General features: G+C 36.3%; 4 protein-coding genes across 4 annotated transcripts in view; 3 read left to right on the forward strand and 1 right to left on the reverse strand.

The window, feature by feature from the left end:
• The first annotated feature begins 1,624 nt into the window (after positions 1 to 1,624).
• On the forward strand, positions 1,625 to 43,300 carry aig1 (androgen-induced 1 (H. sapiens)). The gene is made up of 6 exons (XM_084091238.1): positions 1,625 to 1,990; positions 9,567 to 9,722; positions 14,894 to 14,995; positions 36,712 to 36,827; positions 39,486 to 39,649; positions 42,488 to 43,300. The coding sequence occupies exons 1-6, from the start codon at positions 1,850 to 1,852 to the stop codon at positions 42,520 to 42,522; spliced, it is 714 nt and encodes a 237-aa protein (XP_083947364.1). The 5' UTR covers positions 1,625 to 1,849; the 3' UTR covers positions 42,523 to 43,300.
• Positions 43,301 to 48,720: 5,420 nt separating this feature from the next.
• Positions 48,721 to 51,891, reverse strand: adat2 (adenosine deaminase tRNA specific 2). Its single transcript, XM_084091239.1, has 6 exons — positions 51,757 to 51,891; positions 51,353 to 51,457; positions 50,535 to 50,685; positions 49,785 to 49,891; positions 49,498 to 49,570; positions 48,721 to 49,402 (listed from the first exon to the last, which is right to left on the reverse strand). The coding sequence occupies exons 1-6, from the start codon at positions 51,847 to 51,849 to the stop codon at positions 49,317 to 49,319; spliced, it is 615 nt and encodes a 204-aa protein (XP_083947365.1). The 5' UTR covers positions 51,850 to 51,891; the 3' UTR covers positions 48,721 to 49,316.
• Positions 51,892 to 51,981: 90 nt separating this feature from the next.
• pex3 (peroxisomal biogenesis factor 3) lies at positions 51,982 to 58,217 on the forward strand. The gene is made up of 12 exons (XM_084091237.1): positions 51,982 to 52,237; positions 52,608 to 52,739; positions 52,823 to 52,904; positions 52,997 to 53,040; positions 54,131 to 54,252; positions 54,350 to 54,416; positions 54,537 to 54,591; positions 54,701 to 54,851; positions 55,317 to 55,387; positions 56,191 to 56,313; positions 57,159 to 57,255; positions 57,354 to 58,217. Exons 1-12 carry the CDS (start codon positions 52,165 to 52,167, stop codon positions 57,435 to 57,437), a joined length of 1,101 nt encoding a protein of 366 aa, XP_083947363.1. The 5' UTR covers positions 51,982 to 52,164; the 3' UTR covers positions 57,438 to 58,217.
• Positions 58,218 to 68,907: 10,690 nt separating this feature from the next.
• The window catches only part of atf3 (activating transcription factor 3), a 4,633-nt gene continuing 1,451 nt past the window's right edge, over positions 68,908 to 72,089 (forward strand). The window contains exons 1-4 of the mRNA XM_084090320.1: positions 68,908 to 69,008; positions 70,422 to 70,672; positions 70,901 to 71,008; positions 71,286 to 72,089. The exon at positions 71,286 to 72,089 is cut by the window's right edge and continues 1,451 nt beyond it. Of these exons, the coding sequence (XP_083946446.1) occupies positions 70,430 to 70,672; positions 70,901 to 71,008; positions 71,286 to 71,543 (609 nt within the window). The 5' untranslated portion in view covers positions 68,908 to 69,008; positions 70,422 to 70,429 and the 3' untranslated portion in view covers positions 71,544 to 72,089. The remainder of the gene's footprint in view (positions 69,009 to 70,421; positions 70,673 to 70,900; positions 71,009 to 71,285) is intronic.

Consider the following 72,089-nt stretch of genomic DNA (forward strand, 5'->3'; position numbering starts at 1 on the left):
TCTCCCTTGAACTAAAAAAAAAAAACACATTAAACTGTCTTAAGTAATATAGGGATGAACTTAGACGAGATCGTATAGTCCAGGTCACCGGAATCACACTGGCCCCTGCGATGCTGCTTTAAGTAGAGGCTGTAGTTTATTAATCCTCATTCCTTCATCCTCTTAATGGCTAGTTCTGGGAACCATTTGTGTGCCTGTGGCAAGGGATTTTCCACTGTAAACCTCTCTGGCTGCCTGGTTGTATCATAATGTATGTTTTTGCGGGGGCAATTTTTTTGTGTCTGCTACTGTATGACATCTCTCAAACAGTGATGGACTCAAATGGGCAATTATAGGTTACAGTAATATTGTTCAAAATGGCTAGATGAGAAAGGGTTATGTTTTTAAATGGTTAGTACCGGTCAAAAGTTTGGAAACATTACTATTTTTAATGTTTTTGAAAGAAGTCTCTTATGCTCATCAAGTCTGCATGCATAAAAATACAGAAAAATATGATTATATTATTACAATTTAAAATAATGGTTTTCTATTTTAATATACTTTAAAATATAATTTATTTCTGTGATGTAAAGCTGAATTTCTTTTGAAATCATTTTAATATGCTGATTTATTATCAATGTTTGAAACAGTTGTGCTGCTTAATATGTTTTTAATAATCTGTTATTTTTTTCAGGATTCTTTGACATACGTTTTTTAAAAAGAACAGCATTTATTCAAAATAGAAATCGTTTGTAACAATATACAGTACCTTTCAAAAGTTTGGGGTTAGTATTTGTTTTTCTTTCTTTTTTTTTTTAAAGAAATAATACTATAATTCAGCAAGGATGTGTTAAATTGATTTAAAAAAAAAGTGATAGTAAAGATTTATATTGTTAGAAAAGATTTCTATTTTGAATAAATGCTGTTCTTTTGAACTTTTTATTCATCAATGAATCCTGAAAAAAGTATCACAGGTCATAAAAAAATATTAAGCGGCACAATTATGTCCAAAATTGATAATAACTGAGTATCAAATCAGTATATAAGAATGATTTCTGAAGGATCAGTGAAGTGAAACGGAAGACAGGAGTAATGGCTGATGAAGATTCAGCTTTGCATCACAGAAAAAATATATATTTTAAAGTATATTAAAATAGAAAAAAAAAATATTTTAAATTGTAATAGCCTAATATTTTACAATATTAGTTTTTTTCTGTATTTTTGATCAAATAAAGTCAGGCTTGATGAGCATAAAATACCTCTTTCAAAAACATTAAAAATAGTAATGTTTCCAAACTTTTGACAGGTAATATAGTTTCTTTTTTTTTCTTCATTTTTGTGATTTTGTTTTTAACTAAAAGCTAGGACCATTTTACTTGATCTCCATATATTAAATTAAGTCCATCTTTTATTTCAGCCAATAATGGTGGAAATGTGCAATCACTTTTGTAACTTTTTTTTACAGTAGGCTAGGCTATATGACTTATAAAAACAAACCTGCGAAATAGCCACTGAGTATAAAAAAGTGTGACATAAAAATGACCTTAATAAATAGTAAGCTATAAGTTTCGTCTAAATATTAGGACAGTAAATAAATCCAGACAATGATTCGCCAAGTGAGAGACAAACGAAAAACACCAACCCCCCCCAAACCCTCTACACAATGGGCATGCGCGAGCACAAATTACAGCGACTCACGAGCTGCTATGGCAGGCAGCGATGCTTGTTCCTATAGCAACAACCTCTCGCGCACATCCGCCGCCTCCACGGATACGGATCCGCGCGACCCTCTCCTCCTCCCCACCGAATAACAGCATCCCTCTGTCAACAGGATATTTCCCTGAGACGGAAATACGACGGGGGAAGGAAAATGGCGCTCATCCCATCACAGATCCTCAGAGTAGCGATACTCCTCTCTTATTTTTCTATCCTCTGCAATTACAAAGCCATAGACATGCCCGCGCATCAAACATACGGCGGTAGCTGGAAGTTTCTTACGTTCATAGATTTGGTAAGTGCATGTGCATCGTTCCCATGCAGTGCCTGATTATATGAGATCTCCATAATGCATTACATTCGTAGACAGGCCCCTGTTATGCTGAAATATGCCAGGTTCCTACAAAAAAAGGAGTACAAACGCCACCACAAATTGTCTTACGTCATATTTACTGATCATTAGACGTTAATCACATGACGTAATGACTTTTTAAGTCTCTAACGATGATGTCATGATTTTCATATCTCACATCCTCATTAATAATTAAGATTATTTTGAAGGTCTGCGCTGAATTATGATCTGTTCTCTGAACAATTAGGAGAACAAATTTAAGGATGCATACACAGTTTTGAAGTATAAATAGCAGCAACCTTGTCTTTTGTTATGGCAGTCTGCACCAGCATCTGAACACACACATACACACTGACTGTTATGACAGTCTGTGAGCCAGTGACTCATGTTTTCCACATAAACAGCCCATTTTCTCCCCCTTTTTTCGAACAGTGATTTTTAATAGCAATAAAAGTTGTTTTGTTATACACTTCACGTTTGCACATCTGTTCGAGTGCACTGTTTGCTGTTTTTTTTTTTTTTTCATTCTTGGAATAATCTCATGTACATCTCATTATTTACGTACAGATTATTGCAGATGGAGCTTTTTAAAACTTATGCTGTTTCATAACACTTGTTATGATGCTTTCTCTAACTCTCTAGCGACTGCACTAAAATGAAAATATATAAACTATATTTCATAATATTGCTGTTTTTACTGTATTTTGATCAAATAAATGCAGCCTGCAGAAGAAACTTCTTTGAAAAGCATTTGAAAATCTTACTGACTCCCAACTTTAATGTACCGTTACTGTTCAAATTCCATGTACACTGTAAAATTGTTTTATACATTGAAAATTCATTGTTATTTTTATACTTGTAATAACACAATGACACTATTAATGTAACAACTCTTTCATTGTCTGTAAACACAGAGGAAGTACGGAGGCATGTTCACTGTGAACACTCACTTTCAACACAACCATAGAGAGATAAGGAAGTGATTTATTGTTTGTGCTGCTTTGTGTTATAGTGTAAAAATTAATTATGACAGCATTTAAGGACCTCTGACACCAATCAACCTGGCTGTGTGAAACTAATATTAGAACAGACGATAAACACGTCACATTCAGAAAAGCAGATTATCTCATCTTGGCACAAGAAATGCAAGTACGTCTGGATCAAATACTTGCACTGTAATATCCACACTCCACTGTGGCATTGTTATATTTATTAACACTCTAAGTAACTATCATTGTGCTAACTGTGCCACTTTGATTTCAGCCATTTATGTTTTCATCAGGCCTCATTAATTATTACATTTAGGGGGTTCGATCTGGCTTTCCATTGTCACAATAGGACACTCGAGGAGCCTGGCATAGAGTTGAGCTCTTGGTGTTGAACATAAAGTGTCTGGTCAAGTGTGGCCGAAAGCTTTCAGTGATCTGACAATGAGATACCCATGGATTAATTAGCAGAGTTTAATTAGCACAGACGCACAGGTTTTCCGAGTGTATCATTACTGTGATGAAAGGCAGTCTATATTTTTATGAGAGCAGTTGCTATGTTGCAAATGCCTTTGCAACTAATTATAAATTGAAAGGATGCATTTGAATGCATAGCGTCTGAACAAATACAAGTGCATAGTTCTATGACATTTATTTGAACATGAATGCAGGACTAGTAGGACTGTTTTGCAAGCTACTGTTTCTGCAGTATACTAGCAGTCTGTTGTTTGATAAGTGAGGTTTCCTAGCCCAATTATTATTATTCCCAGCCTCAAACAAGCAATTCACTAGATTTCATGGAGACTTGAATCTCAGTCCAGGAACCCTTGTGGTTGTTTATAAGCAGAAATAAAGACTTTGTATAGCTAATAAATGATTTTATGCTTCTTTTGGCTTCATGTCCTCGTACCGAGGCTGTTTTTTAACTCTCAAATGATGTGAGAAAAGGAACAACGTCCATTTTTAGCTCAGCTAAAGTAAAGATCGAAAGCATTAGTTAGGGTCGAGTAAGAAAAATAGATCATTTTAGGGGGCTGGTAATAGGGTTTTAAGACTTTTCCAATAAAAGATTGGCTTTGGACAAATCTAACATTTATATGAAGCCTTAGCAGGGTTTCTCCTGCCTTCAGACACCAGGAAACAAATTTAGGAGCAGAAAGATAATGAGGAATGAAATATTAAAGAGTGTATTAATGGGAGACTTTTTTGCGTGTTGGATATCTGTGGAGGAGATATAATAAAGAAACCCTCATAATTCCATAATGTCTTTCCATCGTAAATTAATGTCAAAGCAATCTCCTAACACTCTCATCACGAATGTTCACTAATGGAAAATGGACTAAAAAAAGACATATTAGCTTAAGACGAGAAATAGGTTATGGAGGAAAGGTTGTGTATTAAATAATTTCAATGCCAGTTTTCTTGCAGCCTGTCATGCATTGTAACATTTTAAAGCATGTCAACTGTATCTTTATATTGTTCTGTTTTCTGTGATGTGAGTTTGTTTGCTCTTGAAAAATGATGGCACTTAGAAATACTCATATTCTATTTTCAGACTACCAAAGATGAATGCATGGCTTTCATCAAGTTTCTCTTCAACTTCCCTCTTGTGTTCCTTTTAAAAGACAGCTTTGATTTGTATGTCAATGAGAGGCCTTAAAAAAAAAAAAAAAGGAAATTGTATTTATTTATTTATAAAAAAAAGCTTTACCCGCTCTTTTCAGTTAGGACCTCCAAAATAAACAGTTCATTTTCTACAAACTGCCATTCTTGGCTCATTTTGAGCAAGACTTCTTATTTCAGTGAGTTGTTGACTAAAAAACAGATGTAATCGGATTGGTCCAATTCACAAATGAATTATTCTTTGAGATTTGCAAACTGATTTAACAGGTTATTTGAAAATAATCACTTTGTTCACGAATAAAATTCTTAAAGTTCGATATTATGCTTTGGAATGTATAGTGAAGGAAAAGTAAAGATAAACTTGAAAAATGTTCTCAAGTACCACTGCTACTTGATTACATTTTTAAATAAGTTTATGTACTCCAATACATTTGTAATGAGTTATGCCCGGTAAATATACGATTTGTATATTGAAATAAACTCCTCCTTGACCTGCCACCTTAACGTGGTGGAGGGATTTGAGTACCCGAATGACCCTAGGAGCTATGTTGTCCGGGGCTATATGCCCCTGGTAGGGTCTCCCAAGGCAAACAGGTCCTAGGCGACGGGTCAGACTAAGAGCGGTTCAAAAACCCCTTATGAGAAAAATTAAACCGAGGACCGTGACGTCGCCCGGTATGGCGCAGCCGGGGCCCCACCCTGGAGCCAGGCCCGGGGTTGGGGCTCGTATGCGAGCGCCTGGTGGCCGGGCCTCCCCCCACGGGGAGCTATCATCGACCTACGGCCTAGGGTGTCCTGGTGCCACGTGCACTGATGCACCTGCCGGGCTCAGCCCGAAGGAGCGACGTGGGGCCGCCTTCCCGTGGGCTCACCACCTGCAGGAGGGACCGTAAGGGGCCGGTGCTGAGAGGATCGGGCGGCAGTCGAAGGCGAGGGCCTCGACAACCCGATCCCTGGACACGGAAACTAGCTCTAGGGACGTGGAACGTCACCTCGCTGGCGGGGAAGGAGCCTGAGATTGTGCGTGAGGTTGAGAGATTCCGACTAGAGATAGTCGGGATCACCTCTACGCACGGCTTGGGCTCTGGAACCACACTCCTCGAGAGAGGATGGACTCTTCACCACTCTGGAGTTGCCCATGGTGAGAGGCGGCGGGCTGGTGTGGGTTTGCTTATAGCCCCCCAGCTCAGCCGCCATGTGTTGGAGTTCACCCCGGTGAACAAGAGGGTCGTTTCCCTGTGCCTACGGGCCAAACGGCAGTGCAGAGTACCCGGCCTTCTTGGAGTCTCTGGGAGGGGTGCTGGAAAGTGCTCCAACTGGGGACTCCATCGTTCTACTGGGGGACTTTAATGCCCACGTGGGTAGCGACAGTGACACCTGGAGGGGCGTGATTGGGAGGAACGGCCCCCCTGATCTGAACCCGAGCGGTGTTCAGTTATTGGACTTCTGTGCTAGTTACAGTTTGTCCATAACGAACACCATGTTCAAGCATAAGGGTGTCCATCAGTGCACGTGGCACCAGGACACCCTAGGCCGTAGGTCGATGATCGACTTTGTGGTCGTTTCATCTGACCTGCGGCCGTATGTCTTGGACACTCGGGTAAAGAGAGGGGCGGAGCTGTCAACTGATCACCACCTGGTGGTGAGTTGGATCCGATGGCGGGGGAGGAAGCTGGACAGACTCGGCAGACCCAAGCGTACTGTGAGGGTCTGCTGGGAACGTTTGGCCAAGTCTCCTGTCAGAGAGATCTTCAACTCCCACCTCCGGCAGAGCTTCGACCGGATCCCGAGGTAGGCTGGAGATATTGAGTCCGAGTGGACCATGTTCTCCACCTCTATTGTCGAAGCGGCTGCTCGGAGCTGTGGCCGTAAGGTCTCCGGTGCCTGTCGAGGCGGCAATCCCCGAACCCGGTGGTGGACACCGGAAGTAAGGGATGCCGTCAAGCTGAAGAAGGAGTCCTATCGGGCCTGGTTGGCTTGCGGAACTCCTGAGGCAGCTGACGGGTACCGGCAGGCCAAGCGAACTGCAGCCCGGGTGGTTGTGGAGGCAAAAACCCGGGCCTGGGAGGAGTTCGGTGAGGCCATGGAGAAGGACTATCGGCTGGCCTCGAAGAGATTCTGGCAAACCGTCCGGCGCCTCAGGAGGGGGAAGCAGTGCCCTACCAACGCTGTCTACAGTAGAGGTGGGGAGCTGTTGACCTCAACTGGGGATGTCGTTGGACGGTGGAAGGAATACTTCGAGGATCTCCTCAATCCCGCCGTCACGTCTTCCATTGAGGAAGCAGAGGCTGAGGGCTCAGAGGTGGACTCGTCCATCACCCAAGCTGAAGTCACCGAGGTAGTCAAGAAACTCCTCGGTGGCAAGGCACCAGGGGTGGATGAGATCCGCCCTGAGTACCTCAAGTCTCTGGATGTTGTGGGGCTGTCTTGGCTGACACGCCTCTGCAGCATCGCGTGGCGGTCGGGGACAGTGCCTCTGGGATGGCAGACCGGGGTGGTGGTCCCTCTTTTTAAGAAGGGGGATCTTAGCTTGTGTTCCAGCTACAGGGGGATCACACTTCTCAGCCTCCCTGGGAAAGTCTATGCCAGGGTACTGGAGAGGAGAATACGGCCGATAGTAGAACCTCGGATTCAGGAGGAGCAGTGTGGTTTTCGTCCAGGCCGTGGAACACTGGACCAGCTCTATACCCTCTACAGGGTGCTGGAGGGTTCATGGGAGTTTGCCCAACCAGTCCACATGTGCTTTGTGGATTTGGAGAAGGCATTCGACTGTGTCCCTCGCGGCGGCCTGTGGAGGGTGCTCTGGGGGTATGGGGTCCGGGGTCCTTTACTAAGGTCCCTGTACTACCGAAGCAGGAGCTTGGTTCGCATTGCCGGCAGTAAGTCTGACTTGTTCCCGGTGCGTGTTGGACTCTGGCAGGGCTGCCCTTTGTCGCCGGTTCTGTTCATAATTTTTATGGACAGAATTTCTAGGTGCAGCCAGGGGCCGGAGGGTGTCAGGTTTGGTGACAGCACGATTTTGTCTCTGCTCTTTGCAGATGATGTTGTCGTGTTGGCCTCATCAAACCAGGACCTTCAGCATGCACTGGGACGGTTTGCAGCCGAGTGTGAAGCGGCTGGGATGAGAATCAGCACCTCCAAATCCGAGGCCATGCTCCTCAGTCGGAAAAGGGTGGCTTGCCGGCTTCAGGTTGGTGGAGAGTTCCTGCCTCAAGTGGAGGAGTTTAAGTATCTTGGGGTTTTGTTCACGAGTGAGGGAAGGATGGAACGGGAGATTGACAGACGGATCGGTGCAGCTTCTGCAGTAATGCGGTCAATGTACCGGTCTGTCGTGGTAAAGAAAGAGCTGAGCCGCAAGGCGAAGCTCTCGATTTACCGGTCAATCTACGTTCCTACTCTCACCTATGGTCATGAGCTTTGGGTCATGACCGAAAGGACAAGATCCCGGATACAGGCGGCCGAAATGAGCTTTCTCCGCAGGGTGGCTGGGCGATCCCTTAGAGATAGGGTGAGAAGCTCGGTCACTCGAGAGGAGCTCAGAGTAGAGCCGCTGCTCCTCCACATCGAGAGGGGTCAGCTTAGGTGGCTCGGGCATCTGTTCCGGATGCCTCCTGGACGCCTTCCCGGGAAGACCCCGGGGAAGACCTAGGACACACTGGAGAGACTATGTCTCCCGGCTGGCCTGGGAACGCCTCGGTGTCCCCCCGGAAGAGCTGGAGGAAGTGTCTAGGGAGAGGGAAGTCTGGGCATCTCTGCTTAGACTGCTGCCCCCGCGACCTGGCCCCGGATAAGCGGAAGAAGATGGAATATACGATTTGGGGCTGTCCCAGATGAAAGATTACCAATCGTGGTGATTTCTGTGGTCATGGCTCCTAAACGGTGGTCCTACGTCGTACAGCGAGAGAGGTTCAAAGACGACTATTGTCACAGTGTTGCGACCAAAGACATCCTGCGATCATTTTCTGACAGTGTCATGAATGTAGCATGATCATCTCACAGTGTGTTTGCTGCTACGACCTACGTCTACTGACTAGCCAATAAACATGCAACATGAAACGGCGTATTGATCAATGCGACATGGTGCTTCAACTTAAAACTTCTTTCTTCAAGCATCCATATTCTCTTCTTTCGCTTTCTCCTCTTTTTTTCAAAGCACATAAAAACCACAATTGCCAAAGTGTGATTCATCTTGCTCTATTTGTTTACCACTAGCGCATGACGTTTTATTCCTCTGTACTAACTTGCGTCGTAGCCTACGATTCAATGGGTGACATCATCACACAGTCTACAAACATGTCGTACCCAAGTTCATTAGATCCACGTCGTACAGTGTGATTTGTAATGATCCTATCGGATAGCCGAAAACGCAGAGTCTGGAGCAGGCATAATGCAATTGCTCATTACATTTTGCATGGCACCTAACTTTTTTTAAAAATGTATTTAATATTTAATTTATCTGTTATATTGAATTATAAATCTGTATTTTATTTTGATTTTAGCAAATAAACATATGATTGCTCTCCTCACAAATCAACTGTTTCTTGTTTTTCACTGGCATGTCTCTTAGATGTTGAGGACTATTGCATCTTTGAGCCTACATTCAGTACAAGTAAAATACTTAAGTACTGTTAAAATCAAGATGCACACCAGTAATGTTTTTTTCCTAAAGCACGTTTATAAATGCTACTTAAATGTTCTAAGGCCTAATCCTGGCTCAATCTAAGTCCTGTCTGTAAAGAACGTATTGGAATTGGTGACTTGTAACTTATAATGAAGTCATTTTTGCTGTAAGGTATCTCTTCTTTACTTAACTATGGTTTTCAGGTACTCTTTACAACTTACAAATCTGCCCCCTTTCTTAGGTATACTACATTACGCTTTCCTAACCATTTTATGATTGTCTATCTCAGGTCATTCAGGCAGTTTTCTTTGGAGTGTGTGTCCTGACGGACCTCTCAAGCCTTTTGACAAAAGGCAGTGCCAGTATGGAGCAAGAGAGACAGTTGAAGAAGCTGATTGGCTTACGAGACTGGATGATGGCTGTTCTGGCCTTTCCCGTTGGTGTGGTACGTATAAATCACCAATCAGATTTCTCATTTTGCGTACATACACTAACTGACCAAGAATATCCATAAAAATACACTTTATTTGTGTTTGTTGGACCTACATTTGGAGATTATGAGCAGTGCTGCTGGCTAAGTAAGGATGTATGTTGATGTTCAGATAACATCAATGCTTAGAATCAACACTGAAAATTGGATTGAAATTGAATAAAAACACCAATATAGCCAATTTTCAAAGCAAGATAATGCAGCGATCTAGATTATTTCAGTGCAAAAACAATCTAGCCTAGCGTTTTAGCTTTTTCTAAACTAAAGTTTGGAAAGGTTTCAGCTTTTATATAAGCCCGTACATATATGCAAACATTGCAGTTTTTGTATACAGAAAATCAGAAAAAGTAATTGGCTGGCAGTGACTTATGGTGCGGTTAGTTTAAAGTGTGTGAACCTCCCGTAAACTCTCTGAGCCATCAAGTTCAATTGTTAATATGTGGGAAAGAAAAAAACAGTACTGTAACGGAACATGAATGCAATACTTTGTCTGAAGCTGCCCTTCCCCTCCCACACATGTCAGTGACATTAAGATGTCTGAAACCACAGGGAAACAGAGGCCACTGTTCAAAACTTGTTTCGAGAAATCATTCACTGGATCTAAGGAGGGTTGTGTATTGAGCACATTTATAGAGGGTGCTAAAGGTAAAATACTGCTTGCTGCAAATGCATGACCAATGTTTTCATATTTTTGCAACTTAGCAATTTTCAATGCCACTTTGTTTCGACCGTTTGGGGTCGGTAACATTTTTAAATGTTTTTGAAAAAAGTATCATATGCTCACCAAGGCATATGTATTTGATCAAAAATACAGTAATATTGTGAAATTATTACAATAAAAAAAAATCTATTTTAAAATATATTTAAGACATCGCAGAATTCATTCTGATATTCTGATTTGGTGATCAAATCATTCAAACATGAAACATTTATTATTATCATTGCTGAAAACCAGTTTTACTGCTTAATATTTCTGTGGAAACCATGATACATTTTTTCAGGACTCTTCAATGAATAGAAAGTTCAAAAGAACATCTTTTAGGCCTTTTTTTACCCGAGGCTAGTGTATTTTTTCCCAATTGTTTTCAATGGGAGCGCAGTGTTTTTAAAACACCAGTAGCAGGACAAGGCACTAAGTGCTAAGCATTTTTTGAAGTTGAAGAATGTTCTTTGGGTAAAACACAGCGCTCATCACTGTCACTTTTTACCCAGCCGTCGAATCACAGTGGAGGAGGGGTGGGACAACGACCAAATGCCACATCCTGCTTGTACAATGATAACACATCTCTTCATCCAAAACTAGTGCCAGAGCATTCTTGTTGAATAAAAGTATTACTTTTCTTTAAAAAAAATCCTGTTAACCCCAAAATGTGAAAATAATAACAAACACAAGATACATATTACATAAAATCAATAGCATTGTCCAGAGTTATGGATTAGCATATGTGCAATCCAGTTCATTTTCTTGTTTTGTTTTGTAGGGCAGAATAAACACTATGTGCCTTTATATCTGTATTTAGATCATCAAAACAGTGAATCATCGCATTCCTTAAAAGGTATAAACCTGCAGGTCAGGTCAGACAGCATCTGTATTCTCTTAGCACATACAGTACCACTATATCTGGACACATCAACACATGCTGCTTTGCATTAGGGGACTATACAGACACCAATACGCATTGTCTTAAATGTACATCTCATTTGCTTTGCAAATCCCCAGTCTTCTATCTGACACTGCCACAAAATCAACTGTGCAATAAAATCCTGTCCTGCAAAGTGGAGAAGGAAACACTGTGTTGTTTCTGTTTTGTGTGTGTCCGTGATGACCATCAGATAATTACATGGAAAATATTTAAATTGGGCTCACAAATGTCTCTGGCTGGCTAAAGATCTTTTAATATTGCATGGCACAATGTTAGTGAAGAGTTTAAGATGTCAAATGACAGTGTCGAAGTGACTTAAGTGGGGAGAAAATCGACTCTGCTCATTTTATTTTAATGAAAGAGACACAAGCAATCTCCTTACGTTGCAAGGGAGCACTAATAATATAACTTTTCTCTTAATATAAATAAAGCAAAGTGTGGAAATATTAAATAAATTCTGAAGTGTGCAAGTATCTGATGACCAGACTGAATCAACACTTTTTTTCATCATTTTCCTTACTGTTTTTGGGGGGAATTCTGCTAAACACTTAAAAACAAATATGCATAACATTTAAAATAGCTTATTTTTATGTTTATATTAAAGGTCATTTGTGTGTGTTTATATTATATTTAAAAATAAACTCTACTTTAAAAAAAAATTGAATAAGAAGTCTAAATTGCTGCATTTATTTGGTCAAAAAATACAGAAATACAGTAAAAACAGTATTTTGTGAAATATTATTACTGAATTTAAAATAACTTTTTCTATTTTAATATATTTCAAAATGTAATTTATTCTTGTAATGGCAAAGTTGAATTTTCAACGGCGGTTGCAGAAATTGTTATATGCTGATGTGCTTCTCAATTTTATTATTGGTGCTCGATTATTAATAACGGCTCTTATTATTATCAATGTTGAAAACTGCTTTTTGCTGGAAACCTTGATTCATTTTTTTCAGGGTTCTTTGAAGAATGGAAAGTTCAAAACAACAGCATTCACTGTATTTGAAATAGAAAGAACTATTAGAATGATTTCTGAAAGGTCATGTGACACTTTGTGACACCGGCAATGTATGTAATATAATATATTTAATATATTTTTAAAATACAATATAAATATAAGATTTGAAATATAATAAACATAGACATGCAGCTTTGACCGTTGCATCATTGTGTGGATATTTGCAGAACTTGCGGTTGCAGATTCTCAGCGGGGCTTAACGAGATGGCTGACAGAGGATGCTTCCTTGTTAGCTTGTAAAAAACTTAGAAGCCAGACAGCCATGATACAAAGATGAAATAGATGCTTGACTTTGCCCTGGCCCTCAGTGTAAGAGCTGGGCAGTGGGCAGGCTCAGCTTACAGCCATCACAATGAGCATCATTAGTGCTGACGTTGGGAAACGGGCTCTACTGTGTTTGAGTGATATGCATACTTTGTTAGCTTTAGCCAGGTCATTTCCCGACACCTATTAGTGGCATGTGATACAATGGGACCGAATTCTGCTCCATCTGCCTAACAACCTTAGTCTATACTTTCTCCCAGTCCAGCTAGGTTGGCTGGATAATAGAGGAGGTTTGCCGTGTGCTATGTGGTTCATCCACAGTGTCCTATGAGAGTGCATGGAACGGGCAAATCCAAATAAACCACCTGTCCGGCAGTGAACTTGTTTAACTTGCGCTTTCAAAGTGAAGCCCAACGTTTACTTGAAATATGCTTCAAAAGCACAACAGATCCTTTCACAAGGCCTATCCTCACAGTGCCGCCCGTTTATTTAGGTACGGCGAGCATCATCCAAGCCCTTACTGGAAACAAGAATCCTACAAAATAATCGGAGACACCCAAACCAAACAGAAATCTGTCACGCCCATAAATGAGACCCATTAATGCAAATACGTTTGAGCAGTTCAGGATTACAGCAGGGGAAGTGAAATTCCTTCTCGGAGAGCCTGGGACTTCAAACGCTCTTTCACAAGGCCTGCACGCTCCACACCAACGTGTCTGTTTTTTAACAGCGTGTGTGATGCCCTCATCATCTTAACACTGTCCTTTTTCACAGAAGGCATCTGTAGCTCCAAGTAAGTGCTGGATAAAAGCAAGGAAGAAGAAGTCAGCTCTCAGGGATTAATTATGGTATACTGATATGAAAATATGAGCTCTGTGTGTTGATTCACTGTGCTCATGGCTGGTTTTAGTGCTTGTCAGGTTTTTGCGCAGAGATTGTGTCCTGTAGATGGGGAATCAAAGAGGATATTAGACAAGTTAGACTTTTCAGCATAATGAGATGTGCCGGCATGAGGCAGGAGTTAGGCAATCTGCCCGAAGACCTGCTGGGAATCTGGGGGCGAGGACTGGGCTCAATTTAAAGTCTTTGTGAGGAGTGAGGTCTTAAAAAGTTATGAAGTTCCTCTGAAGATAATATACAGTTGCAGTTTCCCTTTTTCAAGAAGGACATTTCAAGAAAGTCCACACCTGAGATGGCTGACACCTGACATACAAGACCTGCAAGAATCAAGTATTATTGTAAAGCTTGTGCTGAATCATATAATGCTATTGAGTCGTATGAAAGAGCAGTGTTGATTCTTAGCCATAGAACTCAGGAATAATCACAAACATGTCCACTTAGCATGTTTAGGAGCAGAGCTGTGTGGTATTGGCAATGTGACAGTAGAATTAGATTTTGCTTTACCGTTTATCTCACACTATATCTGCAGCATGATTTGAAAAAAAAAGAAAAAAAAAGAAAAGAAAAAAACAGCATTCACAGGTGTATGTATATTCACATCTTATTTATAATAAATAATAAAAATTAAATGAAAATATAATATAATAAAAAATATATACATACATATATATATATATATATATTAACATTGATTTTTTTATAAATAAAAGTGACAGAAAATAAATATATACACATACAAGTATAAGTTAAATATATCTGCAGCAAAAAAACTGAAAACAGCATTCACACACAGGTGTATGTATATTCACATTTTATTTATAATAAATATTTAAAAAATATTTAATTATAATATAAAAATAAATAAATATATAAATTATATATAGAAACTTATATTACCTTTTTATTATTTTTTTTTAGAAATTAAATGTGAAATAGAAAATAAATATATACACATACACATACAATTATTCATAATAATCAAAGTCTATTTAGTTCACTGAATTATCCAAAAATAAGTAGTACTACACAATTTTGGGGTAAACTTTCAGCAAAAACAACTATATCATGTCATATATCATATATCGTATTTTGATACAAGATTTTGGTCATATCACATACCATACATAGTCTACTCATCTCATTAATATTAAGGGATTGCTATAAAAAATTACTTTAAAAAGTACAAATTCTACTGTGATAAAATGCTGATAAAATGAACTCAAACTGCTAACGGAATATGTTTATTTTTTTGTGATTTGATGATTATTTATCAGTTTTTCTTTCTTTTCGTTTTGCAGTTTGTGGTGACTATGTTCTGGGCTCTTTACCTATATGACAGAGATTTGGTTTACCCAAGACTCCTGGACAACTTTATACCACAGTGGCTAAACCATGGCATGGTGAGTGGGCAATTGCTTTTTTCCCCCTTTTTTTTTCTAGAAAATACAAGACTGTATATATAATTCACTCTCAGACTGGAACAAAAGAAAAAAGCACATTTTGTTTTTTATAATCTCTTGGGCCACATTGACATCAGATGTGAAAATGGCAGTTGTTGTGCAATCGTTCATTTCAGTCCGCTGGAACAAAAGCTGTAAGGTGGGGTCAAAAAGTGGCAGATCTTGTTTTTATGACAGGTAAGTGTTCTGAACTGAAGTGTGGCTGCATTATTGTCTGGTGTGTAATTTCAGAAGCAAATAGCAAATGTGGCTCTCTTGGCATCAATGAGCAAGTATGTGTACATAAACATATTGTTATGAATGCATCATTAAACTATCTACAGAACTGAAAAGACTTCACTGCAATTAGTCTCTTGAGTCTCCACAAGAAATATTTAATAACCTAAACGCTTCCATATTGAATCCTTTTTTAATCTGCTGAAGTGGCCTTGACGAAAGAGGTTTTGGGACCTAGAGGCTTCTGATAGATTGATAGGAAATACAGCTCAGAATGAGGCTATTACTGGAAACGTGGTTGGATGTCTCAGTCGTCGCTAATCACAGGATGTATTCAGTTGACTTGGGTATAGCCCGGGGCCAATGACAACACACGTAGCAGTTGCTAGGGAAACATGTCTCGGTTATTAATCAAAATGAATGTAACCTTTGAGCCTAATCAGAAATCGCCTCTATCTTTAATGTGCAGTGGCATTGTGAAATCATATGCAATTGGATTTTCCGCAGGGTTTTTAAACCTTTCAACATTTGTCATTAATACACATTAGAGAGTACATGCTTTTTTTAGGTTTGCTTGTTAGGTATGTATGTGCTAAAAACTAAAATTTCTTTGCTTCATTTTTCTCTAATGTTAGATCAGTGATTATCAACTGGTAGATTGTGACTCAAAAATGGGTTGAGAGTCTGTTCTAGTCAAAGACAGCTGGGGAAAAAGCAATGCAAATAATAAAAAGTAAATGCAAACGTAAAAGCTATGATCATATTGTTAGGATAGAAAACAAACAAAAAAATGGTTCAACCCCAAATTTACATCATTGGTTGAGCTGATAATGCTAATTGGGGGTTTTTAAAATGAAGAGAATGCTCTTTCCTGCTAGTCAGTGGTTTTCTCCAGCCGGAGATCAGTACAGTTGGGCTTGCTGAGGGTTGACCCACGGGAGAGAACTACCTTCCAGCTGAGAACAATTTGTGCTATGCAAAACGTTCCAGATTATCCCGCCTGCGACCGAAAGAGGGTTACTCCATTGTAAATATTTTGAAGCATTCCATGGTACCACATTTGTTTGTTTACCCATGTTGCCATGGCAACTTCCTTCTGTTCACTGGCTGCTCTGACAAAGAAACCGTGATTAAGCCTTGTTACTGTTTTAGGCAGAATCAAGCACAATCAAAAGCTGTGGCCTAAGCATTTGTTCTAGAGATAGACAGATTGTTAATGTGACAGATATTCTTTACAGATATTCACACGAAAAATAAATATTTCAAAAATGAGGACCATTCAGACTGCAAAACAACTTTGCAGAAATATAAATAATAATAATAATAATAATGATTTTCTTAAAATGATACGATTATTAACTTACATAAATTATAACAATAAAATTATACAAAAAATAAATATGATTTTTTTTTAAATGAAACCCATTTAGACTGCAAAACAACTTTAAATAAATAGAAATAATAAAAATGTAACAATTTATTAACTTACATAAATTATAACAATACAATTATAATATTAAATATAAATATGAAAACTATTTAAAAAATGAAGACCATTTAGAGTGCAAAACAACTTTTGTTTAATAATACTAATAATAATTTTCTTAAAATTGCACAATTTATTAACTTACTCAAATTATAAGAATACAATTAGGCCTATAATATTAAAACATACAAAAATCTTTTTTAAAATGAACACCATTTAGACTGCAAAACAACTTTTTCAGAAATAGAAATAATAATAAAAATGATAATAATAATTATTATTTTCTTAAAATTATACAATTTGTCAACTAACATATGTTATAACAATAGAATGTATAATATTAAAAAATAAATATGAAAAATATAGAAAATTAAGACCATTTAGACGCAAAACAACAATAATACATATAATAATTAATACTATTCTTAAAATTATTATATTGATATTTGAACTATCATAAATTATAACAACAAAATTATAATATTAACTAAATGATTAATAGATTACAATGTTTATATGGGAATTATTATTTTAAGATAATAATAATAATTATTATTATATTTTGTATTATTGTAGTCTAATGATCATTTAGTTATTGTGTCAAAAAACACAAATATAACAAATCAATTTGGCATATTGGTATCAAAAACTTGGATATATCAATCTATCTTTTAATTTATACCTGTGCCTGTCAGTGAAACCCCCACAGCAGGGCATTTATGAATCATTTACACCTTGATGCATTGAAAGAGAGAGAGGCTGCTTTTCACAGGCTTCCTTAGAAATTAGGCCACAATAGACAAACTACAATAGAGATGGGTGACTGCTCCTTTTAAGTCATTGTATTTGAACACACTAGACATATTTATATTTATGCTGGTGCATACAGCTCATAGCTACAAAGTCCTTTGAAACTGTCAGGGACTTTCTAGATATATGTAGACACATGCAAAAATTTGTGAATATTAATCACATCACTAGAATTTAAAAACTTTGCCTCTGTAAGTGCAGACAGGAAGTGACATGAAAAGATAAAACAAAAAAACAATACTTTCCCCCAAGTGACAAGGGAAAGGACATTTTCCCTGTTTTGAAGCTGTCAGCAGCATTGTTGTATATTTGGCAAGCTTATCAAGACTCATAATGTGGTGATAACAATCGAAACAGAGCCACTTCACTAGGACTTAAAGAGGCCACTACTAAACTTTCATGGCATCATCGGGAGGCAGTTTACCTGCGTCAAAGTATCTGTGACAATAATCCTGTCTCTGCTTTGTGATTACTCTGCCTGCAGAGAGGGGCCTGTCAGAAGAGCGTTGCACTGCTCTAATGTTAATGCCAGTGGCCTCCCGCTGAGCAGCCCCCACGTTCAAAGCCACTCGCTCCAAATGCGTACCACAAATAAACATCTTACACCTACTTAGAAAAAACACCACTGCTGCACATCTCAAAATAAAAGTACAAAAGAACCTGAGAGGCCGACTTCCCACGTGAAGGTATTTTCTGGACTAGCCTACGTATTGCTCAGTCTGAGCTCTTAGCGTTAACTTTCCTCATATTTAATTCAGCGGGTAGGTTCACGGTAGCTTTTAAGCGATACAGGTCATTGTGCACGGGGGCTTTTATGACTGATTACCTGTGGTAAACAACCCCAACTTCTCCGTCGCTCTTTTATTCACACTGCTAATTGTTCGAGGGAAACAAACGCGATACACAGCAATTCCTTTTCCACAGCATGACCTTGAACGTACTTCGTTCTGCTAATTAATCATGCAGTAAGTTCAAAGAGAATGTCATCAATATTTATGACTGACTAACAGTTTCAAAACCATGCTGCAACAGAGAACAGGAATTTTTATGCAAGTATCCCATTTTAGGTCAGTTGGCACCCAGTTATATTAGTTACATCCTCTAGGCCATTAAGATCTGTACAAAGGTTTCGGTTAACTATTCCCAAGTCTTGTCTAAAATCAAAAGGAGGTTCTCTGTTGCAGCTCATCGCTTATTGAAAAAGTCTTTTCTCACTTGCATTCTACTGTACTTAATTTTGTGTCATTTTGTATTTGTCTTGTACTTGGTTTCATTATCCTAGATTGCATAAATGTGTTAGTGTAAACCTCACTCCCATCCCGGTCACGGCACCAAATGTAACCAGTCCAACTCGACCCGCCCTGGGTTGTTTCTCCCAAAAGCATCGTTCGCCAACTATATTCGCAAGTTCCGTTGTTATCAGGGGTGCGTTTCCCAAAAGCATTGTTAGCCAACTATGGTAGCAAGTTCCGTCGTTATCAGCATAGTTCAACGAGTCGGTGTTTCCCGAAACCATAGTTAACGAACATTCGCAAACAGCATCGCAAAGTTGTGTGTTTAGAAGCATGGTTAGAAGCATAGTTTCTTGTTTGCATGACATTTGGACTCAATGAATCCTTATCTTGAGTCAAATAAGCAAGTTGACATTCAGTACAATCTATATATTTTATTTAGAATACATACAAATGTCATTTACATCTTTTAGTTTGTCAAGAGATTTAAAGCACCGTTTTTGAAGAGTGCGCATTTTGGTACATAATCTGGAAATAAAGCAAAATGAGAAAATATGAGAAATAGTCCTCAGATGCCATGTCGTAATTTATAGCAAAATATCTAGCGTTAATTCAATCTCAAACAGATTAATTAAAAGTAGTTATTACTCCACCACCTGCGTGACATCATTCACCAATGTGGTTGGAATGACCAATTTCCGACAATACGGTTTCGGGAAACAGTTGTGACCAGCTAGTAGATTTCTTCAATGATGCATCGTACTATGGTGGTTAAGCAGGGAGTTACGTCATTGTATGGGAAACACACCCCTGAGCGGGATTCGAACCATGGTGTGGGAGGCGGGCGTGCTAACAAGGACGCTAAACGCTAACGCGCCTCTTGAGGCCAGAGGAGTGAGGTTTACACGCACAGCTCTTACTGGCCTACGTCCGTTACATTAGGTTCTGGAATGTAAAGCATTTTGGCCAACATGTGTTGTTTTTAAATGTGCTATATAAATAAATGTGATTGATTGATTGATTGAGCAATGAATTCCAGTTGCAATTCCAGCTTCTCTTGGCCTGTAAAGAAAAACTCACACTGAGAGGAGGAACCAGACTTCACAGGCTCTCTCTTTTTCTAATTGTCTCTCAACCTGTCAGTGGCATTTCTCAACAATTCCTTCTTCTGGATTTGTGGGATGTTGTTTAGAGAAGAAAATAGCTGTGCCCACAGGCCAATTTGAAGAGTGCTCTCCTCCGAAAATTGTCTCTAACTGTATGCTCCCACTGTTTAGACTGTGGGGATAAGTGTTTCACCATTTACAGTAACAAGAATCCATCCTCCGAGAGAGAGAGGAGAAATACATCCATGTGACTGAAATCGATCAATGCCACAGTCCATGGCTGCGCTAAACTGATGGACTCCAGTGGTGTTTTCTCTGAATCTAATAACATGTTTGGTTTGCCACTGTCAGAGGAACCTCAGACAGACTAGTTTCTGCTTAACCAATGGTATTACCCAGACCGTCTTTAGGATACCGCAAGGATAAGAACCAGATGTCAGAGCATATTAGATTATTTTTCAGGATGTTACACTTTACAATTTTATATATAAAAAAAGAAAATTGCAAACAGTGCTTTAGGGGTACAGGGACAAGTCACTGGGACAAGTTGTCACTTGTTACCTTATCTAACTGTAAAGGATGTATATTGGTACTTTGGTAAATATTGGTAAAATCTTTCATCATTTACTCACCTCCATGTCAATCCAAACCTGTATGACTTTTGTGAAACACAAAAAAAAAAACTTGGTTTTCGTCCAAACCAAGTCAGTGGAGTAAGTGATGATAAAATACACCTAAATTCAATATTATTCTGGCATAAACTGGATGGAAACTACCCACAATTATTAAACTGGCCAAGTATACCAACCAAAATGGCTGCCTGACAACTAGAAATTACAATTTATGTAGGCTAGTATTCACTTGCAATGGCCAGAACCTGATTCATATGTGTATTATTGAATGTATTAGTCTCCATTAATGTAAAATACAGTAAGTCAGGCTGTTGACAGATTGCCACCTGGTGGTCGTTGCCAACTTGGGTACTGGTAGCGTACAAGCTCAGACTGTAATTCCCCAGATTGCTGCAAGATGCAGAATCATTTTAATGACATGTTAAAACATGGCTCCCCTTCATTATGGCCATTGAGGTTTCCCTGCAAAAGCCTTTGTCCCATGGCTTGCCATTCCTCATATGCAATGAAGTATAGTGAAACAAAATAAATCATCATTTTTGTGGTATTTTCCACAGTGGAGTGCCACCGTCATCTTCCATAGAACATTTACCCGCGGATTCTTTCATGCATCGCCGGAGGACGCACGCTTTGATCTTATATCAGGCTGGCAGAGAAACAAAGTGTCTCAGTTTTGTTGCAAGGAGCGTAGTGCAGTCAGTGGTTGCACTGTTGAACATAAAGGAGAGGTCAGTATTATTATTGTTAACAAACTGGGGGAAAACATTTTTTTCTTATCTGAAATAAAAACATAAATGAAAAAAAAAACACATTTTCTTAATAAAATACAAATAACATACATTATTTCAGGATTAGTTTTTAATACATAATAGATTATAAATCTCTACATTAAACATGAAAATGCTACTCTATAGCAATAATTCTAGACTGTGCTGAAAAAACACAGTGTCAATTTTTTTTTATTATTATACAAATTAGCATATTAACTTTGGCGGCCATAAAAAAAATGGACTAAAATAGAAACAAAATACTAAAAAACAGTGCAACTAAATAAGAAACTAGAAAATGACTTTAAGACTAACTAAAATATAATAAAAATAACAAAGAAATTATTTCAATATTACTTTTTGATACACCTTGAAACCTTTACAACTCTCTTACATTAAAAATGAAAATGCCACGAGACTGCAACAATACTAGAAGATTTTAGAACAAACATTTTAGCTTGCATATTAACTTTGGCAGCCCTAAAAAAAAAAAACTTAGTACTATAATAAAAAACAGTGCAACTAAATACAAAACCAGAAAACATGAACGATTATTTAATTATTTCAATACTATCTAATATAAAATAAAACATAACTAATACATTATTTTAATGTGAAAATGTCACTAAATACCAATAATACTGTGCTGGGAAAAAAAGTATGCTGTTAAAGAGTTTTAAATGATACCAGCTAGTGCATTAGCGTCTTTGGCAGCCCTACAAAAAAAAAAAAAAAAAAAGTTACAACAATGAAACAGTGAAAAGGGTGGTACGTCTGAAGTGTGTTTGTTAATGCGAATGCTGTATTGGTCAAGAATGCTTGTTAGAACTCTAAAAAAGCATTCTATTAACATGACAGCATCTCTGTAAATTCCCCTCATTGTGATTTCACCATGTACGTTGTTCTGCATTAAAGAGCGGCTGCTCTTGTTTTCTCTGTCATTGTGCTGTGGTGTTAGCGTTATCTTTTTGCTTGGCAACCATCTCACTCACTAAAGCTCTAGATTGACAGGAGGGATCTGGTTGTTTTGTCTGGCAAGCCTCCAGCCACTTACTAAGGACATAATGTGCTAAGGTCTTATGCAATGAGGCTGCGTTGCAAGTAACCCAGCATAGTGAAGTCAAATTAATTATAATATCCTGATGTTTTATCACAGACCTGTTACATTTTGTTTGAAAACCAAAAAGACATGCAACATCGAAGGGCTTTGACAGGGTTTTTTTTTTGAAGGGCTCTTAAGCTGGATTTTTGCAAATGCTATTTGATTATATCTGATTACAATGGTCAGGTCCTAATGCGTTATGGATTAAATTAAAGCAAGCTGTGATGGAGAGCAAATTAAAGCAGGATCAGTGCACTGCATTAGAGTGTTGAGGGACAAATTAAGCCTAGATCAGCATCCTGTCATGTGATAGGCCAAAGAGCAGCTACCAAACCAACACACACTTCTTGGCTCAGGGAAATAAAAAGGCCCATCATGCCAGCAGTGTATCCACGCTTGCCAGAGAGCATCCCTGCAGCTGTGCCAGGCGTATACTGAGCCAAAATAGCCTGTCATAACAAGAGATCATCTCCCCTAGAGACTGCCAGCAGAATCCAGCGTTCTGTTCAAACGCAAAAACACAACTGCCTCTAATCAAGCAGACAGGGAAAAAACATATTATGATTTATTTTTACAAATTGTTCAAAGTGATCTCATGAGTTTTTGTGTGTATTTTCTACGTAAAGTGTGGTTCTACCAAACATACATTTACTTATGTTTTCATACACACTGAAACGTATAATATAGACATATTGACCGCAGTAAAATGTCAATTATTTACGTGAACAACTTTTACACATACAGATGTGCACGAATTCTTATTTATCAATATTAAAATAACACAAATAAACTTAATGTATTTAATCTCACCCAATGTCTTTGCTGCTTTGCTCCTAGATAAACATCACATTTCTGTGTCTTTTTTTTTAGTTCTTGAGTAAGAATGATGAACTTTTCCCAAATGGCACACTTCATTGCACCTAAGGTCTTGTGGACTTGCAATGGCTGCCGTGTGCACGCGCGTGTCCGTTAAGTCCATGAGACCGTAGAGTGCCCCATTTGTCATTTTAGGTTTAAGAGGGTTGCTCGCAAGCGCCCCCTTTGCGGTCGATATGCACTTTTGTCGAACCCGCACTGAAGCGAGCTCCGCAGCAGACTTCTTCCAAACAGTCAAAGCTGAGTTACGTCAAGTAAGTGTGTACACGTAGGAAGACCGTGAGTGCTTAGGGTGCCATCTGGGACAGGGCCCTCTTATGCATCCTATTCTTCTGCAATCCAGAATGGCTACACAGCTGAAAGGTTTGTTTGTGCTGCGCCCTCTACTGTACAGGCGTGAATTTGCATTTCCTTCAGCCTGAGACTTATTCATTTCACTTTTGGTGTGAAAGGGCTTTTGCATGCCAAAAATAGCCAAAACCATTTTTTGTCATTAAAAAACAAACAAGCAAGCCCTGCCCAGATGAGAAAAAGTAATGCAAAGGTAACATAATGCATTACTTTCTATAAAAAGTAACTAAGTAACACAATTAGTTACTTTTTTAGGGAGCAACGCAATATATTACTTTTAAAAGTAACTTTCCCCAACACTTTTATCACGACGACAGGTGTCTAGTTGACAACTACATCAGGGGCAGGTTCATCTAGCCTCCCTGGACCCGTTTTTCATTGATACTCAGTTTGCTTTAAGGTTTGCTTTGCAGGTCAGAGAACAAGACCTGTGGATGATGACATGAAAGACAATGAACAATGTCTCTTTCAGCCAAACCAAGGGGTCCTATTAACAATACCCCCTCTGAGGGGCCACTCAAGGGCTATCATGAATCCATTTACAAAAAAAAGGCAAAATGAGATAAGATATTAGATTCAGACTACAGGCAAATCTGATTTATTTTTTTCAAATCTGATTTTTTCAGCCAGACTTTCTGCACTATTAATTGTGTGTCCAGACATAACCAACCTATCTACATGGGTTGCTTTGGTGATGACATAGGCGTACCATGATGAGGCTTCCGAAACAGAGGCAGAAAAAATGGAGGTGCATCATTTCGCTCTCCAAATAAGCGCCCTATTGAGTTGCGGTGCATAACACCTGGAGTATTGTGATGTTCCATGCTGTAGTCACGGCTGTAATCTTTGAAGATACTGGTTGAATACTGTTTGAATACGCCATTTCCGTCACCGATTTTGACGTTATCGTTGTGTGTCACATTAAGAGTTATACAAATTTGAAATCCGTTTTGAGCAGGCGGAACGTCCAGACTGAGAAGCATCTGTAAAAATATGATTGAAATCGCAAACCACCTCCAAATGGGGTTTGAATCAGATTTTGCAATCCAGACTTTCAAAAACAGTTTTTTTTGCAGGCAGTCTGAACATAGCCGTAGTCTTGTTTTCAGAGAAATGTAACTTGAGTGAGATTTATGCTTAAAAAAAGAAGAAGAAAAAAACAATTTTCTAATGGGATAAGGAACAAAAATTAAACAAGTTTTATTTTTCTCACTGGCCATTTTTTTTTTCATTTTAAGCATTAAAAATTACACTATTATTTAGATGGATTTCTCTGAAAACAAGACTTGTAAGGATGTTTAGATATTCACATTGTAGCCCTACTCCAACTTAAAATAGCATGCACTTACATTTTTGGCTTGAGATGTGCTAGTAATTACACTAATAAAAATTGTAATATCTATATACAGTGGGGAGAACAAGTATTTGATACACTGCCGATTTTGCAGGTTTTCCTACTTACAAAGCATGTAGAGGTCTGTAATTTTTATCAGAGGTACACTTCAACTGTGAGAGACGGAATCTAAAACAAAAATCCAGAAAATCACATTGTATGATTTTTAAATAATTAATTTGCATTTTATTGCATGACATAAGTATTTGATCACCTACCAACCAGTAAGAATTCCGGCTCTCACAGACCTGTTAGTTTTTCTTTAAGAAGTCCTCCTGTTCTCCACTCATTACCTGTATTAACTGCACCTGTTTGAACTTGTTACCTGTATAAAAGACACCTGTCCACACACTCAATCAAACAGACTCCAACCTCTCCACAATGGCCAAGACCAGAGAGCTGTGTAAGGACATCAGGGATAAAATTGTAGACCTGCACAAGGCTGGGATGGGCTACAGGACAATAGGCAAGCAGCTTGGTGAGAAGGCAACAGCTGTTGGCGCAATTATTAGAAAATGGAAGAAGTTCAAGATGACGGTCAATTTCCATCGCTCTGGGGCACCATGCAAGATCTCACCTCGTGGGGCATCAATGATCATGAGGAAGGTGAGGGATCAGCCCAGAACTACACGGCAAGACCTGGTCAATGACCTGAAGCGAGCTGGGACCAAAGTCTCAAAGAAAACCATTAGTAACACACTACGCCGTCATGGATTAAAATCCTGCAGTGCACGCAAGGTCCCCCTGCTCAAGCCAGCGCATGTCCAGGCCTGTCTGAAGTTTGCCAATGACCATCTGGATGATCCAGAGGAGGAATGGGAGAAGGTCATGTGGTCTGATGAGACAAAAATAGAGCTTTTTGGTCTAAACTCCACTCGCCGTGTTTGGAGGAAGAAGAAGGATGAGTACAACCCCAAGAACACCATCCCAACCGTGAACCATGGAGGTGGAAACATCATTCTTTGGGGATGCTTTTCTGCAAAGGGGACAGGAAGACTGCACCGTATTGAGGGGAGGATGGATGGGGCCATGTATCGCAAGATCTTGGCCAACAACCTCCTTCCCTCAGTAAGAGCATTGAAGATGGGTCGTGGCTCCGTAAGAAGCATCTCAAGGTCCTGGAGTGGCCTAGCCAGTCTCCAGACCTGAACCCAATAGAAAATCTTTGGAGGGAGCTGAAAGTCTGTATTGCCCAGCGACAGCCCCGAAACCTGAAGGATCTGGAGAAGGTCTGTATTGAGGAGTGGGCCAAGATCCCTGCTGCAGTGTGTGCAAACCTGGTCAAGAACTACAGGAAACGTATGATCTCTGTAATTGCAAACAAAGGTTTCTGTACTAAATATTAAGTTCTGCTTTTTTTTCTGCTTGATGTATCAAATACTTATGTCATGCAATAAAATGCAAATGAATTACTTAAAAATCATACAATGTGATTTTCTGAATTTTTGTTTTAGATTCCGTCACTCACAGTTGAAGAGTACCTATGATAAAAATTACAGACTTCTACATGCTTTGTAAATGGGAAAACCTGCAAAATCGGCAGTGTATCAAATACTTGTTCTCCCCACTGTAAAATCAGAAAAATGGAGGCCTCACATTGACCTTTCTGAGTAAATGCAGACACTTAGGTCAGCGGTGAATTCTTTCAAATTATTAGCTGTGCATGTGCGTATCATCAAGGTGAACCGGGAGGTTTCAGCTGACAGTCAATGTGATTCGATGTGGTCTGAACTGGTTTTACATGGATGGAGGAGAGGAAACAGATGTGTTTTTCTGTTAAGATCAAGAGACAGATTGGGTTTTCACAGAACAAACCCAAAGTGTTAAACAACTGGTGCAAAGAGGCAAATACTACTATTTTCAATGATATTGATTCTCTACTGGCAAATAGTCTTGTGAAGTGCTTTCTGTTCAGCTATTTCCTTTGGTTTCCATAAGTGCTGGCAGATTACTTTATAAAGATCAATAATTGCCGGTCCATTTTTCTGGACGCTAATATTTCAAGGCATGGCGGTGTACAATGTCACCCTTGCACTCATGATTGAGTTGCCATGTTGAGCCTGGAAAAGTTACTAGGTGAAGTTCCTCCATCCAAACCCCGTCATTAAAACGAGTGCATAGCTGGCTCGCTAGCTCATCCTTAACAACTGGAAAAATATTTACCCATCTCAAACCAGTGAAAGACGGCCGTTTTGTAGTTTGCTTTCTTGCCCATTGTTGACAAAGTTGGCGAAGACGTTTTGACATTGGAGGAGCTGGAAAACATCTCTAGCTCAGAATTCTTGGAGTATATTCGACAGTAACCCCTGCTTTTAATTTGTGCATAGAAACATCTGTGTTCACACCAGTTTTGGTATAGCAGGCTGCCAGTGAAGTGCGATCAGCAGTGCATAATGAGCTTGTGAAATCTCGTCATGTTCCTCACATCGAAAAGTAGTCTCACGCATTATATTGGAGTCTTCTGCACTTGGTCTTGCTCAAAACTTGCTCACAGTTTTCTGGCTTGTAATTCTATTTCACTGTACGTTCTGTTATCATGGAGCAGGTGACAACAACAGTATTTATAAGTAACTTAATGTTTTGATTGTTTTGATAAAAACTCTCATTTATAAGAAAGAAATGTAGCTTAAAAATTATATACCCCAAAACAAAGATGAAAAACATGCATTGCAAAACAACTTTGTATAAATGATAATAATAATAATATAGGCTCCTTGTGACCCTGCAAAGGTTAAAGCGGTTTGGAAAATTAATTAATAGATAATAATATTAAGAAGAAGGAGAAGAAGAAGAAACTCATAATACATATTTTTTACATGTTAATTTATTTAAAACAAATACAAATCATTTCTGCATATTGATTATCAATGATTTTAAAATTAATATATTATTATTAATAATTGTATTATTACATTTTGCAGTCTCATTTCTTTAAAGCATAAATCATTTATGCATATCGATTATTGGTGATGATATTTATTTTACTATTAAGACTGAATAAATAATAACATAATAGATTACATATCATAAAAATACTACATATGTCAATCTGTACTTCAGTAATTGTATCTCACCATTCGTTCTGCTATCAGAGAGCGAGTGTTTGACACTCGAGCGGCATCAATGTGAAGTGCATGCAACACTTTCACTGGAACGGGAGGATATGGAGTCGATCCTGAGAGTATTTGACAAGGCCTGTCTTGCTTATAGTTCAGGGTCCTCTGAGTGAGTTTTGTTGGAGGGGATTTTCCGCAGACAGTCCAGGCATGCTTGCCAAAACCACAAGACTCCAAGAGCTTCTCAGCCTGGTGGTCAGAGAAAGAGAGCTGCCATGTTAAATTAAGACAAGGGCCCACAAACACAGGCTAAAATAAAACAAGTCTGGGTCACATTTAAGCGGAAAAAAATGCACCGTCAGGCCAAATCTACCGATACCCATCCAGCTGAGCGGGGACCTAAACAGGCTCTGCTTGTGGTAGTGGCTGTTTGCGGTGCAGCTCAGGATGGTATTTAGTGGGGATTCACACTGCCAAGGGGAGAAGGGCTAAGAGGTCATGTGAGCCCCTGTTGACTGGGAACCGTGGGGAGTATGTCACAACCAGCCTGGGAGGTTAAGCAGGGAAACCCAACACCCGACCTTGGGAGCACTCTCTCCGTCACACTATACCCTCTGTGAGCCTTCTATCAGGCGGCCCGCAGCACAGTTAGCACGCATATCTCCCGTTCGGATTCCACTGGGCTCTGATGCTTTGACAGATCGGGGCAAGCTGGTCTGTGATAAGACAGCAGTGCAAAGTGAATCATGGGCCTTAAACCAACTGGCTCATCTGTCACAAGTAACTCTATCCACAATACCAAACAAGCCGTAGTAGGTGTATTCATGACATCCCATTAATCATATTTGTCTTGTCTTTTCAAAAAGAACATGTCTGCTCTCTTTGCACAAATAATAATCCCTCTGGATTTCCAAGAAGAGCATTTTTTAGGCCTCTTTGTAATGGCATATTTTCTATATTCTATATGCTTTGTCTTTTTGTCAGCAATGACTAGTAAAGGGATGTAAATGGTTGACACATTCAATTTGATTACGATTGTTTGCCTTATACATCATGAAAAATCATTCAGCCCGATTCAGTCCCATTTGATTATTGAATGATTCATGATTATTTTCAAAAATATGCTGCTGAATACATAAATACCGTTCAAACGTTTAGGGACAGTACACATTTTTTAAAATAAATAAATACTTTTATTCTGAAAGAAATATTAAGCAGCACTTGTTTTCAACATTGATAATAAGATATGTTTCCTGAGCAGCAAATCAGCATATTAGAATGAAATATATTAAAATAGAAATTTTATTTTAAATTGCAACAATAAAAATTAGTTACTGTATTTTTGATCAAATAAATGCAGCCTAGTTAAAAAAATCTTACCAACCCCAAACTTTTGAATGGTAGTGTAATTTTAGATACATGTTAATCTAATAAGAAAGTTAATATTGTGTCGCTAATTCAAGCTACATTGTAGAATTAACAACTATATATTACTGGCAATTTACAGCAAATTTCTAAGTATATTGTGCAAATATTCCAGAATACACATAATAAATAAAAAAAATCACATTTGTGACCCTGGACCACAAAAACAGTCACATTTTTTGAAATTGAGACTTATACTCACATGAAAGCTGAATAAATAAGCTTTCCATTGATGTATGGTTTGTTAGGATAGGACAATATTTGGCCGAGATACAACTATTTGAAAAATCTTAATCTGAGGGTGCAAAAAAATCAAAGCATTGAGAAAATCTCCTTTAAAGTTGTCCATTTATGTTCTTGATTGTGCTTCATTCACTCACAAAAATAAATGTTTTATAAATTTACGGTTGGAAATTTATAAAATATCCTCATGGAACATGATCTTTACTTAATATCCTAATGATTTTGGCATAAAAGAAAAATCGATAATTTTGACCCATACAATGTATTGTTGGCTATTGCCACAAATATACCCGTGCGACTTGTGACTGGTTTTGTGATCCAGGGTCGCATTTGAGAAAGAAAACTACAACAGCTTATTTTGGTCAAATGGAGTCAGGCATTTATGAATAAAAAGGTATGCAGAAACCCAAACTCAGTGAAAGTAATCTGAGGCGGCATCTGTAAAGCATAGGGTATTATTATAGTCATCATAATCGATTATTAAATTCCATAATCAATGCATTGAGTTTTTATTACCAAATCAATGCATCATGATATATTTTATACCCCTCATGACAAACTATGTCCTTGGTTCAAGTGCAAAGTGGCAAACCAGAGCCAAATGCTAATGTGGCAGTAGCTGAAAGCCTTGACACTTTGACCACAGAGTGTTGGGTTAAATTCCCAACCAGGACGCAGCTGTGAAATCCTCGCATACGCCGTCTCACCACTGTCAGAAAACAAAACCAAGGAATTGTGCTGTTTAACAGACTCCAGGAGCTGGAAGGTTTGGGCAAAGGTTCTGCCAATGAGCATTTTCATCTGGAGCTCTCCATATCATGAAATAACTATCAGTGTCAGTGAGCATTAAAGTATAGCTTATCATTGATCACAAAGGATTAAGTGCGATCACCGTGCAGGCAGAGGGCTGTTCTTGGAGCTTTAGCTTTTTGCACCCACAGATATAATCTCTCTTAGTCTCGCTTTTCCCACATTGGCCAAATTTGGTCTATTCTGAGATCTGGCAGTTGTGCATCCATAACCACAACTTATAATTGCATGTGAGGTTATGATTATGATCATTTCCAATGAAACAGACACAATGTATGTAAAGATAGGGTCCTGGGGTCAAGCCGAACACTATTCCCAGAAGCAAGGCTGCGCTCGGTCTGTGAAGGAAAGTGTGAGAGACATTTTATGATGAAGATAGTCAAGCAGTAAGAAACTAATAAAGTGAAGCAATGGTTTATGCCAGAGGTCATGTGGAGTCAATAACATTAATAACAGGGTAACATGGGGGAAGATGCCCCCCTTAAGAACAATAATCAACTAGGCTATTATATTTAAAAATGAATTTAAATTTCATTGAATAATTGAATAACCAATGACAGATAACGCAGAATCCCTGTAAAAGAGATTAATCTGAAAGGTAAAATTATTCAGAGACTTATAGGCATATGAGTATTTACATATTTATTTGCCCGTATTTTAATTGAAGATATGTCATAATAGCAACACTATGGGCCCTATTTTAACGTTCTGAAACGCAAGTATCAAATGCGAAATGCAAGTAACTTTGTGGGCAGATCTCGGGCACTGTTGCTATTATACCAGTGGGATAAATGACTCTTGCGCCCGACGCAAATCTAAAATGGGTTGATCTGAACTACAGCTACATTACATTATATTACTCATAGGTGTGGTTTGGGCGTAACGTGAAATAAACCAATCAGAGCGACATCTCACATCTCACAGGCGCGCTTGTTCCATGGCGGATTGCTATTATAACGGCGGATTTGCCAGGCGCACGCCAGGAGCGGTTCACAGCCGAGGATACCGACGTTCTCGTTAGGGCCGTAAAAGACAGAGAAGTGACACTGTATGGGGATGGGAGAAACCCACCCAAATTAGCTTTGTTTAACAGGCGTATAATAATTTGGGCGTACACATAATTAAAATGTGTAAGCTAGATTTATGCCTATTTTTTTCCACATCTTCATGGACACCACAATGATTTCCCTCATGTGGAATATTTTTCCTTGTAATTATGTATGGTTTGCAAAAATGGCAACTGCTGCATCTGTGTAGATGAGAGAAGCAAAGTGTATGCGCGTTGTGCACACGCTACATTATGGCCAAGCATGCGTCCTTAAAATAGCATCTGAACACGCCAATGAAAACGCGCCACTGACTTTAGACTAGGTTTTTCCTGGTCTGTGCCGGAATTGTTTTCTGGAACTGCAAAATAGCACCAGGGAACGTTTGCGCCAGAACACGCCTCCTCTTTTCGCTGAACCGCCCCCGGGAGCGCAAGTTCATTCCCTAATTTACCGACGTGCGCCTGTCGAGGGAAAAGTCCACTGTGCGTCAGGTGCAAAATAGGAATGATACATGCGTCAGTGTACAAAGTCAGTTGCGCTGGGTGCAAGATAGGGCCCCATGAATGCAAATTGAATGATTTCACTTATCTAACCTATAGGTTTTAATAAAATTGAAGATGTCTGAAATCTACTTTTGAACTTTATGTTAATATTAAAAATCCTGCAATAAAATGTATCTCAGTTTCCACAAAAATATTAAGCAGTGACAAAAAATTTAAAACACTGATAATCCTGAGCAGTAAATCAGCATATTAGAATGATTTCTGAAGGATCGTGTGACTCTGACGACTGGAGTAATGACTGCTTAAAATTCAGCTTTGCCATCACAGGAATAAATTACATTTTAAAATATATTAATACTTCACACAAACTTTTTGAAAAAGCACCAGCCACTAGGGTGAATTTTATAAAGAACTCTGAAGAGCATTGGCAAATCATTAACAAGTTAGGCCTCATACTGTGTCCAATTAAACATTTTTGGCCTTCTTTGTTGTCATCTCTGTGTAAATATGTTTTTTGCTAGTTACAATTCACTTATTGGTATGCAGCTTCAAAACCCACGCCAATCTCTGCAGCCTGCTCAAGTGCTCAAGTACAGCCACAAGTCTCTCAGGATCAGCCTGGAGAGGTTGAGAGTCATTCCAGCAGATCATGAGGGGTTTTGATAGCGGGGCATTAATGATTAGCCCTCACTGTGATCTGCTGGATGGAATGTGTGTGGGTGAATGAGCTCCTTCAAGAATACTTCAGTGTTACATGCGTGCCGAGACACATCTCCACACCTCTAGAAGCGCACGTTCTTTGTTTTTTCTGCAGAGGTTTGGCATTATAGCAATTAGACCATAATCACCGTAATGAACAGAATAACCATCTATTATCCAAGTGCCAACTTTGACTCTCTGACTTGCTTCTGGGAACCGATGTAAAGGTTTTCTGAATCTCGCAAACTTGTCGCAAACATGTTTTGTAAATATTGTAAATATAGGGCAATTAACGATTAGGGAAAAATCATTATGGTGAAGAAAGACGTACACATGCACACAAGAAGAATAGAGAACACAAAAGTTTAGAGAGAGTATCCAATAATACTGCACTGAAAAAAAAATTAAAAATAAGGTGAAAGTAAGTAAATTATGTACAGCTTGATTCTCCTTTGAATGTATATATAAAATTTAATTTAATTTAATATTATCAATCTTAATGACAAAGTAATCTTTATAATTTATATTAATAATAAAGAAATTAACAACTACAATAAACGTCTCATGTACCAACTTAATGTCTTTGTAGCCTGCAGTCAGACTAGCAGCCACTAAATGCACCGTGTCAAACCAGACTTACTGAGAGCAGACAGAACAAAATGAGTCATAGACTCATTCACACAGGACGTGTTGAGGAACAGAGTGCAGGGGTCTCACAACACGTTTGTAAAACCATCTTTATGCCTGCTTATACTGACAGGGCTTAAGCCTCATGTCTTCTGTTAGATGTGATTAATCGCAATTAATCGACTTGAAAGCACTAATATATAGATAAACTATATATATATTGCAATGTTATATATTGCCACAGTGGCTGGTGAGCAAAAAAGTTAATGTCAAGCCCTATATATATATATATATAGGCCTATATAATCTAAAGAAAACATATTGCAAAAAAAAAAAATCCTTAGGTGCAAAAGTTGCACAAGGATGCACACATAGACCGCAATACTTTACACACAGACCTCAATGACGATGATAGTCGTCAGACAGTTCGTTGGTTTAGGAGGAAGTGACTGAACAATCATTTTGAAAATCTTTTTTGACCGCTGATATGTTCCATACATAAAGTACTTTTTAACACTTACATACATTTATATGCTATTTGGGACATTTTGTCTTTAGTAAACAAACAAATTCAACTTGGATAAACTAGTCGAAGCAAGTAGCCTAAACTAGAAGACTTTTAAAAAATAGTGTCACTGAGAACAGATGTTAAGACTCAAAATGCATCACACTGCCTTGATTTTTTACAGTGAGGTGCTTATTATACTCTGTAAACATGAGCAACATTGATGAAGACACCAACTACAGTACATGCTGAAAACTGAGTCACAGTGAATCAGAGCTGATCAACCAACTTACAGTATATGAATTCTGATTGACAGTGACTGCTTTTCTAGAACATTACAGTATCTGTTTGGTTAGCAGTAATGTGACTCATAACTGGCAACTAGCTTATCATGGGTTCAGTCACAGGATGACACACACACACGCACACACACACAAAAAAAGCTGCTTTCTCACTGACTGTACATTTCACTCCCGACACTTGTCAAAGACAAGTTCAGACCTGCCGATCTGATGAGACGTCAACACGCTAAGGACTTAAAACACCCAGCATCCGAGTTTTAAGCTGGTTGGCGCATTCATATCTAGGGAAAGCCCAGTAAATGTGGTCTGCTTTTTATTTACCGTGGAAATATGATTATGCGTTGCAAAAGCGGGTTCAATAAGAGCTGTGGTGGCATGTTAAAAGCATATCAAAATATCAACATGTCATGTAATTTCGGTAAGGCTCATAAGTCTTTCTTTTGGATGGCGTTTCCAGAACAGACGTGTGGTCAAATGAGGCAAGATCTGCTGGGAGCGAGAGTTTTGACTGTCTTCATGTAAGAAGGTTGCCATCTGCTGACTAACAGTGGAAGTGAACATGCAATGGAAGGAGTCCCATGATAGATAACTAGGGATAGTTCACCAACATTTTTTAATTCTGTCATCATTTACTGTGACCCTTTAACCCTCTAGTTGTTCCAAACCTGTGATAGTTTCTTTCTTCTGGTGAACACAAAAGAAGATATTTTAAAGAATGTTGGTAATCAAAAAGTTGCCTTTGGCAATGGCAATTGTTAATGGCTACTATCACCTTTTTGATTACCAACATTCTTTAAAATATCTTCGTCAATGCCAATAAAGAACCTTTATTATTAAGATTGTAAACAATGATCAACACATACATTATTTTTCTTATTACCATATGTGATGTGCTCTATGTATATGTCGATCACTGTTTAGATGTAAATAAAAGCCTAAATTAAATCTGTTCATCATATAAAGTGATCATATCTCTTCACAAGACTAGGATTAAACCTCTAATGGATTCATTTTACAACGCCTTTATGACATGTTTGGAGCTTTTAAGTTTTGGTTAGCTGGACTTTCAATGGAGAGACAAAAAAAAAATCTTAATTTGTGTCTTATGGGTTTGGAACGACATGAGGGTGAGTAACTCCCCATAAAAAATTATGACAGACTTTAAATTTTTGCTTGAAAAACTATCCCTTTAAGTACACAATAAATGTCTGTTTTAAAATGATTAGCCTTTAATACTGACCTAACGTAAAATGTTATGTCATCATCTGAACTTTTAGAAATCAGTCTGCATATTGTCTCATGCACGATGCACATGGTGGCACTCTCATAAAAATGAAACAGATGTTCAGCTCAATAAATAAACTAACTTTATGTTACCATCCTTGACTTTAAATGTTTGTATTGGCTTGCATAATGGTAGTAATGGTTATAATGATGATAGCTCACCCATTCTCATCACTCACATGGTAAAGAAGCTCCCGCCCAGGCCTGGCTCGCCTAGCATTCCTCCATGTTTTCAGCTGCATGAAACCATGTCAGCTTGTTTGTCAAACACTCGGCGTCAGTCCACACCCAGCTTCCTTTTCACGTCTTGTATCTTGTTTGATGAGCAATTTGCTTGAAGTTGTGTAACCGTTCTATTCTTGGTCCACAGGTGATCGGATGGTTGGAATGGCGAGTTAGTCGAGATGGCTGAAAAGAATTGCTGTTTGACAGCTCTATTGCATAGATGGTCATATTATTCATGGACTCTTTTTTTTTTTTTTTTGCCACACACCACTTGCTAAGTTCTGCTATTCTGCTATGTAAATGTCCTTATCAACAAGCGTTTCTGATCTAGGCTTTTGTGAAGCAACATAAATAAATAGAATTACCCATTGTTTGTATTGTGTTTGATCAAGTTGTGATACAGACGCAGTGACTAACAGCGCTATTGATTCAGTAAATCTGACTAAAATCAGATGATTTAAGCAGATTATAGCAACACTTTGTGATTTCGGTTTCATTCTGTGCAGATTCATTAGCATTTGGATGTAAAGGTGACCCCCATTCCACTTGTAAATTACATTTCAACAATTGAGTTTGTAATGATTATCATTGGCCCTCTCGCAATAACCATTTTATAAGTCGTTGGCGTTATCAAAGGAACTACTCAATGGAGTATCCCAGAAATGATTTATTTTCTGTATAGAGCTGCAGTTTGATTGCAGGTGGTTCTTTCTTAAGAGCTTCAAACTTATGTCATATTTATAAGCTAATCAATAGGATATCAGAGTAACAGAGAAAAGACAGAGACTGCATATATAATAACTATCAATCTACAGTGAAATGGCATTTAGAAAGTGAACATTTAAAAACTTACCAGACAATTTGTCTTTGATAGAGCCAGCGTATTGAAATTTGACGAGATTCTGTGCTTTAGAATCATTTGTAAAGCTAACTGTGCTGTATTTATGTCCTTTTCAGCACACAACAGTTCTTCCTTTCATCATAATTGAGATGAGAACAACACACCATCGATATCCCAGCAGGTCCTGTGGACTCTTGGCAGTGTGCACGTTTGCTGTTGGATATGTTGTATGGTAAATCTCTCCTTCCAGCACAGTCATTTTTAATCTCACACTGGGTTAATTTACAAAGGACTCCCTGAAGGTACGATGATCGGGGGAAATTGACTTTGCATTGTTCTATAGTGTCAATCAAAATATAGATTCCATCTGGTCACCTGATCTTCATGACCTCCAAATCATTCCCTTACGTCTTTCTGCACAGTTAATTAATTTGCTCGAATTCTGGCACTTTCCATGAATAGGGTAAACTTTGGTCTCACATTACATTGTAAAAGCATTAGAGGCACAAATCCCATGTAAACTATCATTTAACATGAAATGAACCTAGCAAAGGGAGGTAGTTTTAAACGCATGAAATGTCTGTATCCCCACTTAAAATGGAGACGTGTCCCTGAAAAATGGCTTTTCCCTTTATAAAACATTAAAGTTTATCAATAACTACAAACCAACAGTTGGTTAACTAGCTTTAGGCTATATCTGCTACCCTGTTACACATTCTGGTGTTGTTTAAAAACAACAACAACAACAAAAAGTATAATAATAAGTATTGTTGAATGAATGAATAATTCAATGACAAATAATATATGACAAATATCAACAGGGACTTGTCGCCACCTACTGGTGTAACGATGAAATCAACGCAAGTCACTTTCAAAAAGTGATTTGTTCTATTTTGATCACTGGCATCAGTGCTTTGAAACTTTTAGCCAGTACTTCTATGACAATCTGATTATTTCCAGTATCTTATTGAAAACATATTAAATTTTAATAATTCAGTGCTTGCACAAGTTACTTCCTTCTTTTTTTTTTTACTTTTAACAAAAAAGTAATTTATTTATAGTATTGTTTGTCAACTTTGTTACAGACAAATCAGGCAATGTGTAGAAATCACATTGGTAACAGAGTTTGACAATTTTAAACTTTTTAGCCAAAAACTCCACTTGCTAGCATAAATGCTAAGAGCACATGTCACTAATGAAATCATGATTAAAACTTGATAAGTGATCAATTCTGTTTTCCTTTTAAAATTGGTAACAATGTTAACTTTTTAACAAAATAACTCTTCGTGTAAGAACTTTTTAGATGAAAATATTTTCTTAGATTTTTGGACACATTTTTAGAATATAAAAGTTATTTTTAAACAATTTAATGTTGTAGAATTAGGAAAATTACAATTTAGGGCTTTTATGAATAAAATAAATTAAATATTACCAAAAGAAATGTAAAGTAAATGATACATGATGGAAAAAATACACGGACTAATTCGATCAACAAGAAATCATGATTTTCAGCTATAAGACACTTTTTATAGAAAATATTATATTGTTATGGCATGTAACATCTTGTGATCCATGACAATGAGTAACAAACTATTAAAATCATTTAAAATATAACTATTTAAAAAAGCAGAAAAAAATAATGACTTTGGACACCAAATGTACCTGCAATTATAGAATCACCCATGTATTGTGAAAAACGCTATACAAATAAATGTGTATTTAATTGTTATTGTTGTTAATATTATTATTAATAATATGTTATAATATTAATATGATACTGTTTTAATAATAAATGTAAAAATGAATAAACAAGATGAATAATAGTAGTTATTTTATATTTTAATAAATATATTATCATCAATAATAATAAATATTAATAATTATGATTAATAAATATAAGGTTATGTTATATGTAATAAATAATAAATCATACATATTAATAATTATTATATGCACAGTATATAATATAATCATACTTTTTTGGCAAAAAATAAATAAATAACAAGATCACATAAATAAGGACTTTTACATTTAGACCCAATTAGTCTCAAATTGGCAACAGGGTTGGAAATAATGGTAAATCTCATAGAAAATAAAACACTTAATAAAACAGACCTCCTGAGGTTGACAAAAAAGAGTTGCGAGCCCTGTTTTGTACACAATTCATGGAAAGATACAACCCCAATTTCAGTGCCCCAGAAACCTTTGGAAAATAAACCGCCTAGGATTTATTTAGGCTTGCATATAACAGATTAATTAGCAATGTTAAGAAAGTGCTTGGAGCTAAACTAAACTAGTCTGATGGCACGTAGGAGGCGTCTGTCAAAATCACCTTCAGTACAAGATTATCAGCACACACCTCTATGTCTTATTTCCGTTCCCTAAATTAAGCTGATTAGGCATTGCTTTTTATTTAGTCAGGGAATAAGACTTGCCTGCAGTTGTTAAATCCATGGGCAGCTTTACATGAGGATTACCTTCCAAATACAGCTTTTATATACTCTATTTCACGAGTCTCAGAAAACAAGGCATTTGAAAAGTAGGTAGATGGGCCTTCTTTCATATTCATCAAATATTAAAGCTAAGGTTATGAGTGCAGGAGTAGATTAAACGGACACAATCCATTACATAAACGGACTGTCAGGCTGTAGATTACAGCCATGCGACTGCATTAAAATTGCTCTAGCAACAAAAAAAAGATTGAAGCAGCACTTCATCGTAACAAAAAGAGCAGTGTCTAGCATTCACAGACGTGAATGGTAGACGCATTGACGGTGTGGTGACTGCTTCTGCAGCCTTTCAAACGCTGGCTTTAGCAGACAGAAGGACAGACACATTAGACAGATCACGGGTGCAAAGGTAACAGATTTTCTCTGTCTCGCTCTCATAGGATGTGCTGGGTGCACAGCGTGACGGGGGTGTGGGTTTATCCTTTGCTGGAGCACATCGGGCCCATGGCCAGAATTTCCTTCTTCATCTGCCTCACGGCTCTGATCAATGTCTACTACGTCTTGGGAGAAATCCTGAACAACTACATCTGGGATTCCTCAAAGAGTAAGTTAAAGTGATAGTTCACCTAAAAATCATTTGTTCACCCTCATGTCAGTCCAAACCTGTATCTACTGTGGAACACGCGCACACACACACACAAATAAGTTGTCCTTATGATCAATGCTCTATATTTCAAGTCTTATGAAGCTATACAGTGGTTTTGTGTGAGGAACAGAATGCACTAATATTAAAATCTGGCTGATACTGATAAGCCAACATGTATTTTTATCTTATAGCTGATAATAATGCTTGTTTTCACCAAAGAAAAAAAAAAGGTACTTTTTATCTTAGTTCTAACTTTTTTTTTGTTTATATCTCGCAATTCAAACTTTTTTCTTAGAATTGTGAGATATAAACTTGCAATTGCAAGTTATAAAGTCCGAATTCCGTGATAAAAATTCGCAATGTCCTTTTTTTTTTCTTTTTTTTTTACCGTGGTGGAAACAAGCTTCCATGTTTATCACTCTAAAGTGTCTATAACTTTAAAGTAGTACTGCACTACGTGGATATATTTACATACTGTGATATAAGCCATATAGCAAAACTGGTCACACTTTAGTTTAGGGTCCAATTCCAACTTTGACGTTTGCCTCAATAAACTCCTAATTACTGCTTATTAATAGTTAGTAAGGTAAGTTTAGCTATTGGGTGGATTAAGGGATGTAAAATATGGTCATGCAGAATAAGGCATGTGCTTTATAAGTACTAAAAAAAACAGTCAATATCCTAGTAATATGCATGCTAAAAAAGCAACTAGTTAATAGTGAGAATTGGACCCTAAACTAAAGTGTTAGCGCATAATCTCTTATGAAAGATACTTTATACCGTTCCCACAATATATATTTTCATACCATAGAGGCTCAGCCTAACTGGAGAGGATTTTCAGTAAATAACAACTTAAATTACAGTCTTTTCCTCACAATAATGTATTGTGTGTTTGCAGAAGACTTCCATTCCAAACCTGTATGACTTTATATGACTTTCAAGAAAAAAAGCACAATAAAACACCATAGAAAAGCTATTTGGCTTGTGTGTTTTATATCGATTACAGATGATTTTCAGGACGGCCCCTTTAAGTGATTGTGCGTTTCTGATTTTGTGTTTTCCACCATTGACTGGCTACATGTGAGCTGAATGTTTATGATGTCTAGTTACAAATACTCTTGCCCCCCAACCCACGCCGGGATAACGGCTAGAGACATTATACACTTCCCCTCAGGTACATATACATCCCGCTTAGCTTCCTGATGCGCCCACGCACACTCCTCCACCTGTTAACGCTATAGACTGAGAGCAGTGCATCGTGGGTGTAGTGCACAGCAGATGGGAACAGAGCCCGTGAGCAGTCTGAGAGCAGCAGACGGCGAAGGCTTCTCTTCCTCCCACCTGTTTGACACTGACCTGCAAATCACCGAGGCAGCATACACACACACACACACACACACTCTCTCTCCTATGGAGCTGATCTTTGTCCCTTTGTCCTCAGTACAAGATCTCCCTCTTATGTCCACAGCAGCAATATCGTACTGTCCAACAGCCCCTCCAGATAAACTAACCACGAACACTTCCGTCACTAATGCTCTGTGCTGTTGTTCACTCTGACTCACGGTTTCAACAGCTTGTTGAAATGCACAATCGTTTGCCAAGAGATCACAGATCTTGAATATGTCACTGCAGTATGCAACAATTATGCTAAAATATTAAAGACAAACACTAAAGGAACCGTTGAAGAGAATACTAATATTTTGTGATGCATAATATATGGCATCGGCTACAGTTACTGCTTTTTAATGATCAGCATTATGCTGAAGAATGTGAGCACATACTGATAATGATTATTACGAATTGAAATTTAATCATTTAATTTGAGCATTTAATGGCAAATCTTTATAATAAGGTTATATGTGTTATAATTAGTTAATGCATAGGTGTCAGACTTCTACAACATTTATTAATCTTGGTTAATTTCTACATAAATTATACTAATACAGTTTTAACATGTCATGTCGAATAAATTAACATTAGCTAATGTATTATTTACTAACATGATTTAACAATGAACAATGGTATATTTATTTTAAAAAGATACACTACTGTACAAAAATATTATTACAATTTTAAATAATATTCTATTTTAATATATTTTAAACTGTAATTTATTCCTGTGATGGCAAAGCTGAATTTTCAGCATCATTACTCCAGTCTTCAGTCACATGATCTTTCAGAAATCATTCTAATATGATGATTTGGTGCTCAAAAAACATTTATTTTTATTATTAATGTTGAAAACAGTTGTGCTGCTTAAACTATGATACTTTTTTCAGGATACTTTGATAAATACAAAGTTCATTTATTTGAAATATACAGTTTTTATTGTCTTTACTGCACTGTAAAAAAGAAAAGTTGACTTAACTTAAAATTATAAGGCAACTTGCTGCACAGATTTTTTTGAGTTGACTCAACTAAAACATCTCTATAGTTGAGTTGACACAACTATAACATCTCCAGTTGAGTAGCCTAAACTCTGTTAGTTGAGTCAACTCAAAAAATCTGTGCAGCAAGTTGCCTTATAATTTTAAGTAAAGTCAACTTTTCTTTTTTTACAGTGTGTCACTTTTGATCAATTTAATGCATCATTGCTGAATAAAAGTATTAATAAAAAAACATGTATTGACCTTAAACTGTAGTGTACCTAATGCATTAACCAATTCTAACAAACTGAACCTTGTTGTTAAGTGTTACTAATAAAAATAATAATTAAAAAAACACATGATTTTAATGGTGGTTACATGCCTAATGATATCTATATAAAAAAATACTTTTTTTCTTTTCTTTTTCTAGGCACTCTGGAATCAGACAAGACCAAAACTGACTGAAGACCACTGGCTCGTTCTGTTCCAACCAATTTCTTTAATCTCATCCTCATTACTTAATTAAATAAAGCACAGACCTGTATTGGCTTGAACATTAAATTGAATAATTCATGCATTTAATTTATGGTATGAATGTTACCGTATTTCAGAATACCTCAAGCATTGTGTGAGCACTGAATGACGTGTACTATACACATGCTCTATTCGTGTGTTCAAAGCCAGTGTTACAAACAACCACATTACATGTATAACTCATGTCAGGTATTATTTATTTACCAAGGGATGATTTATGAGGGATTCTGTCATTATATGCCCCAGCAAAACAAATAAGCAACACCTTTATATCCACACTAGCATATGGCAAACGACAATGAGCACAAGATCATTTGATTCCGTGGGCTGTTTGTGGTCCTTCTGAAGCCATAGAAGTTTTGAGATTAAGCTGAGCAGATATTGCCGCATGAAATCCAAACATTGTCAGAAGAGAAACTTGCTTGTTGGAAAGGCCTTTCCATATTTGATAACATCTTACAATAAGGCCTCATTTGTTAACAGTATAGGTTAGATGAACAGTAAGCAATATATAATATATGATATATATATAACATTTATTAAGTCACCATGAATTCTTGTTTTTTTTTATGCTATATTGCAGTATTTATTAAAAAATATTTATTTGTGCACATCATTATTTTTGAAAATTCATTTTAAAATAACTTCCTCTCCCTCATGCAGTGACATCACTTCTCTAATGACGTGTTTTCTGGCACAAGAACCTGCCCACAACCATCCAATCAATTCCCCATGGACAAAGTCAAGTCCCGCCCCACATTTTTCCCCTTTCACTCAGATATTTTACCTTTTAACTTTTACCTTTTTTACCTTTTTGTGATATCGACTTCAAATTTGGAATACAATTTTGCCTTTGATTTTATTATTTTTATTTTATTTTATTAGTGTCCAAATTATTTAGTACAATATACATTTTGTATGAAATAAAAATGTTTAGATAAGTACATTTGCTTTACAGTAAACGTAAACTATAACTTTTTTGCACTTTAATTTTCAGGGTTTCTGCAGATTTTATGAAGGTAAATTTAAGACCTTTTTAAGACCAAGTAATGAAAATTTAAGAAATTGAAGGGAACACAATATATCAATTATGTTCTCTAAAAAAAAATTGTATTATTATTTTTTAAGGAGAAACACTTTAGAATTTGAAAATACAATGTCCAATAGATATCTGTTACTTTTTAATTCATTTTACTAAAAAAAAAGAAAGCTTGAATCATTTTGCTTAAAACCACTACAATATGAAAATAACTTTTACTGTACCTTCTGAACAAACTGCAAAAAAAAGTGATGTTTCCTCAGTATTTCTCGTTTTTTCCAGTACAAATATCTAAAGATATTAAATCAAAACCAGTACTTAAATCAAGATACATTTACTTCAGCTGTAAAATGACAAAATGTGAAGTCTTGTTTTCTGTGAAATTGTTTATGTAATAAAGTTTATGACTAAAACCAGAACAAATATCTGCCAATGGGCTCAGAAAAATCTGCTTAATTTAGAAGTTTTGACAGATATTTGTTCGTTTTAAGCATAAACTCACTTAAATGTTATTACATTTTTCAAGGCTTAAACATGTTTGTATATTTGTATTGGAAAACAGGACAAAAATACCTATTTTTTGCAATGTATGCAACATTTAATGCCATGACTTTAAGACTTAAGACCATTTTAAGGCCTTAATTTGTGTAAGGGCAAATTAAGACGTTTTAAGACTCGCAGAAACCCTGATTTTTTTAAAGCTTCTTTCACTTCTGGAATAATCTGTTGAGTGTCTTCTTTTAGCATTTATGAATTACAACCTTTTCAGATCTATGCTCAAAAAGGGGGGTGGACAGGTAACGCAGAACCTGATTTCACCAAGTGCAACATGTTTCTGGATGAACATCTTTGTTGATCCTGGAACAACATTCTAATCAACCAATCAGATTTGAGGGACAAGTTTACAGTTTATGTCAGGTTTGGGCTTACAACCAGGGTTAGGTGCTTCTACATCAGTGTTATTCTCTTATCATTTCCCTCTGATTTTAGGGATATGGGTGGTTATGAATTACATTTTCAGACAGGAATGTTGTTCCAGTATCGACAAAATATGTTGACCCAGGAACGTGTCTAACTTGGCGACGTGCGACAGGTCAATAAAATACAATTGTTCATTTTCGTTCATGTTAACAAATGGAAACTTATTGTAAAGTGTTTCTTCCAAATTAAATGACTTTTTTTAATCTTAAAGGGGCGAAATTCTTTATATCTCATGGATAAGACCAGCCTTTTTTGGTTTACTTCACTAATATGTTTTATTTTCTTCTTTTATTAATAAAAAACCTTTGAAAATCACATTTTCTCACTGTAATTTTTATGTTCTTCCGAAACTGTGGATGCAGAAGAATGGTGAAATGAAACCTACAGTCTTCACTCAGCTATTTTCTTTCTCCCCTTACACACAGACGCACCACAGTTCTGTGGGAAAAGTAGAGCCAACCGTTCAATTACAGAGGGAAAAATTGTTGTACTTATGATTTAATGTTTGTCCTATATTTTCTCTGGCCTTTTCGCCCTGGACTTTTAAGACACAGATGTTGCCCAAACATAACAATTCCTTTGTGCAGAGCTGGACATTCTTTTAATGAGAAACACACACATTTCAGGCCTGAGGAAAAAGTTTGCTCGACAAGGAATAGCAATCACCTTTTGATGGAAAAGTCCAAATAACCAGGCCCTGCAGAACCCCGTCCCCTTAAAGTCCAAAATGTGTGTCCCGAACAGCCAAGAAAAAGAATTTGGTGCAACAGAACAGTGAAATGCCATGGGATAAAAGCGGATTTGTGAGGAGCAAAGAAAAGCGATAACGAGAAACCTTCTATTATCACATCTAAATTTTCCGACAAAACTGTCAAAATACTCTCCTGTTTCACGTTCACACCCTATCATGCATAATTTTCATTCTCGGAGGAATCGTCAAAAAATAGATGCAACGATTGGCAATTAAACTTCATTATGATCCATCATGAATATTACACTTAAAATTCAGATAGGTCTGCCTGACAACAGTCGTGTTGACAATTTAGTCTGGGCGATGTGTGTTTGGCAGCATGTGGAGAGAGTGAAAGTGTGTGCGTGCTTAAATTCTGTCAAGACACTTCATAGTCTCCTCATTAACACTGCCTCTCCTGCACGTAGAAGTACCAAACTGAACGGTTCCCTAATGTGCATTAACAACCTTAAAAAAAAAAAAAAAAGATGTAAATGAGGTGAGTACAGCTGAATTTGTGCAGTGCAAATGGTGTGCAGGATGCATTTGAAGGACAGCTCAATGATAAATCAACTGGCCTGGACTTCGCAAATCTATAAATTACTACACCTTTTAACACTTTGGATCACATTGTCTAAGCTTCATTTACTTTCTTAATTCCTGGTCTTGTGAACCACTCAGTGGTACATTTGGTGACACTTTCTAATGTAGTTTAATTTGTTATTGGTTAAAGCATTAAGTATCATAAACTTACAATGAACAGTTTTAATAGAATTAACATATGTTATTATTTGTTGTTAAAGGAATATTTCTGTCATCAATTACTCATCCTCACGTCGCTCCAAACCTATATGACTGACTTCTGTGAAATACAAAAGATTGAGTGTTTGAGTGTTTTTATGAAAGAAGGGGTCCAAAACAACAACGAACCGCATTGTCGTTGTATGTAAAAAATAATTAAAAATTAAAAAGTAAATGTTAACAGAATTTCCATTTTTGAGGTGACCTTTTAATTGAATGAAATGTTAAAAACATTTTAGCATAGGCTACAATTTGGGGTTTGGGGTCAGCATTTTTATTTTTTGAAAGAAATTATTTTATTCAGTAAAGACATTAAATTAATAAAAAATTACCATAAAGACATTTATATTGTTTAAAAAAAAAATATGTTAAAAATACTGTTCTATTGAACATTGTATTCATCAGAGTGCTAGAAAAATGATCATTATTTCCACAAAAATATAAAGCAGCACAACTGTTTTCAACATTGATGGTAATCAGCATATTAGAATGATTTCTGAAGAATCATGTGATCCTGAAGACTGGAGTAATGATTGAGAAAATTCAGCTTTGCTATTATAGGAAAAATAAAAATAAAAATTAATAATATAATATCTAATTTTGATCAAATAAATTCAGCCTAAGTGAGCATTTGAAAAAATCTTACCAAAAACAAACTTTTGGACGGAGGTGTATATAGAATGTATATAAAGTTATTTAAGGTTAACTATAAAGTGTTACAGAATTTTGGTGCGCCTGCCACAGTAATGCAATTGGATAATGTAAACCAACAGCTTTTTATTCGGATATGTAACACTAACTTTTCACAATTCAATTCATCCTATGTCGATAGAAAAGAAAAAAATATGTTGCGAATGGCCATACATGTTGACTCTAAGAAAAAAGTGAACTGGAAAGAAAGGCTCAAATTTTCATGTAACCTTTCCTTCTGTAAATAATACTGAAATTACCCCTCAATATTTAAAGATAATACTTGATTACTTGTAGAATAAAAAAAAGCTTTCCTAAGACCACTGTGGGATTATACAAAACTACAATTTCACCTCAATTTTCAAAATAATAACATTGGGAAATATATTATGAAATATACCAGCAGTGTTTGGTAAAGTTACTTTTAAAAGTAATCCATTACAACATTGTGTTACTCCCTCAAAAAAGTAACTAATTGAGTTGCTTTTTATGGAAAGTAACAAGTTACATTACTTTTTCTCACCCTGGGTTGGGCTTGCTTGTTTGTTAAAAAAAAAAAAAAAAAAAGTTCGATTCACTCTATGAATGAAGCATTATGAAATACCGTCTATGGATAAAGAGTTAGAGACAAAATATTGTTCTCATTCCATGTGAACAGGGGCTGCGTAGGTGGGTGCAGCTTGTTTTACGATGTTCTTTATTCGCACTGACTCATGGCGTAACGCTGCCAGGGCATAACACCTGTCAAATGCTTACCAGGTGCGGGACCAGTGCTCTGTTGTTTTGAATCGGTTACTAAGACCATACTACTTACACAATGAATCTAAATGATTATTTTTATTTATTAATGACAGCCTCTGTCATTTCAACATCAAGATAGTACATTCATATTAAAAAGCCAGCTGTGAGCTCAATGTCTGATCATTCATCACTAAACAATTAAACCCATGGGCTCTCTACTTACAATGACATTAACAGAGCAGTAACTGAAATGTTTCAAATTCATTTGATACGGCCGGCAGAACCCATAACCATGTAAGACGACAGGGCCTGAAAAATGACAGACTTTAAGAGCTCAGACACCTCATATCTACTTCCAAAACCGCTTGATTTCTCTTTCATACGTACCCACAGAAACCCACTTCCAGCCACTAATAACACATTACATGGCAATTTAATAATGTGGGGTTTAGAATCCATTATAATACCGCTCATGAGAGATACGCTATACTTTAATAGCCAGAAACGCAACATAACATGAATAATTTCACAAGTGGAAGTGAGCAGATCAGGGTTATTATTAACTAAAACTATTAAAAACTTTTTTTGTTAACTATGGAATTAACCTCATCCTTCCCTCGGGTCATTTTGCTCGAAAAGTTTTTTAAAAATTGAGTGTTCATCAGAGTGGTCCAAGACCTTAGGAATTTTGTCGCACTTGAATTTAAGTTGAAAGAATGTGAAGAATGTGCTTAAATTATATTATTTATTGATAAAAATCTAGTAATTATAGGTAAATAAATAGAAAAATAGAGAAAAATATTATAAAAATGAAATGATATAAGCTTTCTGGGCAAAAAAAAAAGTATAATTTTGAAAAAATTATACAAATGACAAAAGCACATAACAAAATGACAAAAAATCTAACTAAAATTAAAATGAAAGCAGGAAATATAAAAAAAGGTTAAATTAAATTATTAGAAATAATACTAAAACAACACTAGTGAGGACGCAACAAAGGTTCAGTGTTTTTGAAAGTTAGTGTGTGAGAGATATTACAAAAAAATAATAAATTACAGGCAAACCAAAGGAAGATCGAGTCATTATTTACTCACCCTAATGTCATACCAAACCATCTTCCAGAGAACACAAAAGGACAACACAAAGCTATGCTTTATGATACTTTTATTGTATTTTTTACAGCCTCCGTCTTCATTCACTTTAAATATATTGGGGAAAAAACTAGGTTGGTATTCTTAAAAAAAATCTTCATGAAATTCACCTTTTTTGCTCTATGGAAGAAAATGTAGGGTGAAAAAGAAATGATAGAAATTAATTTTTAACTATTCCTTTAAAGTTTTTGGCAATGAAGTAAGTGGAAACTCCACCTAGGTCTGCCCTGCATCTGCTAGTGAGCCGAAGACTGAGATCATTGAGAGTTCAGAACCAGTGTTCTGGGTTATATAAGGACACAAAGAGAGCAAGACCTGGAGAAGAACCTGCGCTTTAATGCAGAACAGGCCTAGTCTTGTGCTTCTACATGCTGTGAAGAGACTCACAGCGTCCAGCCACAGAGAAGAAGAGGTCTGGAGGTTTACGAGCGGTGTGGTCTGGCTAATGAGGCAATGTGGTTCCTCAGATAGAAGTAGATTAAATCAATGATCTCAAAAAGATGGCAGAATCATTGAGATACAAGGTCATGCAATCGTCTGAATGTTCAAATATTTTCCATTTCAGCTCAAAGGAGCAATTGTTTCTCTCTCCTCAATCTTGTGGTCCTTGATTTACCTGAATGACTACAGCGCCACCTGGTGGACTAACCAAATCTTTCCTCACTTTAGGTTTGGGAGCTGACAAACGGGAGAAAAAACATTATGTTTCAGTAACATGTCGATGAAAACATCAATGGAGATTAACATGCATACATTAACAAGACTTCCCTTACCATTTGGGTTTTCTTGTTTATAAAATGCCTTGAGCATTTCAACCGCCTCTTCCGCTCTATAGCCTGCGATGCACTGTAATAAGCAAATAAGCATGTGCTACAGCAAAAATATGCAATGTGGTCTGGACTAAAATCGAGGGAATGTGGAAGTTTCTACAAGAAAAATATTCTAGCCACACAGAACGGTTGGGCAAAATTCAGAATTTAAGGAACTGGCTTTCTTTTGAATTGGAGCATGAGCTGGAATTTAAATTTAACTGGATAGGAATTGGAGGGAATACTTTTACCTTAAATGTAGTTCCAGTGTGTGGTAAATGATCTGATGAGATGTCCAGGACGGAGCCACAGCCTCCAAACCGCTCATTTTTGCACCCATATACAACAAGAGGTATGTCTGTCTAAATGTTAAGGTATCCATTAAGCGACTACTAGACAATAAAATCCTGTGGTAAACACAACAACACATTCAAAATCTACTTTTGATAGTAATTGTTTTATAAAAGGTGACTGTGACTGACACAAAGATCTACACTACAGTTCAAAAGTTTGGTAGGATTTAAAAAATAGTTTTATGACGCAAGGATGTATTAAATTGATTGAAAGTGACAGTAAAGACATTTCTAACGTTACACACGATTTCTATTTCAAATAAATGTGGTGCTTTTGAACTTTAAAGAATCAGAGAGAGAAAATTATTTTCACAAAAATAATAAGCAGCACAAATGTTTTCAACATTAACAATAAGAGCACCAAATCATGCAGTAATGATGCTGACAATTCAGCTTTGCCGTCATAGAAGTAAATTACATTTTAAAATATATTCACATAGAAAACAGTTATTTTAAATTGTAATAGTCAAAATATTACTGTTTTACTGTATTTCTGATCAAATAAATGCAGCCTTGGTGAGCATAAGAGAGTCTTTATTACAAAAACATTAAAAAAAAGACCTTAGCCACTTAACAAACTTTTAAATGGTAGTGTATGTGTAAATGTCAATCCAATAATAGTGAAGCACATTTTGGCTTCAAGGATACAAAGCAGGCGCAGAGCAGCTGCACACATGATACATGGCTCCACTGTCACATACAGTACAGTCTGTTCACACACTTCCTTCGGGTCCTTCTCTCTGAAACGGCACCAATCCAGCACTTGATCCAGTGCCACCATTTCTGCATGCCGAGTAGCCTTGGGCAAAGCAGGCACAGACGTCAGGGTGTTTCGTCTAGTCCAAAGTTTCTCCCTGCTTTACTAGGAAGAACCGTTAATCAAAATGCCTTGACATAACATAAACTATAATATATGGGTCAATGGCAATGGACGTTTAAGATGACAAAAAGAAGAAATTCTCATAATGTTCTTAGAAACTTATATTATGCAACCACTAAAGTGAAACAATCAAATTTGTTCCTTATACCTTGAGTGTATACATCTTAATCATGACTCATTTACAAGAAAATAAGCCTTGCAGTGAGACTTTTATTTTTTACAATCTTTGAACTGTTACACCACCTAAACATTTAGACTTTAAGCCTCACAAAAAAATATAAAAATGAATTTAGATTCAGAAATGGAAAACATGTCCATCATAGGAGAGGTGTGTTCACATCACGGTTTGTATGAACCGCATTGTTTATGTATTTCTGAATAACTTAACAGATCCGAAAAATATGGTTGTCCTGTAATTGATAAATTGTCATTTGTCGATACATACTGGAGCATAGGGATAGTCAGCTAGATTAGGTATTGTTGTTAGCTTAGACATAATTTCAATTACCATAATAAATTGAACAATAATAAATTATGATTCTTTAAACGAAATGATCAATTATTAGTGAATTGTGAAGTCACTTACATTTTTTGTTTCATTCACCTCATTTCTTCCTTTTCCAATAATCTCATTGTTATAAACCATCAGACAGCCAACTGGAACCTCACCATTTTCAAGGGCTTCAATTGCCTTTAAAAGTAATTCATATGTCATATTAATGTGTCATATGTTAATATTATTTCTCAAAACAACCCAAAGTACAATTCACCATTACCATACACATTTATGGCAATGAAAATACCACAGCAACTACAGTTAATACACACACACACACACACACACAAGATATACATACATACACACTTTTCCGACAAAGGCAGTCTCACAGTAAAAGTAATAATACAGTGCTGCAGTTACTATGGTATTGGAGGGGAGATGACACTTATCATGGTAAATAATGGTAAGAGAAAACATTAGAGAGTCTTTACCATGTCAAACGCCTTTGACATCCATGTCTGTATCTCACTTTCTGATGGCTGCAGAAATTCACTCTTTTCGCGATCAAAACTGTCTGTTTGCATATCTATCAGTATCCTCAACAAAAAGTATAACCGTATAAAAAAAAGCAGCACAAATCTAGGGGAAAGTGGCGTTTTGTTTACACGCGCACGTGTTTACGGGGGAGCAAAATACTTGAAGGACCTTCCAGGGCGGTGGATCGAGCGAGCGCATAATCGATCAATCGACTCGATCTGATATCTGTAGTTCGCCTGCTTGCTGCTAACATGAGAAGTTATTGCCATGTAGCATTGTGCTAGCTAGTAAGTTACGTCCAAACAAGCACTTGCATCTAGTTTTTCGCGTGTGGGTTTTGTGGTGTCAAGTCTGTTTTAAAAATGTTGAGTTCTACATGGAATTTCATCAAACGCCATAAGAGGAAATTCATCTTCACTGGGGTTTTTGTTGGAGGTACGTGGCCAACTAGACCACCTGCATGCTTATAGTAGTTCAGAGATTGTTAGCTAGTGACTGTGCATTAAATATTTCTTGTTTTTAATGGATGAATAAAACTACTTGTAGCTATAATATCTTGTATATAGTTTAGCATGTTATTACAGTGTTGCCAAGCATTATTTCTTATTTCCACATTCAACTCATTAATCTCAGCTCACCTGTCACCTAGATTTTCTATTGGCACAGTCAATAGCAAAGTCGATATGGACTTTCCCCTGGTATTTTTAACCTTAAGAACGATTTTATATTACTGAATAGATCTTGCATATTGCATATCACTTTCTTGTGTATTATATTGTAATGTAACCTCATACTTCATGCACAGGTGTCTATCTACTTGGTAAATATGCACAAAGAAAAATTCAGCAGATGCAGGAGCGAGAGGCAGCCGAATACATCGCTCAAGCTCGGAGACAGTTTCATTTCGAAAGCAACCAGAGGACATGTAACATGACAGGTAAAATAAAACAATTACATGAACAGTTCATGAAAGTGATGTTTCTTCTGCCTGATGTATGTAATTGTGTCTTTTATTTGTAGTGTTATCAATGCTCCCCACTCTCCGAGAGGCAATCATACATCACCTGAACTCAGAGAGCCTCACTGCTTTGCTGAAGACCAAGTGAGTCATGCTTCATGTAAATTATAGATGATTATCTGCATTATAATATAAAAGAATATAACTGACATAAGTCATCATGTCTTTCCACACAGGCCAGCCAATAAACTTGAAATCTGGGAGGATCTAAAGATTATTAGTGAGTTCAAAAAGTTTCTTTACTGTAATAGTATTCCATATGTATTCAATATGAACTAAAAATTGACCCTATTTATTTTGTTAATGCACATTTTTAATCTTATTGTGAACTAGCGATGTGTGTACTTTATTCCTAAGAAAAAAAAATGTGTCTTTGTAATTTATTAATAATTTTATTGATATAACTATATAACGTTTTTGTTGTTATATATAGAACAGTAATGGCAATTCAATGTAGCTTTTTCTTAAGAAAAAAAACACAACAGTTGATCAAAAGTGTCAGTAAAGAATTTACATTATTACAAAAAAAATCGATTTTGAATAAATGGTTTGACTTTTCTGTTCATTAAAGAATCCTGAAAAAAAATATTGGTTTCCACAAAAATATTCAGCAGCACAACTGTTTTCAACATTGATAATAATAATTATTGTTTCTTGAGCACCAACTGTGGTTCATGCCGTGTCGTAATTCCTCAAAGAAATCATAATTCCAACTTGTAAACTGGGAATTTTCTAAGAGCTTTGACTTGAACCACGTGACCGATGTACCACCTGACCGCTGCAGATTCATATTGCCGTTGATGGTGCTGTCATATAAAAACGCATTATTCCAAGACTGGAATAATGGCTGCTGAAAATTCAGCTTTGCCATCACAGGAATAAAATACATTTTAGTATATATTAAAATATCAAACAGTTATTTTAAATTGCAAGAATATGTCACAATATTTTTTTACTGTATTTTCGATCAAACAAATAAAGACTTCTTTCAAACAAAAACATTAATAAATCTTATACCGACCCCAAAATTTTGAATGGTAGTGTAATTTATTTATTTATTTATTTTTAATTTTGATAAAATGTGATAAACAAATGTTCTTTTCCATTGATGTCATGAGGATTACTGGAAAATGTTGAGCAATGACCAGATAATTATGGCATTGTTTTGGCTGAATTCTGATTTGGAACACCCATTTTTCACAATCAGATAAATTCCCACCCTACAATTTATTGCTGAATGTCCTGTTTGACAATACATCATATTATGGAAGTAAAATGAGTTATGAACAGAAATGATCTCCGCCCTCCAGGTTTTACCCGCAGCATTGTGGCGGTTTACAGCACTTGCATGCTGGTGGTGTTACTCAGAGTTCAGCTCAACATAATTGGTGGCTACCTGTACCTGGACAACTCTGTGACAAAGAATGGAACGGTATGTCAGGGCTTGGTGTTTTAAAGGCAAAGCAATGTCATTTTATTATGTTATCGCATGTAATTTTTACCACATTTCTCTTATACTGCTACTTTAGACCCCTTTCGCCCCTCCTGATGTTCAACAACAATATCTGTCAAGTATCCAACACCTTCTTGGAGAAGGTGAGGACAATGTCAGATCTGTATAAGAGCGTCTAATCTGTATTATAGTTTAATCTTCTGTTCATACAGGCCATATGCTCTATAGTTTATACCGATGTTCCTTTTTTTCTGTCTTTTTAGGGCTCATTGAACTGATAACTGTGGTGAAGAAAGCTGTTCAGGAAGTTCTTGGACTGTACGCTGAGTGTTTGATTGGATGATGAATGAATCTAGTCATCCCATACTTGTGGCTTTGAGCCATGTCAGTTATCCTCAGCTAAATGCTGTTCATGTCTCCTCCTCAGGGTGTCTCTGAAGCAGAGTTTGTCCCTACAAGAGTTGGAGCAACAGTTAACTCAGATCAGACAGTTAGTGGAGGATGGCTGTGCTTCCTCTAAACACAAAAGTCTTTCCTGGTACATGATGCCTGATGAAGAGAACACGCTAGCCTCACAGGTACATATATATAATATATCATTTATTTGTGAATGATTAGTAATTTATTATTATTATTTATATCATTTATTAGTATTAGAGCTGCACGATTAATCGTTAAAAGATCACAATCTCGACACGCAATTTTATTCCTAAAAGACAACGATTCGGCTCTGTATAATAAAGCTTTGACAAGTTCGATCACAAAAGTACTGGGGTAAAAGTTTACAGTTTGAATGTATACACTGGTCTAAGGAAGCAATAAAAAAAAAAATGTAAGTAACTTGATGCTTCAAATAAATATTGTGTCAATTACATAATTAAGCCAGTAGGTGGCGACAAGTGACTGTTAAAAAAGTAATTTAAATGTTTTATAAATAAATATGTAATATGTATCAGTTATTCCTTTTTGTCTGTTTTATATATATATATATATATATATATATAATTATTATTTTCCTTTTTTTCTTTTCTTTTTTCTCCCAGGCCTGTGGTCTCACAGAAAATGATGTCACAACAATAAAGCTGCTGAATGAAACCAGAGATATGCTTGAAAGGTGAGGGAAATCAAGGCACTGATATAAACCTATATAGTTAAAAAATTGAAAATAAAAAGGTTAGGACTTTCAAAAGTTTAAAGTAATTAATCACAATTAATCTCATGATTTATTTTTGTACTGAATGCCTTAACACACTCAGTTCATTTTATACAGTATTATATGAGTTATAAGAAACAGTTCTGAATTCAAAGGAAAAAAATGAAGCAGACGAGATTAAATTGGTTGAAATCAATAGGTTAAAGGTGCATTGTGTAATATTTAGGAGGATCTGTTGACAGAAATGCAATATCATATACATAACTATGTTTTCAGTGGTGTATAAAAACATTTTTATTACTTTAGAATAAGCCATTTCTATCTACATACACTGCGGGTTCACATACATTGAAATGCGCCGACATGTTTCTACAGTGGCCCTAAAGGGACAAACGCATTTCGTCACTATGTTGTTCAAGTGCAAAGAAGCTAGCTAAAGTCAGCGAATAAAACACTGACACAGTGATGAACAAGTAACAATAATATTCGCAATAACATCGTTTTACTGAATAATTAAGTAAACCTAATTTCTTAATTTATCTTTGTAAAGAAACCTCACTGCTTAACTGGCTACTCTCTGCTATCTCAGACGACGACATCTTTTCCTGTTGGCCACCGTAACTTCTGTAGTTTGCAATTCGCAACCTCACCACTAGATGCCGCTAAAAATGACACAGTGCACCTTTAACAGATCACTTCAGCATAGGCACATCATTGAGCTCTGTAGCTGGGTACTAATTACATCTAAACTTTTTTTTTTTCAGTCCAGACTTCCATACTGTACTCCGTACTTGCTTGAGCAGAGGCTTTATCCGATTCTTAGACAACATGGCAGAGTTTTTCCGACCCCCGCAGGGAGACTCCACCCCCTCCAGTACACCTGATCGGTCAGTGTACATGCATTTATTTTTATTCAAGAAGGTATATACAGTTACCCCAAAAAGTGTTAAATTTGCACAATTAAGACACATTTCAAAATGGGTTTATATAATAACAAATAACAAACCAATGGAAGCTCGGTTCTGCCGTGGAATAAAAAATAAATTATTAAATTGCGACTAAACTTGTAATTGCGAGTTTACATCTTGCAATACTGACGTTTTTCAAAATTGTCAGATAAGTTGTAAAAAGTACTTTTTACTTTGTGGCTTAAAGCTACACTAATGATGGCGTTTTTATCACTCAACAGGTGAGTAAGGTATTTTATTGAACAGATAAATAGCCATGTGTAGCTTTCTAACAAAGTTCATTGTATAAAACATTCTCTATTGTCAAAGGTCATTTCATTATGACCTGCTGTGCTGGAATTTATTTTCAAGGAAGTATTGTGTCTATTAATGGGAATAGCTAGAGTAATGTCTTCAGCTAGTCATCTTGAGATCCTTTCCATCTAAACTGGTTATATCTCTTAAGCCTAGTAGTGAATGTTTTATGAGCAGTAGGATAACCATATTCCAGGTCTGGAATAAATAAATAAATAAAACCAGAAAATTTTGTAAAAGTCATGGAAAATGTATTGGTAAATATGTGTATGAACCCTGTATATCAGAAAAACACTCTTAAAGCAAAAAGTATACAGTCCGAAAATGTCTTAAAATGGGTTTTAGCACATTTTAATGTCAGAATATCAGATGTACCAGGTTTTTTTTTTTTTTTTCAGATTTTATCACAGTATATTACTATTAAGTTGAAAAAAAGATAATCAGTCCTGCTTTTCATGCCTGTCTTCCAGACTATCGCATGTAAGCCTACCGCTAGCCAAAATCATTCCCATCATCAACGGACAGATACATTCAATATGCAGTGAAATACCAAGTCACTTTGTCCAGGTGAGAACCTTCACATGCATTGACACATTTTGACTTCCATGTGGCATAAAAGCTGCCCCCACACACACCAATGTATATTGTTTTCTTTCATGTTTTAGGATCTCCTGTTGATAGACCAGGTGAAAGAGTTTGCCGCCAACGTGTACGAAACGTTCAGCACCCCTCAGGAATTTCAGAAGTGAGCACGAGACTGAGAAAAAATGTGAACTTGTGAAAATCGAACACCTTACAAACCCACTTTTAAGAAACTCTCATGCCGTGCAGCACAGAATTGTTCTCCGTGCACACACTAAAATCGACCCGGGGAAAGGAACTCGAGGCTGTTCCGAGAGACGAGGGTGTAATGGACTGCTAGCTGTCCTGTCTGTATGTTGTGACCCCCTTAACCTTGTCCCAGGCATGCCAAGGTTTTTACAGGCTATAATAAACTGTAGTACATTTATTTATTTTTTTAATCCCTGTAGCATAACATTCTCATTATATAACTCGTTAATAACTAATATCAGAACATGGCTAGCGAAAAAAATCATATTTGAACGCAGTATCTGCAGTATGGACTTCAAAGAGTAAATTGTAGACATTTTGTTTAATATATCTCTGAATCTGATGTTGTAGATGCTGGACCAATACTCAGTCATGCCCACCTTTGCAACAGTATCAATGCATTTGCACTGCTACTGGTTAACATATGCATATTTTGGGAGTATTTTGACTTTTATTGACTTTAATATTCAAATGGTTCTACTAATTGATATAGGAATTGTTGGACTGACAATTCTGTTTGGCAAATTCTTACAGGTTGTAGTATGCTATTCTGTTTTGTAAAATGACCCATGAATGTTAATAAATAATGTGAGTAATAACACTGGAACTATTCATTGAAATGACACACAATATTTACTGCATGTTGAAATTGTACCAACAGGCTGCTATATTACAGTCAAATAAATGTTGTTTTTGTACTTCTCTTCCTCGTATGTTAAGTAAATGTCCTGGGTTCCTCTAGAGGGCAGCACATATCTAAAATTTAGCTCATAGCAACTAAACAATTAGGTCACATTGTGGTCTAACAATAAACATTCACCAGTAAAAGTACAAAAATAAAAAAGGGAAAAGTTAAGTAATATGACACAATGAGGTGCCTAAGCATGAGGGAAGCATATGACGACTGCTCTTGCACAAAACACCACCCTTCTGGCGCAACTTCCTTATACACTTAAAAAATACTTTGTCATTTAGTCTGCTTTGGATGAGAGCGTATGCCACTCCTTGCATCATGTAATGGAAATGAATGAATGAATGCATTCAGAAACAATAACGTAATTGTTCACATCATGACACTGCATAATCTTTTTATTATTTGTCAATTCATATCATTATCATATTTGTATAAATTTAAGCATGTTTATGGCCACTAAATCAAGAATTTGTACGTTTATTTTCTATTTACATTTATTAAGCCAGGATTAGGCCTTAGTTCAATTAGGGCATTTAAGTAGCTTTTATAAACGTGCCAGAAAAAAACTGGTGTGCATCTCGAGACAAAACAATGGCTCTGACATATTTTAAGATGTGTCAGCTTAAGTTGCTTTCAGTTAAAACCGCTCAAACGTGCATTTTAGTCTGGGACTAGCTGAAGCCTCGTCTGAAACCGGGGGCTAAAGTTTAGGGTCAGGCTTTGAAGAAGTCTCAGAGTCTCTCTCACCAAGGTTGCGTTTATTTGATCAAAAATACAGTAAAACAGTAATATTGTGAAAGATTATAATAATTTAAAATAAGTGCTTTTTATTTTAATATATTTTCAAATGTAATTTATTCCTATGTTGGTAATAATTAATTACTCATGATCCTTCAGAAATCAGTCTAATATGCTGATTTGTTGCTCAAGAAACATTTCTTATCATCAATGTTGAAACAGTTGTGCTGTTTCATATTTTCGTGGAATTTTATTTCCAGAATACTATGATGGATAGAAAGTTCAAAAGGACAGCCTTATAGTTTTTATTAATATTTTGAATCAGATTTCATTTTTATATTTTCCGATTTAATTTTAAGTTTTAGAATTTTGTTTTTCGTTATTTTAAAATATGTCTAGCCGTTTTTGTTTTTATTTTAGTTTTAGTTATTTTAGGACATCAAGTTAAACTAAATTAAAATGAGTCTTTAATATTTTATTATATTTCAGTTAGAGTTTGTTATTTCAAGTAGGCCTAACGTTTTTATTATATTTTAGTTTCGGTTTTAGTTTTAATTAAAAATAATTACCCTGAAGCAATTAAAGGAATAGTTTATTGTTTCAAACCTGTATGACTTTTTTTCTTCTGTGGAAATGTTTTTTTTTTTTTTTTTTTTTTTTTTTTAGTGGTCACCAACATAAAAAAAATCTCATTTTGTCTTCCACAGAAAAAAGGTTTGGAATGACATGAGGGTGAGTAAATGATGACAGAAATCGTATTTTTGGTTTAACTACCAGGTTGAAATTGTAAACTGCATTAGATACGGCAGCGTTTGTTGGACGTAATGTCAGAGGTCAGCTGTCTTGTGAAAGGACCAGTCGACAGTGCAGAGCACAAGCATTTGGAGAAAACAAGTAAATGGCATCAGATTGAGGCATCATTCGGACAGCTATGTAGGTCAGCTTGTGGCTAATACCACTGTCGATACCAACAGACAAGTTAAGTACAAGCAAAGGAGATCTAATAGGTAGTGATGTAGCCTAAAGGTTATAAAAATATGACGTCAATCCGCCAATGATTATGGGACAACTGAAACTGCACTGGTTTAATGCTTCTGACAGTTTGTTTGACAAGGGATGAGCTATATATAGAGTAAAGAGCAAAATAGGCTCATTGTTGCATAAGCCGCTTGAATGTGCTGAATAACTATGTGGGTGTTTTCCACTGCACGCTCCACATGTAGCACCTCCAGTCACATGACTCGCTGTGCTCAGCGTGCTCTTTGTTTTGCACCAGCAAACAGGAAATTCCCCTTCATCACATGACTTGGGTCTTTGGTTCTGCCCCGTGACCTTTTTTACCGAAACTGTTTACATCAAGTCCAGGAATATAATGGAAATATCTTCTTGTAATCATTAAATGATTGAATAACATAGCCAACATAATACTCCAGGACTGAGCAATTTATGGTTCATTTATGGTTTTTAAAGTGCTCTCTAAGGCTATACGTTTTTGGTCACGTCTTGTGAATAAAATACTCAAACATTTATATAACATTTGGTAAAATGTTTTTTTTGGGGTTTTTTTACAGTGCCAGACAAAGAATATAAAATGATATTTAAGAATGGGATGAGTGTTTTATACCTGTTTGAAAACAGTTACTTTTGAATATATATATTAAATATATATATACACACACACACACACATATATATATATATATATATATATATATATATATATATATATACACATACATACATATATATATAATCTTTTTTTTTTTATTTGTACAATTTTCAAACAGTTTTTAAAAACACGCATTTCTACAGACTCCCATGACTCATTTTGACCCCCTGGCTTTTGCAACCAAACTTCCCATAAATCCATGATAAAACATAATTTACACATCTAATGCACATCCTGTGCACTTCATTGTGGTGCAGTAGTGTTAAGAAAATCTTCATATGTTTGTCAGTAAATGAAGGGGGAAAGAAATATGAAATAGCCCAATAGTCTTCCCCCCAAATAAACTCACTTGAACTTAAATGCACCAACAATACCTTTTCGTCATGTGATTGCAACATGTAAAAATGTCAAATAAATCATCTATTAAGTTATTCATATGACTGGAGTTCCATGTGAGTGTACATGATATTAAACATAATATTTTAAAATGCAAAACTCCCCTTAATAAAGGTTAAGTGTACCTCTAATTCAGTCACTTCACTGCACCTGATATAAATATAAATAATCAGTTAAACAGTTAAAGACATTGTGAACGTGCATAATCATACGTACCTTTGCATTTCTATTTTATATAATAATAAGGAAATGCAGGATGTTTTGTTTTGCTGCTGGTCTGTAAGATTATGACTCATCTGCCTCTACCTGCATTTCCAGAGTCCTGTTACTCTCTGACTCATCCTGATGTCAGACTGCAAAACACTGAACTCATCATCACATGAGCTTGTGCAAGTTATTATTCAACCAAATTGTGGTTTATGACATAAGCAGGTTTGAAAACAATATGTGCTGATTAATAATCAATATAGAATATTATTATGGTTTGAAATTTCAGATTAAACATTTTTAAAGACATATTAGAAATCTTTGTCCTTGATATCATGTCACCTGTGCTGAAGCTCTTGTAAAAAATAAGCATGTACAACCTTGATTAAGATATTATATGTATATATACATATATATGTGTGTCTATATATATATATATATATATATACACATATGTGTGTGTATATATATACATATATATATACATATATATATATATATATGTATATATACCTATATATATATATATATATATATATATATGTATATATATATATATATATATATGTATATATACATATATATACACACATATATATATATACACACTGTATATATTTATAACAGACTATTATTATGTAGATATCACAGGTATCACAAGTAGTGATTTGGCTCCAGTCCTGCACTGAATTGATGGTTGTGGACATGTCCTGACCATGTCCTTCTCCTCCGCTCTGATTGGCTGATCTCAAGGGATTATCATTAACTATTAATCCTATATGAAGCAATGCTCTGTAGTCACACCACAGAGCAGTGAGATGATGTCATCTCACCTTAGCAAGCTGATTGGATGAAGCCTCTCTCACAGCTCTGTGCTCACCATATCAATTTTATATCACTGGAAGATCCTTTACAGGCAGTCACATGACTTCTTAAATATGACGTGGTCCTTAAAGACTAAGTGCAGTGTGTTTATTTTTTATAGGAGGCCTGTGTTGCTTCAATTCCCTGCTTGAAATAAAATACCAGAAATTAGAGGTTGTTGCATTCTATGTGCCAGTAAGAAGCCAAGAGTCCCAATTAACGCAGTTCTTAGAATTTACAGCAAATTGAAGAAGTGGGGAATGGGAAATGAATGATGAAATTGAGGTTTGCCTGAGGTATTGCTCGGATGCTGAGTGGATGTGGAATGAGAGCAAAAGAAAAAAATCCTAGAAACTTCCTTAGTCACAGAACTGCGAAATATGTAGAGCAGCATTTTACTTTCACATCTGCAGGAAGCAGATAGTACAGCACGTTTACATTACCATAAAAAGAAGTTTCGTTGTAAAATGTAATCCAGAAACCGAAGAAAGGAAAACAAGTGGCCCGGGAAAAGAGGAAGTCTTCGCTAAATGTGTTTCATTACTACTACGTTACTGTTTCATTACTATTAGTACTACGTTCTGAGCGTGATTCAGTTTGGTTTCCTTTTGAATTACGCAAGGCATTTATGGTTTAGTGGGGAATGACCTTTAGGTATTTGCGCCCATCCTACATGCTGTTTGCACGTATGACAGAAATAACAAACCCTAGGAGGCCTGCTGGAGTGAGAAATGAGGTCACGGCCCTTGACAGGGATGGGAATCCTGGCTTTCCCTACTTCGCCTGTCTGCGACGAAAGTCCTTTGGGCGGGAGTCCGTCACTATGGACACAGCCAGTGTAAACATGTAAACAGTGCTCTGGTGCGTGTAGCGGGGTTAGAGCAGTGTGAAGGTAGCACTGAGTTAACTGGGACTTTATAAATAACTATGAGTCCTACAGCTGTCTATGTCACATATGTAAAAGGAAAGCTATATAAACCATTATTTAGAGAAAGCAGTGTCAACATTTATACTGAGCAAGTGATGCTATGAATATTTTGGCCCCGTTGCTGCTGAGTCATTTAAGACAATTCACCTTTTTGATGTTATCCATTATCAAATCATTCTAATATGCTGATTTGGTGCTCAAGAACCATTTCTTATTATTATCATCAATGTTAAAAACAGTTGTGCTGTGGAAACCGTGATACACTATCATTTATATATCATTATCAAGTTAATTCATAAAGGACACATTAAACTGATTCAATTGACAGTAAGGATATTTATAATGTTACAAAATAATTCTATTTCTTATAAATGCTGTTCTTTTAAACTTTCTATTTATCAAAGAATCATGAAAAAAAAAAAAAATTGAGCACTAAATCAGCATATAAGAGTGATTTCTGAATCATGTGACACTGAATACTGGAGTAATTATGCTGAAAATTTAGCTTTGATATATAATCAGTATCTATATCAAATGTCTAAAAATCACACATTTTTTAAAGTGACCATGCACTGCATAGCCATACATAAGCAACACATAAACAACAGCAAAAGTGTGACACAGAATAAACACGGGGACAAATATTATCAGACCTGTGACCAATTTTTGGGTCACGACACACCCGTTGAGAATCACTGATCTAGGGTTTGGTCCACAAATAGCACTACATTTATTTACGTGTAAATATTTGTTATTAGCTCTGGAATAAACAAAATCTAAACCAGAGTTTAATGTGCATCACCACATCTTGCCACATTATAAATGCTATATGAAAAACACTATTTCTTTTTTGTTTCAATGTAATATATAGGCAAAAAAAAATTGGATACCGTTCAATATGTTTGAATATGGATTTATATATTTTTGATTATATTATTCTGAAACTGCAGTCTGTTGATGTATAAATCTAAAGAGCGAGGCAAATACATTAAACCTTTACTATACTGTAGGCTACTATACTTACTTTCACCAAAATAGCATAGTTAACACAGTTATTGTTGGAATTGTAAAATTTAAATATGGCCTAATAATATGTGGTTTGATGACAATAATACCAGGCTACCACTGTTTTACTGTAGTAGCTTAACTAGGATGTTTGTATGTGTTTACCTTGTGTGCGTGTACTACATAGTATACTAGCCTTTACTACTATATACTATATATACTGTACTCGTTCATTAGATTTGTAAGTTTAATAGCATCTAGAGAGAGAAACCATCGGGCATTCTCGATGACTAACGTTTGACTGGAATGCGATGTGTCAGACCGAAAGTGCAAATCAGAATATCGATCCCGACCTTTCATTATTCCAGCAATGTAGCTAGGTTTCGTTTCTAACGCGTGGTGTTTTTGGGAAAAGGGTGATATGACTTCTCACCTCCAAGCCTAGAAAACAACGAACGGACAGTCTCAGGATTACTGTAGTCTCAACTTCCCGGAAGGATGACGTATTCTCCCCTGGCGAGAATACTCGAGTAGGCTAGTGTTAAAGAAACAATGCGCACTCTGTGCTTCTTATGAAAGTGCTTTGTGCGCCACTTAACCTGTGTCTGTGACACAAAGGACACATCACCTGGTGTTAGAAATAAATAATAAATAAAAGTATATGAAATATTAACATAATCTGACTGTTACATGAACAAACTATAGGCAAGGGCGTAGATTTGGTTTGAACATTGGAGGGGTTGAGGTTTGGGTATGCCTCCTTTTCATGTGATCATGGTATAAATACTGGGGGGGTTGTAATGCATAGATTTAAATATTGGGGGGGTTATCTTCCCCCCCACACCCCCCCACCCCCCACACCCCCCCCACACACACACACAAATTACGCCTATTAGGCCTATTCTTGTCTGAACTTGGTGTTATTAAAGGGATAGTTTACCCAAAAAGGAAAATTCTGTCATCATTTACTTGCTCTCAAGTTGTTTCAAAACTGTTGTAAGTTGGAACAGAGAAGAAAGAATTGGAAGGAGAAGAAAGAATACATATATGTGTGTGTGTGTGTAATTTCTGCAATACAAATAATTTGGAACGTATATATATATATATATATATATATATGTGTGTGTGTGTGTGTGTGTGTGTGTGTGTGTGTGTGTGTGTGTGTGTGTGTGTGTGTGTGTGTAGAAATTAGTACATAAATGGCACAGAGAGACTAGATATAATTAGGACATATTATATATTTAAATGGTAATGATGATGATTATAATGCTGATTGTGAAGATCTAAATATATTTAATTAAATATATTAAATGAAAGATATATGCAACATTATTATAATCATATTTATAACCCACATGTAAAATGTTCATAAAGTTTTTCTAATGTGGTTTAATGATGGTTTATACTCTTTTAAATGATTAAATAAATGCAAACACACAAATTACTTCCTTTAAAAATGTGACTGTTAACAGAATTTTGATAAGAATTCTTATCAAAAAACTGATTAGACTCAGACCTGTAGTTTGAGTGGATGTGTCATAAAAACAAAACTGAAAGAAAAATGACTGTAAATTGCTCTTCACGTCCATTGTTCGAGGACCTTCATCTTAAACACAATTTGTACAAATGCCTTTTCTTTTACTCAAACTTTTCACATTTTTGGAGATCAACAAGACAACAATCAACAAGTTACAGCAGATGGAAGAGTGAAATCCCTTCTACTGAAACTTCACAGTGTATTAATAGCTAACAGGTCAATTGACATCATAACAGCTGTATCCATGTCGCAGACACAAAATGGCCACAGGCCTTTAAACACCTGTTTGACTTTATACGATGGAGCGTAAGCAGAACTCTATGACGTGACTCTGCCCTGCCAGATATGATAAAGAGATGATAAGATGGTGAATACTTCTATATTAAGCTCTGTGTAAGGTTATAGATATAGATCATTCGGAAAAGTCCACACATGCCCGCATGATCTATCTCAATAATTTGTATATTGTGGAGTGACTCTTTAAAATATTTAATTATGGACGCATTTGATCACAAGCACCATTTTAGTTTCAGCAGCACCTGTTGTTATTGTGATTTTGGTTTACACTTACACTCTTAAAAAATTATTTTATTAATAAGTTATGACAACATAAGTTTTTACATTGTTTTAACTCATCAAAGTTAAGCAGTTTTCAACTTTTTTACAAGTTATACAAGATTCAACTATTTAAGTCAGTTTAATGTAATTTAAGTTGAAATTGCAAACATTCGAGTTGATTGTACTTAAAAATTTAAATCAATTTAAAAATTGAATACACACACATCAAATTAATACATTTCATAGGATATTATGTCTGTAATTATCTGACATATATCAAACATACATCAACATTTATTTAGAAACATTTGGACACATAAGCCACGTTTAATAATGTATGAATTTCACTGCATTGAGCAACATAAAATCAAATCATACTGCATCTGAAAACAATTGATATGAGACATTTTCTCAGAACTAACTTCCCTTTTCTAACCAAATGGCGTCAAGGTGATAGTGAATGTATAAAGTCAGTTCCCCTTCACACAGCTGTTTAACAGAATAACCACAGATTACATTATATGGACATGTTGTTTTGAAAAGAAAGCATTCCAATGCTGTTTATCCTAATATTGAACAGTACATTTATTGTTTTTAAACCCAACAAACTTCTTTTTCTAAAAAAACAAGCTTGAAAAAATTGTAACGTATAAAAATCCTATTTGGTTTGGATTTAAAAAGATTCATAAATACTGCTTATCTGTCCATGTACTTTTTGAGGTACTTCATTATAAAATAGTAGGCTACTTCATTTTTAAAGTATGTTTTTGAGCCTTTGCAAGATGCAAATACGGAAAAATAAACCACATCAAATGCTGAATAGAATTCTTTGGTACTTCAAAAACATAAATCAACAAATATCTTTATATATCGATGGATGTCAAAACAACATCAACAGCAAATGCACTTAATGTTAAAATATGAGTCAAATGGAACTCCTTCATTACCCAGATTCATTAATTCGGAGAACATAGTTTTTGAGCCAGACAGTCATAATTTATCTTGGGAAAAATAAATATTGCCATGTTTTGACTTTGTGTCAGGTTTAGACACAGCTCCATGGTAACATTATTTTGTTTTCAAGCACAATTGTATTTAATAAGGGAGTGTTTTTAGTAGTGATTGCATCAGGACTGGTAAAAGGAGATCACTGGAAATTTCTAGAACTCTGTAAGAGCATGTACTGGGGTGGGTAATGACCCAACCAGAGCAAGAAAGCTGCGCTTCACGTCCAGGAGAGGAATGCAGACAGACTGCCCACTCCCTAAAATCACTCCGAAATTATTCCGTTGAATATCCATCCACAACTCAAAATAAACAGACAAACGCTATGAGCTCTAATGTTTATTTCAGCACTTTTTTTCTTTATATGATTATTTCAGTCACATGTTTTGTAGATGTTGTGTTTTTTTATATATATAATTTATTCTAATATTACATAGCCTACATAATATGCATATCTGTTCTAAAACAACTACATCTGTATTAACAATTAAATAAAATGCAGCTTTAACTGAACATAAACAACATTTCCACTAGCTTAAAGGGATAGTTCACTCAAAAATGAAAATTCTGTTCTCATTTACTCACCCTCAAGTTGTTTCAAACCTGTATGAATTTCTTCATTTCTACAAAAGAAGATATTTTGAAGAATGTTGGTAACCAAACAGCTGATGATGTAACCAAACATTGACTTCCATAGTATTTTTTCCCCATACTATAGAAGTCAATGGGATCCATCAAGTGTTAGTTACCCATATTCTTCAAAATATCTTCTTTTGTGTTCAGCATTGATTAACCCACAGATAAAACAGGACATTAGAAGAGGTTCACAACAATCAAAATAAAGCCAGGTTTATATACAACCTTGAATTATATTTTAAAAGTTGGACACACTGTAAAATGTCAACTCATTTAAACTGAAACGTTTGTTCTTTGTAAATTCGAAGTGGTGCCAAAGTTTCACTGATAATTACACCTTTTCAATCCACGAATTTAATGAAGAAAAATAACATGAATCAACCGCTAAAAATTCAGTAGCCTATAAATCACAGAAATTATGCTGCGTTCCAGGCAACCTGTAACCCGTGTTTTTCCAACCTTATACCCGTGAAAGTGCACTGGAACGGCAGTAAAACCCGTGACTTCCCACCCGTGAACTCGTACTAGATCGATGTACTCCCAGTTACGAGTTGGAAAAACACGGGTTACAGGTTGCCTGGAACGCGGCATTACTAGGACAAGTTAAATGGTTGAACACGAACGTGTTAACTGGTGAAAACATGTTTACTGCCGTACACAAACCCAAATGATAATGTTCATTGATGGACTATAAAACACAGCGATACACTGACCTTGGGATCAACTCTCCATCTTCATACAATTCTCCATTAACAGACAAAAGAGCGTGTGTTTAACAGAGTGAGAAGGCTTTTCTGGTCTCATTCTGACCAACTAGCCAGTCAATCTCCCCTCTCCCAAGTCTTTTTTTTTCTTCTTTTTTTCATAACTATTCAGTACATGACATTAGAGCATACCAGAGATCCCATGTCATTATACGGGTATGTCTTTATTTGCTCATTAGGTTAACATGTCATCCTGCTACGATTTCGATTACTCCATTGTACAGACAGGGCGGGGGGCTGAGCATGCCCAGTTATGGTGCGCGCAGAAGGGTTGCCTGCATTGCATCATCGCAAAGACAGCTTCCCTGATACTATAAATAGGGTGACGTCACTCGCCCCGCCTCCTAGTAGTAGTTCACGTCCTCCAGCCATTAAAAGGGGTGATGCAACGAGCCGGGCGACAACAGTAACTTTACCAGCTGAGAGCGAGAACACTCGAGCCGGTGGAGAGCATCACAACACGCGCGTTTTATTCAGCCAAAAACAAGGTGAGTGACAACATTGTTTCACTTGTTATTTATGGGTTTTTTGTTGTACCTGCTCTAGAACACACTCTGGAAAATGTCGAGGCTATGTTGTAACAAATCAACTAAGCCGGTGACTGAATTCAATATAATTGTGTTTTTGGGTCTAGCGATTGTTTATAATAGCTATTCAAAACGTTATCTTATATTTTACTATATGTATTTATATTTAATTAATTATTTTTTATCTTATAATCTAAGTTATCTTGTTCTCAAGAGTAGTTGCAAAACGTGCGGAACTGCGCTGCAGTAACTCGTGTTGTAATATTTGTATAATAACTGATTATGATATTCTGTTGGCGAATCTTTATAGCCAACTGTGAATTTTTTTATTTTTTTATTGTTTACAAAAAATAACAGTTTAGCCTACATTAGCGATCAACACTTAGGCTACAGTGTCACCGGATTAGAGTTTATTTAACAGTTAAAGATGATGATTTTACAGGATTAGCCTATGCTGATTATGATTGTAGAACTGCTATGTATATAATTAGAGCATATATTTTACAAAACATTTGAGTATGGTAATTTAATGTAGTCGCATAACTAAAGAATAACTAATAACATAAAGAAAGTGTGATAGGCTATATTGACTACGCTAAATCTACTACGTTACTGTGACTGTAAAAATACGGTAAAATATTGACAACTGTGGTTGCCAGAACCTAAAAGAAACCCTTTAAAAATAATGTGATGTTAAAAGCATTACTGTTACACTTTCTGTGTACATGTCGTTAAATTATACTGTGTTAAATTACTAACTTGTTTGAGCTATTCGAATCTGTTCGCCATTGTAAATGTAGGCTACTGAGAATAAGAGAATATGTGATAGCCTACAATATAAGGCTTTAATGAACTTCACTTTGATGAAAATTTGCCTCTGTAGCAACTGTGGCCTTATAATATAATAATAATAAGACAGAGCATAGATTTACAAACAAAAAGCACCTAAATGTAAATGAACTAAATGTGAGAGTCTGGGAATACCCCTTTCTCACTAAATCATAACAGTATTTTACTTTAAGAGTATATTTATGGACTTGTTAAATATATTTTTCTATTGTAAATAATATATTGAAATAATAAATGTATAAATATATTTAATACAATTATATAAATTCATACTTTTTATTTCTAGAATACATTTTTACAATATTTTACAGTGCAATTACATGTATTTATAAAAAAAAAAAAAATACAGTTAATCATTCAATAGTTTTTTACATTCTAACTATTTTACCAACTAACTTTTTTACAGTTAAGTTGGTAGTCTAATATTTTTTAGAGAAGTTTGATAGTTTGTTACTGACTACAAAACCTTTGATATTATCTTTCCTGATTAAGACCATGACTTAAATCTTGCTTCATATGTCATAGATTTCGGAATGATGCTTCAGCATCCTGGTTTGGGTTCCTTGGAGATCAGTGCATCGGCTTTGGTTCCCTGCCTCTCCCCGCCAGGCTCTCTCACACTAGACGACTTCACCAACTTCACTCCGTTAGTGAAAGAGGAGCTGCGTTACGCCATCCAGAACAAACGCATGTCCAACGGCATGAGCACCTCGACCACCGATCGAGCGTGTATGAACAGCGAACGACCCACTGAACAACCTGTAATGAAGCGAGTGGTAAGAATGACTCATTTACAGTTATAACATTTAAAATGAATGTAATTTCTTGTATTTCACATTGGTTATATTGAGTAACACACACGTAGAAAAGCCATGCTTGCACAATTCATTGTTCATCCACATGTGGACCTAATTCAGAATCATTAGATCTTTTCATAAAATCCATATTCATTACACAATGTGGGCGTATGTTTTTAATGTATGTGATGAATATTTTCATTTTAGGCCACTCCAGAGGAGATTGAACGAAGAAAAAGAAGGAGGGAAAGAAACAAAGTTGCAGCAGCAAAATGCCGAAACAAGAAAAAGGAGAAAACTGATCATTTACAAAAGGTAGTCTTTGTTATTTTCTCTTTATATACAGTATATATATATATATATAATTATATAATATAATTGATTACATTAATATTAATCAATTGAATATAATTATTTTAAATATATATATTATATATATAATACATTTACATAATTAATATAATTTATTACATTAATATTAAGATATTTAGATATATTTATTAAATGTGTGTATATATATATATATATAAAATATTACAAACATTTTAGACTCATTTATATTTAATGAATGGCTTTTTTTTTTTTGATTCAGGAGTCCGAGAAGCTGGAGTCCATCAATGCCGAGTTGAAAGCCCAGATTGAGGAGCTGAAGAACCAAAAGCAGCAGCTAGTTTACATGCTCAACCTGCACAGGCCCACCTGTATTGTCCGCGCTCAGAACGGCCAGACCCCTGAAGATGAAAGGAAGCTCTTCATCCAGCAAATCAAAGAGACCACCCTGCAGGGTCTGAATCTAACCATAAGTGGACCAACACACACCGCGATACCAACTAGCTGTGGGCATCTCTGAATCACAAACTGTACAGGCAAGAAGCTAATGGCTAATCCGCAGTCCTCGCCAAGTAACACTGGAAGGTTCACCCACGTTATAAAGGACTAAAACACGGGTGCCTGCCACGATGCCACTCAAGGTCGGTCTGATGTACACTGAAAGAAAGAGACTGTTAAAGCACTAAAGTGTTGAAGGACGTCTGATGCGTTTTTCTCTTATTTAAACGTGTTCGTAAATGTATGTTTAACATGATATGCTTTTTGTATGCACCAAAGCTTGATGTCATGTTGATGCTAGAACAACATGATTCTGTTTATTTATCGGCTTGTTGGTTAAATGAAACCCTGGCGGTGTGTTTGACAGCAAGTACTATTCTAGTGAGGGGGGGAACCTAGTGATTTGTGTGTATCTTTTTCATTTTTTTGGCAGACATACAGGGTGAGGAATGAAGTTGTTTAGTTACATGTATCTGTGGCCTCTGTCTTGTTAAGTGTCCACATAACATGCCATGTGAAGTATTTCAAGCTGCTACTAATCTCTCAGGACTTGGGCTATAAATATTAC

Source organism: Abramis brama (genome assembly GCF_963993115.1).
Source record: "Abramis brama genome assembly, chromosome: 18".
NCBI classification, from domain to species: domain Eukaryota; kingdom Metazoa; phylum Chordata; class Actinopteri; order Cypriniformes; family Leuciscidae; genus Abramis; species Abramis brama.

What these genes read in the sequence shown, in the direction of transcription:
- aig1 (XM_084091238.1), top strand. Translation starts at nt 1,850, where the DNA reads ATGGCGCTCATCCCATCACAGATCCTCAGAGTAGCGATACTCCTCTCT. An exon ending in TGGCCTTTCCCGTTGGTGTG is followed by an intron (nt 9,723 to 14,893) that starts GTACGTATAAAT and finishes TTCGTTTTGCAG; the next exon opens with TTTGTGGTGACTATGTTCTG. An exon ending in CATCTGGGATTCCTCAAAGA is followed by an intron (nt 39,650 to 42,487) that starts GTAAGTTAAAGT and finishes TTCTTTTTCTAG; the next exon opens with GCACTCTGGAATCAGACAAG.
- adat2 (XM_084091239.1), bottom strand. Translation starts at nt 51,849, where the DNA reads ATGCAAACAGACAGTTTTGATCGCGAAAAGAGTGAATTTCTGCAGCCA. An exon ending in TGTCAAAGGCGTTTGACATG is followed by an intron (nt 51,458 to 51,756) that starts GTAAAGACTCTC and finishes TTACTTTTAAAG; the next exon opens with GCAATTGAAGCCCTTGAAAA. An exon ending in ACACTGGAACTACATTTAAG is followed by an intron (nt 49,571 to 49,784) that starts GTAAAAGTATTC and finishes TGCTTATTACAG; the next exon opens with TGCATCGCAGGCTATAGAGC.
- pex3 (XM_084091237.1), top strand. Translation starts at nt 52,165, where the DNA reads ATGTTGAGTTCTACATGGAATTTCATCAAACGCCATAAGAGGAAATTC. An exon ending in GTTCAGGAAGTTCTTGGACT is followed by an intron (nt 54,592 to 54,700) that starts GTACGCTGAGTG and finishes TCTCCTCCTCAG; the next exon opens with GGTGTCTCTGAAGCAGAGTT. An exon ending in CCCTCCAGTACACCTGATCG is followed by an intron (nt 56,314 to 57,158) that starts GTCAGTGTACAT and finishes CCTGTCTTCCAG; the next exon opens with ACTATCGCATGTAAGCCTAC.